The 72,089-nt window shown below is 30.0% G+C and overlaps 1 protein-coding gene and 2 pseudogenes across 1 annotated transcript; 1 reads left to right on the forward strand and 2 right to left on the reverse strand.

Annotated features, from left to right (window-relative positions):
• Nucleotides 1-19,310: 19,310 nt before the first annotated feature.
• On the reverse strand, nt 19,311-34,752 carry LOC132937454 (membralin-like; annotated as a pseudogene).
• Nucleotides 34,753-47,713: 12,961 nt separating this feature from the next.
• LOC132933806 (uncharacterized) lies at nt 47,714-50,030 on the reverse strand (annotated as a pseudogene).
• Nucleotides 50,031-58,624: 8,594 nt separating this feature from the next.
• On the forward strand, nt 58,625-59,137 carry LOC132933815 (KRAB-A domain-containing protein 2-like). Its single transcript, XM_061000095.1, has one exon. The coding sequence runs from the start codon at nt 58,625-58,627 to the stop codon at nt 59,135-59,137; it is 513 nt and encodes a 170-aa protein (XP_060856078.1).
• The last annotated feature ends 12,952 nt before the right edge of the window (nt 59,138-72,089 follow it).

Consider the following 72,089-nt stretch of genomic DNA (forward strand, 5'->3'; position numbering starts at 1 on the left):
GCTTAAACATGGATTTTGAGATTTACGATGGAAACTTATGTATTAATGGTTCCTATAGATTTTAATAATTATTTTTATTATTAAAGCGATAGTCTTATCGGCGCAGTGGCAATTCTATGTATTTAAATATAAAATTACTTAAGTTTTGGTGGACCAATTTTTTGCATTTTTAGATTCTAAACGTAGTTATGAATGTATTGATTTTACAAAGATGTTTTTTTTTTGTGTCTGTCATAACGGTTTGGGGCAATAATACGGCTTCGATTTTCTTCAACAGTATCTTGTTCGATTGGAAAGTGAATTTAGTTGGTGCATTTGGGAGGTCAAATTTTAAAATTCTCAATAGTTTTAAAAAAGCCCGGGAAAAACAACATAAAAATTAAGGAAAACGGGAATTTTTACGCAAAATTAGTTTTTGAACAAATCGATTTTGGTTTTTGGTGTAACTTTAAAGCAAATGAACGTATAATCATGAAACTTTCACTGAACATTTATATTAGCATTTTCTATACACCATAAAATATTCAAAATATTTTGACTTGTTTTGAGCTGTTTACGGACATTGTCAGTCTTTAATTTCTTTAGATTTTATTTTTTTATTGTCAATACAAGAACCTCAATTTTATTAACTACCTAACTATTTATATTAACATATTTTTCTAATCATAAATAATTGGGTACCTACTAATGACAATAATATTATTATTATTGTATTATTGTATTATTTCATACATAATATTATTAGATTCAGAGCAAAGTGATGAAGACAATGATGTTACAATAATGTGAGATGATTTTTTTTGATATGTGTAAAGACACACATGTATGTCTAAATACACGATCAATAATTAAAATTCTGCTTCGATTTTAAATTTCAGTATCTTTTCTAGTGGGAAGAGAGCATTAAAAAAATATGTATCCAGGACAACAAAATCCAAAATACGCCACTGAAAAAACTTTTGAAAGGGTTACCGTCCATTACACGTCTTATACTCTGTCTTAATGAACTTTATGAAAATATATGACAAAAACAATTTTATCTTCCACCGTAATATTAATAAACGTATATGATGAAGAAATTGATTTAGAAGAAATTGTTTACTAATCTCTAGAACCGTTACAGACCGTATACGACCGTTTTTTGAGTTTCGGGTACTGTAGTATTTTGGGTGGTTATTCTTGAATTACGAATTCCAAATTTGTGGTTACGAACATTATTACGAATTGGTTACTAATTTGTGAATCCGTTTTTGTAACAAAAGTTTACTTTGCGGTTCTATAATAATTTGTAAATACAAATTTAGAATTTGTAACTAAAGTATAACAGTTGTCAACAACTGTTACACAACCATGTCCATTTGCAACTGAAATGTGAATTCTACTAACGAAATATTTTAATATAATTACCGTAGTCATAATAAAAGAAATAACATTTTCAATTTATTAATTATTTATAATTCTTTTTAATGAATTTATTTTATTTCATTTCAATAACGTTTAAAATAATTAATAGGTACATTATGCAATATATTAATAAAAAAATTTAAATTTAGTGTAATCAAATAATTGTAAATATAATTAACTCAACAAACTTCACATCGCTTGTTTACACTTTTTATTTACAGCCATTAAATTACTCCCATCTGTCAGTAGACCAATATGTTTATATAGTATAAATACCAGTTGGGTTAATGTTTAACTTGTGGTGCCAGGGTCAGTAGCCTTCATTTGTGTAGATATTTTTGTTGAAAACAATGCAAAACAAAATTGGGGTAAAATACATACAATTGAAAGGTCCAAAAAATCCGCTTCTTCATATCTATCTAAACAGCTAGCATTTTATGAATTGAATTTAAACGAAAAAGAATCATCAATTTCAGTTTATTTTCTGAAAAACGGAAATTTATTTAAAGATCCAAGTATAAAAAAGGTGAGCAAGTGGGTATCACTCTGCTGTACAGTATAACCTAACATATGTATTGTAAGTGGGTTAGGTTACGTTAGGTCACTGTTATGGATGCTGTTAAATTTGATTTCAATGATATAATATCATTGTATAAGAAAAACGATTCTGAGTGAAATGGTCAGTCAGCTTATGATTTACCTTAGTATATTTGATGATATTATTGTGAATAATGTAATTTATATATAACCTATTTACGCGGACCCTTGTTTTAAATTTTCAATCCTTAGCCATAAAAGTTGAACACTTTATAAATTTTTAACTACAAAATAAATATTAAATTTTAAATTTGATACATTTTGTCAAAATTCGAACTTTAAATGCTTATTAAATAAATTGTGTAAATGTATTTTTAACATTTTTAACTGCTATTGTAACAATATATCAGGAGCCTTGCATTAAATTTTCATGGTTTGGTTTTTTACCTAACAAATAACATTTCATTGATATTTATAGAAAAAAACTAAAAAAATTGTATACTGACAATGTCCGTAAACAGCTCAAAAAGAGTCAAAATATTTTCAAAATTGTATGGTGTATAGAAAATGGAATTATAAACATTCAGTAAAATTTTCATTTATCTACTGTTATTTGTTTTTGAATCACTTAAAAATAAGAAAATCGATACATGAAAAATCGATAGTAAGTGAATATCAAATGTTGTAAAAATATGAGTTTCAAACGCTTATAAAAATTTAATTTGACTTTCTAGTAGACATTTTTTTGACTCTAGATTTGAACTCTAAATTCTTATAAATGAAAACTGTGACTAAGGATTTTTAATATTTTTCATCTGCCTTTGAAACAATAACCTAGGAGCCTTCTATTAAACTTTCAAGCTTTTTTAACCAACATATAAAATGTTATTAATATTTATAGAAAAAAAAAACTAAAAAAAATGAAAACTGAAAATGTCCGAAAAAAGCTCAATATAAGTCAAAATATTTGGAAAATGTTAGGGTGTATATAAAATGCTACTATAAACATTCAGTCAAAATTGCATGTACCTACGGTCATTTGTTTTAGAGTTGCACCAAAAACCAAAATCTCGAAAACCGATTTTGTGTAAAAATTCCCATTTTTCCCTAATTTTCTTTTGTTTATCACGTCGCTTTTGAAAATTTCTGGGAAATTTTTACTTTTGACCCCCCAAAGTACCAACTAGATTCACTTTCCTATCAGAAAAGTTGTTGTTGAAGAAAATCCAAGCACTGTCCTAAAAGGTGATGACAGACACAAAAATTTTTTTTAAAAAAACACACATCATTGTAAAATCAATACATTCATCGCTTCACTAGAGTCTAAAATTAAAGAAATGTATGGGTTCAACGATAATTTTATATTGAGTAACACATCATGTGCTATTGATTCGTTGATGGCTGTTTTGGCATGCTTAGCATCCGACAATAAAAAATTCAAAAACATATTATTCAGTTTAGTTAACGAAAATAAATTAATTGAATTTATATTAAATATGTTAAGTTCAACGGTAAAAAAATGTATAAAGAGTTGAATTAATATATGAACATTTTAAAAAACTCGATTTTGGTTGGAGGTATACAACTTATTGATGTCATAGATACAGCAATCAGTTTAACGAATAAACTCAGTGGCGTATTTAGGTGTGGAGGGCATTGGGTGGCAATTGCTCCAGACAGAAATTTTTTTGAGGTAAGCAAATTGCTGTGAGAGCTTTTTTTTGTTTTACACAAATATACATTAGAAATTAAAAAAAGTTATAATTTACAATGTAGTAGAATTAATTTACCCGTTTAAGCAATGCTAAAATTATAAAATATAACTAAAATTTGATGGACCTAAATAATCCAAAAAATGTTTACCAATATTGTTGTTTGTATACTCAACTTGTAGATCATACATCATACATCATTCACGTTTATCGATATTTTTATGACTGATATTTTTAGTAACACTTAATATGGCAAATTGTTTATACAGAAACCTGATCGGAAAAACCTGTAATTCTTTATAGATGGAAACTGAGGAACCTTTTAGATCATACTTAATTGGACAGATTCTTACAGCTTGGTTTTGTCGTGTTACTAATGGTCTGATTGTTTTGTCAGCACAACCTTAACTTTTATAGCTAAGTATTGAAAATTTAAAACAAGGTTCCACGTAAATATGTTATATATATATATATTACTTTATTCACAATTATATCATCAAATATACTTTATAATATCACAGGCTAACCTTCGCTCAGAATCGTTTTTCTTATACTATGATATTATATCGTTGAATTCAAATTTAATAGCATCCATTACAGTCACCCACTTGTAACCTACTGTACAGCAGAGTGACACCCACTTGCCTACCTTTTTTAAAATTTTTTTCCCATCATCGAATATTCCTCACGAATATTATCGTGATATTGTCATCCTTCTTGTGTACAATTTCACTAACGATATATAACGTCGTAAGTAGTACAATTATGCGATTCAATAATTCCTGTTAGTAAAATACTTTATCGTGCAACTCTTAATACGTACGAAAGTTAATCTTGAAATGCATGTTTGTGATACAAATAGTTCCCCCTCTCCCCCTAAATTGGATTTTATACAATTGAGCGTCCTCTAGAGTATGGTGAGGTATAGTATAGTCTAGTGAGGTCCACAAAATAATAATAATAATAATAATAATGATGATAATTGTTGAATGAAGATTATAATATGGATCGACAAAAGTGAATAAACAACACGATTAGTTACAATACCTAATAATAAGTAATATTTCACTATAGCTAAAACACATAATTAAGTATGAAAAGTAAATTGTTTTCTAACAATGTAAGTTCTATGCTTACAATACAAACATGACGTACACATAAGCAATACTATAATGCAGTGTCTTCTAATGCAGAGTGCATATTTTGGTCGTCTTTATATAATATGTGACCTTATGACCCTGGTACAGAAATACGTGGTGATGTGATTTACATTTACAATAACAATATTATGATGCACATTGTACTTTATGTTATATTTTCAACAATAGTCATTTCAAATTGTACTATCGTTAACCGCTCTCGTACGCGGCGGAGGAAAGAGGTGTACAACGGCCATTTTTGTCGACATCCAACGACTTTCTATTATACCGTCGGTAAAACAAAAAAGAAATATAATCTATATACCTAATACTAGCTGACCTTAATCGGGCGTTGCCCGGAAAAAAAATTGTGATTGTTCAGCTCCTTTTGTGTATAACTCGCTGTGGAGTCAATGTCTTTTTAGGTGTAAAAAATATTATATTAGATTCGTTTGTTAATTGTGCAGTATATTATCTATAGAATATAGATATATAGATTATAATATTACCCATATAAATTATAAAACACAAAATATGGTTCTACCTAGCTGCCTTTGTCCTTTATGCTTTCCTATAACGTTCATACAATTGCGATAAAATTGTGTACAGAGATAGATTAGACCTTGGGGAAGAAGAAAAGCTACATTTTGTCGCGAAAAAAGGTAAATAAGACCCGGGTAGGTTCTCAAATAGGGATTTTGACGATAGAAATTTTTGTTTATAAATGGTTGCTATTGGTTTTTACAATAATAATAATTATTATTAACGGGATAATCCTGTGTTTTTTAATACAGAATGTATCGAGTTTGATCCACGGTTTCATTGAACAAATTGCTTGCATTTTTTGATCCTCCAGAGTTAAATTATACACTTAAAAACGCACCACGTTGAGTCCACGATCTACCGCAGGTATAGATTGCCTATATAATAATATACTGCTCACATAATCACAAGCTAATCTCATGGACAACGCCAGTCGGGATGGCTATAAATTAAAATATAAAACCATTTGTACTTAAAAAGACATTGCTTATTTGCTTCCACAGCGTGTTGCAGCCAAAAGGTATTGAACAATCACAAAAACCCAGCAATAGCCGTGTCAGCTAGTTATTATATTAATATTTTCTCAGTGTACCAATCGAGGTAATCGTAGCGACGCACATTTAGAATTAAAGTTGTCTGTTTGAGTGAAAAATAAACATTTTTTTGGTATACCAAAATTGTTTTCTTAAAATATGTGACTGCGAGATCCCTCAGTGCTTTACTACTTTGTAATATTATGTAGTATATAGAATTGTTTTCGTCGACGACAATCATTTACGAAATCGTATACCGTCATCGTCACAGCTACGCCCATATATCATAGTGCGCCGAAAAGTATAAAGCCGCGGTGGTATAAATCCATTCACATACCTAGGTGGCGGTGAGTTTAATTCGCCGATTTTTGAGGGGGTGGGGGCGTAGATCGTTTCCCGAAACGGTTTTTCGCGAACGATCTCTCGCCACCCACACTACGTGGTATTCATGACGCAGCTGGGATTTCGCGGTTTGCGTGAGACACAGCCCCCTACCTCAACCCCAACCCAATCCAACATATTGAAATCCGTGTCGTGTGTACGCAAACATTGCCGAGATGTTTTACAAACATGCCTTATTCGGTGCGTAGTAGATATGTATATATTATATTATACACGTGTACATGCGTGCCGCACGGAAATCCCTCTATATACACACGCACGCCATATAATGTAATAATAATATGACGTTTTTCCAGAGGCCACCTCTAAACATTTTGATATATTGTATATATACACTTTAACAATGTACGACGAGCGCACACTCGCGATGTCGGCAGATTATACGGTACAAAACAATTTCAAGTGCGTAACAATGGGGGTGGGCGTATGCTGGCGGTAGCCCATGCATCGACGATGTACAAAATGTACAATGCCTCAACAATAAAAACCCTTTTTCGGCGGTATACACGTGCATAAAAGACCGATATAATAATATTATGTGTACCCACTACCCATACACCACTGAGGCCCAACCATCTGGCAGCAGCAGCAATAATAACAACAATAATATATTATACCCATGAATAATAATAATAATTTGATGATTTATATGGGGTACGGGGTTCTTTTTGTTATATCAATGCAGGTATTGTATTGTCGACGGTACTTATTGTTCGTTTGACACGATAATGCTACCGTCGCGCGTCGTGCTCTTTATTCCGGCGTTTCTTCCGCAAATCGATTACCATTGTGTCGGGGCCGCGCAAAGCGTTCGGCGGCACTACCCGAATCCGTTATTGTATTGAATTTGGCGAAATAGGCTCATTCTCAGGACGAAGATATCACGAGCGACGTTGGAATGTTGTATATTATAATACTTATACGTTGTTGTGCGTATATTATTAAAGGACGGCGATGAGGCACCGGATTTATAAACGCACCGTTATGGGCGTCATGTCACCGTTATGTCACTGTTATGTCACCGTTATGTCACCGTTATGTCATCGTTATGTCACCGTTATGTCACCGTTATGTCACCGTTATGTCACCGTTATGTCACCGTTATGTCACCGTTATGGGCGACGAAAGACTGCAGCGCCAAGATTAGTAAGGTACTTACTAATTAGAAAAGGTTGAAGTGTTATAATATTATTTGGAATTCAATAAATTTAATATGATATATAAGATATGAATTGTTATATTCATGCCAATATTCTAATAATTAAAAATCTTGCCAATATGTTAATTTTTAGCAATAACAAGTTACGTCCAAATTATAACTGGTAATTGCACCAAATTTTAGAGGAAAGATGGTCGGAATCTGGGTCATCTATTTCACTAAGTGAATAATTACTGGTGACACTTATTATTTTTATACTTTTTCTTACTATATTAATTATCATTTAATAAAGTAAATTACGAGGAAAATTTGTAATCTTATATTATAATAAATAAAATAATATGTTTACATTTTTAACGTTATATTTTCGCTGTAATATTTCATAAGATAACACGAAATCACAATAGTATGAAATTATTAAGAGGATGTCAGCGCACTATTTGTTTTCTCTCTCTGGCCCACGCGTAACATAGACAAAACGCATTTACACGGAACCCGGGAACCGAAAGATGTCGTCCATGTCCAAGAAGAAGAATGATTCGAAAGTCGGTAGCCTGGTTCATGTGTAGATAATTCAGTAGTAAAATTATGATTTGGAGATATATCCCCCCCCAGAACCTTTGTTTAATATCTATTAAATTCTCGTGGTACCTTGGCTATAAAATATTTTAATATTTTAAAGTTAAAATGAATGGACTATGGTTATCGGTTACCACGGTTGACAGATAAAAATGATAAAAACTTACAACTTACGACTTCTGATATTATTTTTAATCACCTAAAACTTATACCTTTTTAGAATAAACACAGAATGAATTAACAATGCTGTTAATATTGTTAATAATTATTATTTTTATAAATTACACAATAACAACGCCTGGGATTTTAATGCTCTAAAAAAAACGCGAAAACTGGTCTAAAAATACCTTATGTACAATACCTACCTAATACTAAAAAAAAATTCACTTAATTATTTTTGTTTTTAATATAAATTTTGTATACCTATCTAAATAATAATATATATTTTGAAGGATACTAAAAAAGTTTTACAAACAGAACTTTCTGTTCGTTTTGGACTTCTTTAATCTAGAAAAACAATTATTGGCCTGTGTAATTTTTTTTATATATAGGTTTACATTATATATTTTATTTACCTGTACATAGTTATAGTTTGTTCAATTTATATAAAAATCATGTAAATGCATGACAAAAATCTAAGAATAAAATTTCATTCAAAATCTTTGAAAATGCCTAAATAATCCAATAATGCTCTTAAAAACAAAAAAAAATACAAACTTTAAAACGTAAAATTGTTATTAATTATGAAGTATTTTTACAATTAGTATATAATAGGAATGCTTTAATAGACTAACAATGTTTTCGGTGCATCAGGATATACTATTGAATCCCGAAGACATGAATAGACATTTTAGCAAAAAAATAAATAAATAAAGTCTTTGTACTATATGAACCATACTGTAGCGGATCTCATCATAGGTGTGACACCGTTACATGATATACTGTAAATTATAAGAATAAATATAAATAATCATAATTATGTTCGTTAGTTCTGGGACCAGTACAGCTACACGCAAGCCAACAAACTCCTGATGACGATACTGTCTTTCGAAATTTTTGTAGTTAATATAAGTATTGCGTATTTAATAAGTATTGTGTAGTAATAAAAAAAAATCAACTAGAACTAAATATTTGATCTATCTTTCCTGAGCTCCTGACTCTCACTGAATTATCTAAATATAACAGGCTCACCAACCCCTTTACAATACATTTAATTTAATTTAATTTTTTACTTTATATTATATAAAGTCTTTGAAAATCTTTGAAACCCATTATTCAACCATTAACTCATTTAATTTATAATAATCAATTATTATATAGGTAATATTATGGTCTATAAAAGTTAACAATCAAGGGGACATATAGGAAGGGAGCTTAGCCTATGATTATTAAATTTATATTCCACCACAGACCTATTCCTAATCAAGTCACTGGTATACATGTTATACGGCGTAGTACGCGCACGTTGCATCCAATCGAATAGTATTTAGTAATATATTATTTGTGTGTTGTGTGTGTGTGTTTCCGTGAACAATGATTTTGTAACAGATATAATTCTTCGTATATATCTATATACAGGGTGATTCTTTCAACGCAAGTAATTTTTCTAAATCTGTTAGTGCTAAGTGGATCGTGGACGCATATTGTGTTGTCTAGACGTTGTTACATGTGGACCGTCAAAACTCCAAAAGATGATGATTTTGAATAAGTTGTAGTCGATTTGAACAGTAAAATGAAATAGTAATTTTATTATAATAATATAAATTGTACTGCAATAGTCGTCTAAGAGTGGCGTGAAGTCGCTCAAATCTTAATGGCTATGGTACATCTGAATATGCTGTGTGCCTGGCCTATCTATATATTATGATGCCGGCTACTTTGATTGAGGTCATTTGGAAAGTTGTTATTGTCGTTGATGCCACCTGCAGGTTCTGCCGCTTCTAATTCTAAATTGATTCTAGTCGCCGAATTTTAGAGGACGACTGGTTTGTGATTGTGCCACGTGTGCCTGGCTGTTATATTGCTTATATACTATGCAAGGTCAATAGATAGTGATGAGTTCGTTGTCTTAATACAATATTATGTGAATATAGTGAATATAATATGACTATAATATAATATACTCCGTAGGACTGTGGCCTGGTGCATATGGTTGAAAGTTAGTCGACGTACGTAGGTACTAGGTTGAATTATATACGAAAAATGCTAAGGGGAATAAATGATCCCAAAATTATTTAAATTTTTATCTACGTAATGTCGTAATAGTACTCGGCTAAAGCAATCTGTCAAGAACTCAAATGGTTTCGAACTTGTAGACGTACCTCGTGGACATTGTTGGTTTCACATGTCAATTTGAAATTGTATACGCCTGACGCGAAAACATATGATGTACAATTCTATATGTATTTATTTTTTAAAATCTTCCTTCTTACTACCTTACTACCTTACTATCTAAACTGCTTTTGAATACGTTTAATAGTTTTATTAACACCTACCTATAGGTGTCCTCCTACTTTAGAATCGTGAAACTGTTTAAATATAATTACTTCTTATTCATTTGTTTACTGAACGCCTTTCACCAGAAAGTAGCGCTATTTATAGCCGTGAGATATTTACGATCTTTGTTAATTTTTTTTTTTAACTATTAAATTTGATTATTTATAGTAGTATGCCATACTGACACAACGTCTCCACTCAGAATCGTTTTTCGTATACAATAATTTATTATTGAATTCAAATATAATAACACATCCATTACAACGACATGCTTGAAAACTATACTTTACAACACAGCAGTAGGTACCCACTTGTATACCTTTTATTATATTGTATTAGGTACCTAAACTATATTTATTGACTTAGTAATTTATCAATGTTATTATACTATGTTTATGTATGTGACGTGTTGTGATATTCATTAATTTAGTAATTCATATTGTTGTAGGTACAAGGTAGAGATGTTCCGGGTACCCGGCAATTACTCGATGGCCGGGTACTCGATATCATATTTAAGACTCGGCTCTTACTCCGCTGCTTACGAATTGCGTCCCGTATAAAAAGGTATAAAAAGGTATAATACTAATTGCGTCCCGGGTTTTTCTTGAGCATGTCTAAATTGCGTCCCCATTATCTGTGATATTTTAAAAGGCGAAATTATTGGTTATTATAGATTATAGATTTAATAAAAACGATTACGTTAGAACTTTGATAAATTTCTAGTGAGTTACGTTCTGTAGACAAACACAATTATTGTCGCAGTGCAGTGAAAACGGTTCACTTATTCACACGTGTTTATTTTTACTAAAAACCAAGTTTTTAACTTTGAATAACTATGGCAAGTGATATTAAAACTACGTACATTTCACCAGCCCCCCCAAACATAATTTTTGACATTTTTTTTTTGCAAAACATTAGTGTGCCATTAGTGTGAATTTGTGTGACTATTTTCAGAATTTGTGCGATACTGGTTTAACCGTAAATTCAAAAATATATATGGGGGGCTGTAGAAATGTTCCCCAGCCCCCCATCATAGAAAAAATTACAATTTTCAAAATTTTCTTTTGCCAAACATTAGTGCGCCATTAGTGTGAATTTGTGCGACAACAACCAGAATTCGTGCGACACCCGTTATACTCGGAAAAATCGTTTTTTCCATTTTGAGCATTTCCCCAGCCCCCCCTCATAGAAAAAATTACAATTTTCAAAATTTTCTTTTGCCAAACATTAGTGCGCCATTAGTGTGAATTTGTGCGACAACAACCAGAATTCGTGCGACACCCGTTATACTCGGAAAAATCGTTTTTCCATTTTGAGCATTTCCCCAGCCCCCCCTCATAGAAAAAATTACAATTTTCAAAATTTTTTTTTGCCAAACATTAGTGCGCCATTAGTGTGAATTTGTGCGACAACAACCAGAATTCGTGCGACACCCGTTATACTCGGAAAAATCGTTTTTCCATTTTGAGCATTTCCCCAGCCCCCCCTCATAGAAAAAATTACAATTTTCAAAATTTTCTTTTGCCAAACATTAGTGCGCCATTAGTGTGAATTTGTGCGACAACAACCAGAATTCGTGCGACACCCGTTATACTCGGAAAAATCGTTTTTCCATTTTGAGCATTTCCCCAGCCCCCCCCTCATAGAAAAAATTACAATTTTCAAAATTTTCTTTTGCCAAACATTAGTGCGCCATTAGTGTGAATTTGTGCGACAACAACCAGAATTCGTGCGACACCCGTTATACTCGGAAAAATCGTTTTTCCATTTTGAGCATTTCCCCAGCCCCCCCTCATAGAAAAAGTGTGAATTTGTGCGACAACAACCAGAATTCGTGCGACACCTGTTGTACTCGGAAAATTTTGAGCATTTCCCCAGCCCCCCCCCCCCCTCTCCACCCATTATGGAAAAAATTACAATTTGCAAATTTTTCTTTTGCCACCATAAATTTTTGCGCTGTCTTCCAGGTAAGTCGAAATATTAAATTTTAACATTGGATCTAAATCAAAAATTTTCATATTCAGTCATCACCAATATTACTTAATGTATTCAGATATAAAATAAGACCTTTTATATATTGCATGCTTGTTTAGAAAATAATATCACATTATTGTACTTTCAGTATGATTTTAAATACGATTTTTTTAAATTTTATTTTTAACAAATCGTTGTGGTAGGTCTTATTAAATTTAAATAATATGTAAATGTACAAACTATAGACAACGTTACACACGTTATTAATAACAAAAACTAACTTGCTAATAAGAAGTACCAATACAAAAATAATATAAAGGAGTGATTTAGTCAGTAAAATATTTGTTCGTTTTAATATTCGTGTTCTAAAGTTGTTTGGTGATTATCTGCGTGCAATAATAATAATATAAATATGTCGACAGATCAGTACCTCAAATGTTCGGCAATCTACACTACCATACACCATCAATACCTACAATTATGTATGTGCGAATGACGTAAAATAATAATAAATTATAGTTAAATTATATAAAATGTAAACTATACCATCCTGGTACCCAGGCTACCGAAATTTCCTGATTTCAGTGACCTCAGAACACAGTGATTCAACCATGTGGAGTAAGCGGGGCGGGTTGAATACGATTGCGCGCGAACCTTATTGGTTTACATTGCGCGTATTAAATACTAAAATACGATGTCACCATTGTATAAAGTTGCCAAATTTAATATAATTTATAAGATAAATGTCATATTTATACTCATCTTTTATTGTAATGTTGGATTTTCTATCTATTCATTATACATACATGCACTGCAATTATTGCACTAACACGTAAGTAGTTAAGTTACCAACTAATTTCACTGTATCAGTAATTATAAATTTACCATTATGGATTCAATAAACATAGTACGGTCTATTTTATAAAAAAAAATCTTATTAGTAATTTTAAATATAGGTAATCAATTAATTAACAAAAGAAAATACAACTAGAAAACAGTGTTCTGCTACTTCACTGACGAAATTATATACATTTTATCAACCAATTAAAACATTTTAACTCTATTTCGAGTAACCTGGCAAGACCACAATAATTTTTACTTTCCATTGTATCTTACGCAAAATGTGTATTCTAAAAATCCCCCGTTACCGAGTGGAGCTAGTGAAACTGGCTTCCCACATGGATCTTATAATTTACAAGCTGACCGATACCGAAAAAAATTTGATATATTGAGTTCTTAATTAATACAATTTAAATTAAAGTTGTGTCAAATATTATCAATAATAAAAATTTGTTATCATATTAAAAGGAAAAATATAGAGAATACAAATATTACGCTAATATTATGTTTAATAAATTCAAATACCTACACAAAACCAATCCTTACAGCTTTAATATAACACTATAATTACCTATGTGTCTTGCGAAAATATTAGACGAATCCAGGTTGAATAAACCTACAAACAAAATAATGCATACCAGGCCAAGCATTGATGTTCTTAGATTTATATCGGAAAGACAATGTTGAGAGCAAGGCGCGCATAGCCGATATAAGAGGTCGCAGTGGATCGGGCACACATTACCTTACTCTGGCACAGGCCATATAATTATTTTTACTAAGTATCAAGAAAGTATTTATGAATTCATTATTTTAATTGTAAATAACAAAATTAATTTAGCTTAAATTAAAAAGATAAATTACATAGGTATATAATTTTAGAAACCTTATTTTGATTCATTGATATAATATTGTGTTGTCTATAGTTTGTACATTTACATATTATTTAAATTTAATAAGACCTACCACAACGATTTGTTAAAAATAAAATTTAAAAAAATCGTATTTAAAATCATACTGAAAGTACAATAATGTGATATAATTTTCTAAACAAGCATGCAATATATAAAAGGTCTTATTTTATATCTGAATACATTAAGTAATATTGGTGATGACTGAATATGAAAATTTTTGATTTAGATCCAATGTTAAAATTTAATATTTCGACTTACCTGGAAGACAGCGCAAAAATTTATGGTGGCAAAAGAAAAATTTGCAAATTGTAATTTTTTCCATAATGGGTGGAGAGGGGGGGGGGGGGCTGGGGAAATGCTCAAAATGGAAAAACGATTTTTCCGAGTATAACGGGTGTCGCACGAATTCTGGTTGTTGTCGCACAAATTCACACTAATGGCGCACTAATGTTTGGCAAAAGAAAATTTTGAAAATTGTAATTTTTTCTATGAGGGGGGGCTGGGGAAATGCTCAAAATGGAAAAACGATTTTTCCGAGTATAACGGGTGTCGCACGAATTCTGGTTGTTGTCGCACAAATTCACACTAATGGCGCACTAATGTTTGGCAAAAGAAAATTTTGAAAATTGTAATTTTTTCTATGAGGGGGGGCTGGGGAAATGCTCAAAATGGAAAAACGATTTTTCCGAGTATAACGGGTGTCGCACGAATTCTGGTTGTTGTCGCACAAATTCACACTAATGGCGCACTAATGTTTGGCAAAAGAAAATTTTGAAAATTGTAATTTTTTCTATGAGGGGGGGCTGGGGAAATGCTCAAAATGGAAAAACGATTTTTCCGAGTATAACGGGTGTCGCACGAATTCTGGTTGTTGTCGCACAAATTCACACTAATGGCGCACTAATGTTTGGCAAAAGAAAATTTTGAAAATTGTAATTTTTTCTATGATGGGGGGCTGGGGAAATGCTCAAAATGGAAAAACGATTTTTCCGAGTATAACGGGTGTCGCACAAATTCTGGTTGTTGTCGCACAAATTCACACTAATGGCGCACTAATGTTTGGCGAAAGAAAATTTTGAAAATTGTAATTTTTTCTATGAGGGGGGGCTGGGGAAATGCTCAAAATGGAAAAACGATTTTTCCGAGTATAACGGGTGTCGCACGAATTCTGGTTGTTGTCGCACAAATTCACACTAATGGCGCACTAATGTTTGGCAAAAGATAATTTTGAAAATTGTAATTTTTTCTATGATGGGGGGCTGGGGAACATTTCTACAGCCCCCCATATATATTTTTGAATTTACGGTTAAACCAGTATCGCACAAATTCTGAAAATAGTCACACAAATTCACACTAATGGCACACTAATGTTTTGCAAAAAAAAAATGTCAAAAATTATATTTGGGGGGGCTGGTGAAATGTACGTATTAAAACTATGTTTAGCGAAAAACAACGAGATTTATTTGTAATTGGTGTGTACAAATTTCGCTTCCACAAGTACTTGAAAAATAATTTAGAACGGTGGTGTTGTTGTAAAAAAACTTGTACAGCTTATATTCATTTGAACTCCGATAATAAAGTAGTCAAAAAAGTTATTGATCATAGTCATGATGAAGAAAACGAAATACTGAACCGTCAAATCGTGAGTAATAAATTAAAACGAAAAGCTATCGTCTATCGACGATGTTTGTGAAAAACCAAGTAAAATTATTAATCGTGAATTACTTACACATGATGTAGATACTTTAACTACATATGATTTGCAATTGATCAGAAAAAATATGAATTATGCACGATCGTCTATTTTGCACAAATTACCAAAAATTTGGAGGAATTGCATACTTCATTAAACAATATGAGTATTTTCTTATTAACCAATCGTAGTGAAAACTTTTTGTTGGTATAAATGATAAGGAATTGAATGTCTTATTATTTTCTTGTAAAAGTAACTTAATATTTTTAAGCAATGTTGATACAATTTTTGTTGACGGAACTTTCAAAACTTGCCCAAGCCTTTTTAATCAAATCTTCACAGTTCATGGCTTGCAAAATGGTAAATATATACCACTATTATATTTTCTACTTCCTGATATGGAATTAAAAACCTACGAAAAGGCATTTTTCCACATTTTGTCTGAATGTAATAAAATCAATATTATATTTTCTCCAAAAAGAGTGTTCGCAGATTTTCAAAAAACAATACATTTGGCTATTTTATCAGTTTGGCCTTCAATAACTCTGAAGGGATGCCGATTTCAAAACAACGTAGCATTCACTTAAACAACGGCACAACCTCGATAATTAATAAAGAACAATTTTTAAAACAAGCAAGGGCAGATTTTCAATCAAAAATAAATTAGTAAATATTAATTCATAAAAAAGTTATCTTTTAAATTTTTACCGGTACTATAAAATTTTTATAAAATTAAAATTACAAAAACAAAAACAATATATTTTTCACCAATAACAATAATATTTTTTATACAATTACAATTTTATGACAAAATACTAAAACAAAAATAATATATTAAGCAAAAACAATATTTTTAACATACCTGTAGTAGTAACTATTACTACAGACAGTTCTAAGTCTGTATAAAAATGGGAAGGGAAATATTGTTTAGTTTTTATAATATACGAGACACAATTGGTACAGATTGGTAATAAGTTAAAAAAAAAATCGGGACGCAATTAGTATATGACCGCCAAAAACCCCGAGACGCAATTCGGAAGGATTTTTTGCCGCGGGACGCAATTCGTATGCAGCCTCTTACAGTCTTACTGGTTATTACTCGTTTGCGCACAGTACACAATTTTTACCTGTAAACTGACAACTCGTATGCGTACATCGAAAAACGTGAAAGCCCGGTTAATACTAATTTTGACCTGAAAAATGACGACTCGTTTGCGTACAGCCATTAAATTAGACATATATAAGTAATTGATTAACTAGAGTGCGGTTCTAAACGATAATGTGATTTTAGATAAATGTGTGCGTTATTGACGACCGCTGGATGTAACTATATACTTATTATTTAGTCGAACGTGTGATGATATCGAGATACGAGTCATTTTATTTCGTGAAGTACCATGGACATTCAAATATCAAATGTTTTTGAAACGCGCAGAGGAAAACGTTGTTTTAATATTGAAAACTTTAAGTATACTGAGTTTTGTGTTTTAAAATCAGGTAATCTGTTGTTTAGATGCACCAATAAAAAATGTACATCAAGAGTTACAGTGAATGAATCAATTACCAAGGTAATTAATACTTCAAACAAACACAAACACGAAACACACACTGACCAGGTAATTTCTAGAGAAATTATAAGAAGTTCTTTAAAACCTAAAGCAAATGATGACTTACATATACATCCAAGTAAATTGATACGTTGTGATTTACAAAATATGGAGGATATTTCGTTAAATTTAACTCATACGGATATGAAGTTGTTTAGTTGTTCTATATATGACGTAAGAAGAAAGCATTTTCTGAATTTAAAGACATCGACCGAAATTGCTATCGAACAGTTAAATGAAATGCAAAATAAAATTCAATACAAGGGTGAACAATTTTGTTTTATGAGTGATGACAAAAATATAATTCTATTTACATGCAAAATTAATTTAGAGGCAATTTCAAAGCCTGTAAAAGTGAGAAGGGAAAATGTCTGAAAACAATCTTAAACATTTTTTAGTAGACTTTTGCTATAGTTTATGTACGCAAACGAGTCCTACTTTTTGGGTCATTTATCACAGTAACGCCCCTCTTACTCGGTACCCGGCGTAATACCTACATTTTTATCCGGCCCTTACTCGGTACCCGGCGGAATACTACACTTTTATTCGACTCATATCCAATGGCAAACGATGATAATCTATTTATAAATATATGCATACCAATTTTATTAATATAACGGGAAAAATCTAAAATTCTAGTGTAATAATTATAACTTATTTTGGTACATATTGGAATAACTGAACCGATTTACAATAGCCAGTTGATTAAAAACAAATCATGTTTTTCTTCTACGAATTAAAAAAATAAATCTCGTGTTTACTGTCTAATGTTTATATAGTTAATACTTGGAACTTTGATAGTAGTATAATAGTATAACACCCATTTTGTATTTATATATCTACTCGGCTTATATTCGATACCCGGTTAGTTTAACAAATTGTACTCGGCCAGTACTCGGTACTTGGTGTATAATACAAGATTTTCTACTCAGAACATCTCTAGTACAAGGAACCTACTATATTTAAGTCTATTTGCGCGTTGCCCCTTTATACTTATTTACACCCATTTATAATAATATAATATGCAACTGACGATAATGACATTTTAAAACCGTCAGGACGGCCCTGAAAATATTTATAGTGTATACATTATACATACGATCGCTATACCGGAGATCTAAACGAAACCCACCCGTTTCAACATGGGCACCGCCACGAAATACAAAATGACTAAATGAGTAATTATTTAAAAAAAAAAAACCAAATCAAAAAATAAATAATATTATCACGACACATTGTACGGGTTTTCAACGAGTTGAAATCATTGTAGTTGACGGGTGTACTGGCGTACAAGTCTACGACACAATTATGTAGAGCCCATATACGCGATATTTAATGTATAGGGCGTATATAAGCGTTTAATTTCTCTCGGCAACCACAGAAATCGCGGTAAGCTACAGAAACCTCAGGTTTCGCAGAGCTGAAACAGATACACGTGACTCTGAAAATCTCTGATGACCGCCAATGAGCGAAAAAAAATATTCAGATATTATATTCTTACGTGGAGTACATATTCAATCTTAGAGGTTTTTTAATATTAATTTATACAATTATCTTACATTCAACACTACTATTGAGATTGAATGGATGACGACGAAATTAAGAAGCGTTTCCTAGTGTGAAGAATGTAGATGGGAAAAAAATCATTTACAACATTATTATAAATAAAAAAAATGGCATATAATAATATTAACATATAAAATAATATATCTATATATTTATTACAAATGCTATGAAACAAAAAAAAAAAATAAACAATCGTAATTTACAAACCAGGTACATCGAAAATTAAAACATAGCAACCCTAATATAAGAAAAAAAACGTTCCCGGGCTTTTCTTTGACACTTATATTTTCCGATGCCACTTTCATTGCTACCACTATGACGAAAGCAGCGGAGGTTACTCAGTCCGTTCATCACGCTGAAATTCTGGACCTGCCTGATACCTCCGTCGGACTTCTGCATTCCGGCCGCTAGGAACCACCGCCGGTCGGTTGGTGATGTTGCCGACGCCGGTGCTGTAGTTGTTGTTGCCGCTGGATGAGCCTCTGAAACCGTTCAGCTCGCTGCAGCACAGTCTGAAGCTCGTAGTGGTGATAAAAGTAAACCATGGAATGCTGTTGCGAAAAAGGGCAAGAGAAAAATGTTTAAACATAGTTAACCTATTTAACACTGTTGAACACTGTTTAAAACTTCAAATTTGTACAAACGCGATGGTCTACGATTATACTGCGTAATGTACTGCGTGTTATATAAATAAATAATTATTAGGTTAAGTGCACCAACGAAAAGAAAAACTGAATAAGACCGTGAAAATGATTTCTAATATTCCGGTTAACTGTCAGTACTTATGTATACGATTGGAAAATAACCACGCGACGTCGACACAGTCATAACAAAATATACATGCACGGTGCACTACCACTTTAGTCTCAGACCATTGGCTTTTACAATTTTTTTAATACATTTTACAAGAAGGAATGAAAGAACGAACGAGATACATAGGTATTATAAGACCATATTCATTTTTATTCAACTAATGTATTAGGAAATCTTAATTTTCGACATAAGCATGAATGCATATTTTATTATCATAATTATTATATATTATTATTATTATTAGTTATTACCAGGGTTGGGATTTTATAGCATTTGCATATTTCTTATAAAATGCTTAAAAATAGCAGAGTAAGCTGAAAATATGTTTCATGATACAGAGAACTCAAATTAAAAATTTTATTTTGCTTTTTTTGGACTTTTTGACACTTTTTTTCCTTTTAACCTCCTTTGGAATCAAAATCGGTCATATTTTATGAAATTATATTTTAGTTAACGTGTTTTTAGATTTTTGTCAATCGAATTATTACGATAACTTCGTAATAGGTATTTGATTCTAATTTTTGTAATGTGCTGATTTTGTTTGGTTTTTTTTTGTCAATTTCTACTGCGATTATTAATCGCCTATTATCAATGAACGGACGTTGAATGCGTTGTAAAGTAAATTCATTTGGATTCTGATCATAGTGACTAAATAATTTAAAATCTTAAGTAACTACCTATAATAATTTGTAAGCTGTTAAAAAAATTTTAATTAATAAATTTCCTTTTTTTTTTGCATATTTTGTTGTTTTTATTGCATATTTTGTGATATTTAAGGTAATATTATAGCGCATATTTATGCAATTTTGAGTGATATAAAATACCAACCCTGGTTATTACATACTCATGAATGCATATTTTATTATCATAATTATTATTATATATGTATTACAATGCTATATTCATTTTTATTCGATTAATGTTATGTGTCATAACAGTTTATTGCCAATTGTTTTATTTTATTAATTTTTTACACAGTTGTAGGTTTATGTTAATAAAATGGTAATGTTAATAAAAAAAAATCACATTTTTGGATACAATCATATTTAATTTATTATAATAATTCTTAAGTTCAGTTATTATAATATTGTAAATTTTAAAGAAAACTGTAGGTACTGGCTGAAAAGGGAAAAGTACATTTTGACTGAAAAGGGGGCCGCCCACCTACCTAAATATAGTTAAATTATTTTTTTGACACGAGAAACGATGAAATATTTCCATTATAATTTCGATAGTTGTAGACATTTATATAAGTGATTTAAAAATATCAAAAAACCTTAATCATTGATTTTGTTCTCATGTAAATAGTACTTATTTAAAGGTTTTCGTAAAATCAAAAATAACGGTGGTATTATTATTATTATTATTATTATTATTTATTTATTTCTCAAGATGAGAATACTGGGCCTCACTGAGTATTCTCGTGTGGAGGCCGAGGAGTTATTATGTGTTCATGAGTATAATTATTACTAGTATATAATTACATGTTGCATCGTGTTTAAAAATTATTAATTATAAAATATTAAGTAAAAATATGTGTCTACTGACTAGTGAACATTAAATTTTAACGTAAAGAAAATAAAAAATCATAATATATAAAATTTAAAAACACTAATAATTAGTGTATAAAAACATTAATAGAAAAATAGGATATGTATAATAATATAAATTCAATAAACAGTTAAAAAAAGGTATTTTAAAATAATAGGTCAGTGTTGAATTCATAAAGAAACCATTTCTTAAAGTTTATCTTAAACCTATGTAGTGGTAATGCATGTAGATATTTTGGTATTAAGTTTAGTATTTTTGTACCGACAAATTTGTATTGTTTTCTTGCGCCCGTTTTATAAGGCCATTGCATTGTGTATAATTATTATTTTTAGCAAACCTTGTATCAATATTATGACTCGGGGTAATGGAACATCATGTATTTTTAAGAGAAGGACTGCTGATTTTAAATATAGGTTTTTGATATTTAGAACATTAAAATCTTCATATAGTTGTTTTGTATGGTATGTTTTGTCTTTACAAGGCGATCTTAATTAATGTGTTTTGACTAGTTTGCAATCTAGAGAGAGGCGAGAGCGTTATCATAGGACCCCCCTAGCCTATTATCCTATATAATATCATGTTACTGGTTCAATCAGTGCCAAGTAAATTACTCTTAAGTCTTTCTTATTTAGGATATCTCGAAATTCCCTCATTATATAAATCATTTTTCTGGTTTTTTTGTGTTAATAAATTTATTTGATCATTCCATAATATTTGAGCACATTTCAATACCCAAATATTTAAAGTTGTTCACGTTTATTTTCTTACATTGGTACATTATATCGTAGGCATAGCATGTATCCTTGTGTGTTATGAAATATTTTTTGTTTGGTATTCTATTTCTATAATACTATACAGTTATACAGATTTAAATATTTCAAACCCACGCCAGAATTCACGAAAATCACAATTATTAAGTATATGATATGCACGCGGGGCCACGGTGAAGGTGTTTGGAGGCGGTGTAGGATAGACAGGCAGACTGTCCGTGATTTTTATTAATTTTATACGGAAATTTCACATTAATCCTTCGGGACGTCGGCGATCAGAATGAATTCTGTTTATGACCCAACATTTATTTATTTAATATATATATAATTTCGCATTTAAATTACAGTAAAAAAAAAATCGAAATCAAACCCGAATATAACGCAACAATAATGATAAAGCAGTACGCATAGAGGGCAACAAAAACATAATTATACTATATGATATTACAAGAAAATTTCCGAGTACAACTTACTAACATACATCCTTTTCTAATAAAATCAAATTAAAAAAAAACTGATCGACTTGCAGTGTAACGAGACATAACGCGTCCCATCGGATTTTAGTCGGAATAACAATTCTAAAGAAGTCACCCTATTATGAGGTTATCACCCATAGGAAAACTAGTGGCAGCGGCCGTTGCTTCCTCTCAATCACGTCGCGTGATTGACTTTAGCGACTGCGCTGTGCCAAGCCCCCAACTCAATATTATTTACTAATCGACGGAGACATTTATCCCGTCCACTGTCGCCACTCCAGCGAGGGACCACCAGTAGCTGTTGCCGACGCGACTAGGTCATATTATAAAATTTGTCCCTAATCGTGCTCAGAGGCCAAATATAAAAATTATATATTTGTATGTTTACGTAATAAGCATCATTAATTATTATTTATACCTCGAATGGTAGGTACTTGAGCGAGTTTTACTCAATACTTCCGGGTTATTATTTATTTTTGTTGGGTGCCCACTTATTAATGTATGTGAAGTTAGTCCCTCAACTTTGTTTGATTTTCTAAGAATGAACTGTAGGTTAAAGTACTCTATTTGTAAGTAAATGTAAGTTGATTTTCAGAATTTGTAAGTTCATCGGGCAGACGTTATGACTGTTTATAACTTGGGGGGCTAACTTCACACTGCCCCCCAACCTTGTTCAATTTTCACCAATTACATTGTAAGTTAAAGTACTCTATTTGTAATTAAATGTTAGTTGGTTTTCAGAATTTATAAGATTTAATATATATATTATGCACTAGGCGCTTCAAATAATTGCACTGTCGTTACGAGTTAACTCATTTAATTATTTACACACTACCGTCCTCACACAAACCTCAAGTCGCAATAATCGTAGAATCAGTAAAGGCGCAAATATAATATATATATATAACCCAATCCATCTTGAATAATAGCAAAAATTACAATAAAAAAAGCCATTACGTATTACCTGAATAAAGAACCATGAACTAATGAGAACCACTCTGCTATATTGACCGTTGAACCGAAAGTGGTAAGCGTAGAACAATAAGTGGTAAAGATAGAAAAACCTGGAACAGAAACATAACCGATTTACAAATAAAAATACAGAAGGAGTAAAACCTCCTTATATAACGGAATCGCCCGGTGCCAACTGATTTTTCCGTTATAAAGAAGTTTCCGTTATAGAGAGACTAAAATATACGGGATACCTATAGGTTAATCGGGACTATTGTTATTTTCTGTTGATTGACTATTGTTATAAAGAGGTTTTACTGTATACAATAATATACTTGGGTAGGTATAAAAAAAATTTCATTATGGTAAATAGTTGGATAATTTTCAGTTGGCGTAATGTTTTATTTAGTTATATCAAACAATGTGTTTAGTTGAGAGTACTAAAATGTATTAGTTAAAAAGTTATAGTTGCACTTGCACCATCTTATTTTATAGTAATTTTAAATATATAAAAAAGTAATGCCAACCGTACAATTTAGTACAATTAGTATAGTACAACCGACTACCCAAAGCCGTATTTTGTGAGGTTAGGGTTGATGACCCCCTCTCAATATTTTGCTCAGATTACGTACATTTAGAAATTCATCATCAGTTTTTTTTTCAAAAAAATATTTTAAATCAGTCCCCGTGGAATATTATGTTTTGAATACGCCGTTATCATTATACCTAAATATTATTCAAATGGATTCACAATAGCTCTTTTTTTCGCAATTATTTTAATATATTGTTAGGTAGATAGATTTTAGGCCTTCTATCGAATAGGGCTTGCTCTCCTGGTATAGATTTTTTAGTATTTTTTTTTTCAGTTTCTTAACCATATAAAATATTAAAAAAAACCTATTCCGGGAGAGCAAGTTCGATAAAAGTCCTACGCCTAAAATCTACCTAACCAACAATATACTGAAATAATTGCGCAAAAGAGAGCTATTTGAACAAATGGTTATTTTAGTAACTACATTTTTAAATTTTATTATAATTATTTGAATTTAGAATTTCTATAGTAATTTGTATTATAATATTTTATATGTAAACAAATAAGGATGTATAATTAGTATAATATAAAATTATAGAAAACCATTAACCCATAGAGTAATATTAATTTCAAATATTCATTATAGTTATTCCAACTAAACGACTTAGTTAAATTTAACTAAACTACAAGATTTAACTAAATTGAAATGGTACTTACAACATATTGAATAGCTTTCGCTATTTTAATGCTAATTTTGAGGCTATGATATAGAGATATTCTGAGTAGAAAATCTGGTATTACACCGGGTACCGAGTACTGGCCAAGTAAAATTTGTTATAGTAACCGGGTATAGAGTATTGGCCGAGTAAAATTCATGGTACTAACTGGATATCAAGTATTGGCCGAGTAAAAATTTTAACACTAATCGGGTATCAAGTATAGGCCAAGTAGAAATGTAAATATAAAATGGGTATTATACTACTATCAAAGTACCAAGTATCAACTATATAAACATTAGACAGTAAATACGAGATTTATTTTTGTAATTCTTAGAAGAAAACATGATTTGTTTATAATCAACTGGCTATTGTAAATCGGTTCAGTTATTCCAATATGTACCAAAATAAATTATAATTTATTACCCTAGAATTTTAGATTTTCCCCGTTATATTAATTGGTATGCATATATTTATAAATAGATTATCAGCGTTTTTCATTGGATATGAGTCGAGTATAAATGTAGTATTATGCTCGGTACCGAGTAGTGGCCGGGTAAAAATGTAGGTATTAGCCGGCCATCGAGTAATTGCCGGGTACCCAGAACATCTCTACTATGATAACAAAATGAATTGGTGTAGTACATTTTTTTTTTCCGTAGGGTTTATCTTATACGACGACAATATAAAAAAAACTTTTATATTATATAATAGGTACTCACTTTAGCCAATGCTTTTTCGTGATCGGACAACGGCTACACATGGTGTCGTATTGATCAGCTAAGCAGACGATCAATATGACGTAAAGTGGTATGGTTCTGTCTTTGAAAATTTCTGACATTAAGACCATTATGCCTGTCAGGAATTTAAATAATAATATTCATAATAATAACAGTAAATAAATAAACTGAACGTATATCATCATCGTAAATCAAAATCCCTTTTATACATGACTTAACGACAACCCACTCGATATCCCATTTATCCACGTTATTAATTATAAGCATTGCCACACACACACTGCAAGACACAGCACAATGTTATCATGTTGACAAAGTCCTTAATCGTTAGTGCACAAAATTATGTTTTTGGGGAACGGACGTCAAGTGAACTCCGATGGCGTGTACGCCGTTTGTCAGGGACGCCTTTTGACAGGGTTTTAAATGTTTTAATACTAATAATAATAATATTTGGGTGCGATGAAAAATCGCAATGATGGATTAAGACTATCATTATTAACGTAATTTATTTTACTCACCGACCAGAGCCAGAAAAACGATCAAAAGTGGCAACAACGGGAAAGAGGCCGAGCGGCGAAAATGTAATGGATGCAGCAAATCCACTGAACAAAATAAGCAGCGATACATAAACAAAATGTAAATAATTTTTTAAATAATGATTATTATTTATACATTTGATTAACACCATATTCATAATATAGATTACCTAAGTGATGGAAAGCAAACATCTGTTGTTGTAAATACCTCATAACCGTTAAAATCATAATAGTCTGTGAAACAAAAAAAAACAAAACGTTTAATTTCAATACAATATAATATATTTAAATAATTTAAGAATATATATATATATATATAATATATGTATAATATATATATAATATATATATATTATATATATAATATACAATACTATATACCTATAGTATATACATTGGTACCAAGTCATGTATAGTCATCAAACATTTGATGTGGCTAGAAAAACAATTTAAGATTGTAAAACATGATATTACGTACTATTTTTAACTCTAAAGTTATGTATTTTTTTTATAAAGTGAACGATGATAGAAAAAAATATTGAATAAACCTTTGACGTTATTTTTATTCATAATAAATGTATTATTTAACATGTTATGATCTGTTTTAAAGGTAATTTTATCAATACTAGCAGGCAGTATCATGCCTAATATTTTGTAATTTATCGGTAAACGCCGGGGTAAACGCTAATACGCTATTGAAGAGAACAACAGTCAACAAATATAATCACACAATATAATATATTATGTATACTTATATAGATATATATCAATTTAAACACCCAACTCAAAAATAAAATCGTTGTTTTCTTTTGCGATCACCGATTTGAGAAATGTATATACAGTTAAAGAAAACTATATTAATGCATTGAAGTATTTGACAAATAAATCACTAACCAGCAATTAAAGTAATAAGTAGAGCAAAATCTCTTTTCAAAAAAAAATTCAATATCTTGAGTCCAGTATCCACCAAGCCAGTGTGTTTTGGCAAAGCGGTATTAACATGAAACATGATTTTAAAGAAAAGGTAGAATTAGCAAAAAAAAAAATATGTCTAAAATGGAGAATACATCCTCAGAAATAAAATAAACGAAAAATGTTTGGTGAATTATTTTTACAGAAGAAAAATATTATAGTAGTTTTACCACTATAGTTGATACAGCTTTATTTTAACTCAAAGTTCGTTTTAAAGGACTTAAAATAGTATGTATCAAATACTTTTAATTTTTTATTACCATCAAATATAATTAAATTAAATGAAGCAGACATATCAAAATGTAACACTACAGTGTGAAATCAAGTTACTTAACAATTTGCACATATAGGAACCAATTACCATTAATTTTATAGTATATTATGAAATCAATGCAATTACCAATTAACACAGACAAGTTAACGGGATAAGTAAACGAAAACCGCAATCAAATATTTCTATTTGCTGTTGTGCTACAGTAGTCAATGCAGTTATATAGTTTAAAAATATAAAAATATAATATTTTGTATTTACCTCCTTAACATGTACTATGACATCATAATGTCATCAATAAATATTATTTTCTATGAAGGTTATAATAGATATTAACATAGAGTATCAATTTCAACTTTTATTAAACGTGTATTCTAAAATTATAAGATAACTAAAAAACATGGTGTTGTCCGAATTCACCCCAAAAGTCCGAAGTCACCCCTTTTTACGGTAGTCATTAGTACAAGAATATTTGGTTGAGACATTTTTAAGTCTGCGCACGCCTATGGAAATATTAAAATCACGCTACGATTTAAGTAAACAAGTTCTATCTTTAAAAAAATGTATAGAAACACTAAGATGAAAACCATTAAAGAATTATATTTATATTTAATAGAAAACTATTTTTGTTTAGTGAAGTTGCTATATTTTGTATGATATTTATAAGTTTATAAGTTACTGTTGCATCGGCCGAACGATCATTCCATAAACTTAAACTGACTAAAAACTATTTAAGAATCTCAATAGGTATCTGAAGACCGATTAACAAAAATAAGTACCTATCTTACATAGAAAGAGCTCGCACTGGAGATCTGGAAATAGGACAATTAATTTTAGACTTTGCTACTACAAAAAGCAAAAAAAATATTTTTTTAAATATTTTTAAAAACATAAATATGTAATTATTTTTATAATTTTAAACGTATCAACGATTTTTTATCTAGTGTAAATGTGTATTTTTATAGTTAAAAGAAGAATTATATAGTGGTAGGCACTTCACATCTACACACATAAAGGCATTTTTCATATGAAAATATTTTGTGAAATCTGGAAAGTAGGGCTCTATTATTTTGTTTTGAACCCTGGACCTAAAAACCTTAGTTGCTGCACTGGTACGCACAGCAGAAAACAGTTGAATTTTGACGAATATTTTAATTTTTTAAAGTTCTGAGTATTTTAAAATGTACAAACAGTTTACAATTTTAAAATACTTATAACTTACTTTAAAATTAAAATATAACAAAAATCCCACGAGTATGCAATTGGGTATAAAAGAAATTTGGAGCGGAGACGTTGTGTCAGCTTAGCATACTTGTAAAAATAATCAAATTTAATAGTGGAAAAAATCAACAACAATTTAAAATACATTATGGCTATACATAGCAGCGTGACATTCCGGTAAACTTTTTTTTTATTGATAGAGGTACAAAAAATTGATGGGAACCTTTTATTCATAGCTGACTTAAAACATTTTGTATTAAGTCAGCTTTGAATAGAAAAACTTAAATAAATTAATTCTAACTAAAAATAATTCAGTTATTTCGAAAAATTATCATGACTATAGTAGTAGCTCAAACAAGGTCAAAATATTTTGAAAACATTACAATATAATATGGAAAATGATGATTTTAACATAATTTGGTGGGAATTTTAAGTGTTTACGGTTATAAGTTTTTAAATTTTAACAAAATATCAAAAATCGAATTATGAAAATTTGTTAAAACCAATGAAAATTCAATATCGTAAACATTTTAAATTCAAATGCTCATTAAAAATTAATATTACTTTCCGGTAATTTTTTTTTTACCTAAGGAAGTAAAATGTTTAGGGAATCTTATATCAATATTTCTAAAGTGAGTTATGAAACGAAAATCATTTATGAATAAAATTTCAAACTGACAATTAGTTTGAACATTTTCGAAAAGTTGAAGAAATTTATCAAAATTTAAATAGATATAAATAATAATTACATAATAATATGTATTTTTAATATTTTTTAAATTCTATTAATGAAAATAAAAATGGAACCCAACATTAAATTTTCAAGCTTTTTTACCAAGTAAAAAGGTTATGATCGAGAATAATAAATTTTAAGAATGTTTACAAAATTTGAAAAATTTATAACTAACTCTAATTGAGTCAAAATATTTCGAAAACGGTACCATGTATGGAAAATGGTATTATAAATATTTGGTGAAAATTTCAAGTTAATACGGGTATTAATTTTTGAGTTAAATCAAAAAGATAAAATCGAATATTTTTATAATTGATTTTGCATAAAAATTACCACTTTTTTTATACTACTTGACGTTTTCTAAAAATGTTTGTAACAACTAGATTCACTTTAATTATCAGAAAATATATGATGCATATACGCGATTGAACGATTAGTTATATTTGTGAACCGTTCATGTGTGTGTGTATTTGTATTAAATTGGTGATTTATATAAACACATTATTTATACTGATGAATAATAATAATAATAATAATAATAATCATGTGAGAATTTTTAAACCAAAAAGGTGTAGAATTTCCAGACAATATGAAAAATACTTTTCAACTTAAATTGACAACATTTAATCATTTATAAAGGAGTTTGGATTAAAATAAAAGTAGGTACGACCAACAAATCAAGAGTACACACCATTTTACGCGTAGATAGATTCTCGACATCATGTATTAAAATTTGTCGATAGTATTTATTCTGTAGATATAAACCACACTGCTACTTTAATTTCAGTAACAGAATCATCAGAAATTTGTATTAATATATAATTTGTGGCGTTATTGGCCAAGATTATTGAGAGTTAACTCAAACCAAAAACCAAAAATGAACTTGAACCCGAAGGTTGAAATAAATGTTACATAATTAAAAATATTTTTATTGGTTTAAACTAATAGAATAATTTATTATAATAATAGTAAAAATATTACCCCGTTATTTCCCCGTTTATTTAAAAAAGTATATATTGCAAGAGAATTTTATACTTATGAGTTACAACTAGATTAACTTTACACCACAACCCCCTTTCTTTTTGCTATACTCCTCATTGTATAACAATGTGTTGCTAACAACTGTTTACTTTCGTGTAAGGCACTGTTTAAAATAAGAGTTCTATTTTTATAATAATAATAATAAACAATAATTTTACACTCACGAATAACACCATAATGAAGAATGATGTAATATACGACGTTCTAGACTTTGGCATTCTATTAAATCTTTTATATTCCCCAGAAATTACATTTCTGAAATTTTAAACAATAATTATTATCTTCATGATATACTCCATGCCACGAGAGAACAGAGAAGTAACCCGCTACACGCATGCAGACTGACGGCAGAGACTGTTCCAGGGCCCCGTTTCCCCCACTTTACAATATTTTACATACAAATAGTATTACTATATAACGTGGCCGACCGTTGACGGTCGTGATCGTGCAAAGCAAAGTCAACATGCCAAATAGGTAGGGGATGCGCGATTCGACCGTGATTGGGTCGGGAAACCGGTTACTTCTCTCGTGGCACGGAGTATAGTTATAAATTAGAACTATTTACAACAAATCTCTTTGAGTGTAAGTCTTAACCTCAAAAATCCTTTGTTTTGTTCATTTTCAGCCAGTGATTTAACAGAGGACAACAGTAGGTCATCGTAGCCAAGGAAATACTCTAAGAAAAACTGACTCACTGAATCGGCATAACACAGAGTAGGGTCTAGGGCTACTAGCATTACAGGAATGCTTGACCGATTTCTGGCACTGGGCGACAAATGCAAGAACCCGTACTCCAATGAATATTCAACAATGTAATCTGAGTAAAATATTACTAAACAATAAAGAGTAAAAATAATTTATGTGTTTTCATTGACAAATCCCCATATCACAACTCATATAATATAAATACTTTCATGGTCGTAACTTTAAGTATTAATTTATTTATCTATACTCAAAACAAATATGAATTTAAAAACAATTTTATCACAAAGATAAATCAACTTCATTGTTCAGTCCGTAATACAAATCGTTCATCTAATTTATATAATTTAATCAAAAAAATAATAGGAAATGTTCTATACTTATACCCAATAACACAACATTTTGTACACAAATTAATTTAATATGTTCATACATATCACGAAAAAATATACATAATATTATATGGTATTTATAATAATAATTATTATTATTATCATTAAATTATTATATAATATATATACATGAATAATGAATATGTATGGAAGCACCTACAAAACGTATTAACGTTTTGAAACGTAAATTGGAGTTGCTAGTTCAGATAACAAACGTATTACGAAGGTATGGAAAATTGAGTTCTACTATATATAATTTATAGTATGTAATATTTTAATACATTATATATAAGTATAAATATATGATAGTATATTGGTAATTTATTGTCAAGCAAATTGTGATCAAATAATGTTTCACAATTTTTGGCAAAGTAAATTTGAATTTACCAACAAATCAAATGTAATAATACTATTTTAATGATAATATAAAGTATAAATAAATCAGAAGTAAATTGTGTTAATTTAGAGTCCATGGCACCGACAAAAATATGTACTACCTATGTAATAAAAAATCTTATTTTATGTTTACATAAAGTACGTTTACTTAGAATAAAATTTACCTTCAAAGTTTATATAATTTTTAAATAATAAGTAGTTGAACAAGTTAGAGTTAGTCTCTCCAGATTTATTTTCAACTAACTTGTCTGTTGATTGTTCAATATCAACCTCTCCTTTTTTCCTAAAAAAATATTTTGTTATGTGATAATTTAAAACACGCTTTATAGTATACTTAATATTAATATCAATCAATAAATGTTCCAATATACATATATAATCTAATGATCACTTATAATATTATCCAATTTTTAAAATATTATTTTAAGTCCAACCTACATCATTTCTTTTTGTGCTTAAAACTTAAATCTAATAATTTATAATATTGAACTAAGATAAAACCAAAACTAATAATTATTTATTTATTGTAGTCTTTATATTATGTGTTTCCATTATGTTGAAAGACACATTTAACAAGAAACAGATAATTCAAATGAATACATAAAATATAATGTCGTTCATGAGATAAATAAGTTTATAACTGAAATATAATTTCACAAAAATAACAAAAGTCTTAAAAATCTTTGATTTAAAAATAAAAATTTTTATGAATTCTCAACTCATAATAATTAGCTAATTTTCGTGATTTTTCCGTATTTTGTCAAGATTTGAACTTTAAATGCTTATAAAAAAAAACTGTAACTGAGGATTTTTAAGATTTTCCATATATCAATGTAACAATATAGTAGGAGCCTTGTATTAACTTTTCAAGCATTTTTACTCAACAAATAAAGTTTTATTGACATTCATAGAAAAAAAAACTAATAAAATTGGAAACTGAAAATGTCCCTTAACAGTTCAAAATAAATCCAAATTTTTTGAAAACTTTATATTGTATAGAAAATGCAAATATAAACAACCAGTGATAATTTCATGTATCTATACGTTAATTTTTTTTAGAGTTATACCAAAAACCAAAGTCGACTTTGTGAAAAATCGATTTTGCGAAAAAATTCCCGTTTTTCCTTAATTTGAATTTTGTTTTTCTTGGCGCTTTTGAAGATTACTGGGAGTTTTAAAATTTGACCCACCTTAATATTCACTTTCCAATCGAAGAAGATTGAAGGTGAAAATTGAAGCATTATTTCGATTATTTATCTTGTACACAGACACAAAACAAATAATAATAATAAAAAAAAACACACAACATTGTAAAATCAATACATTCATCGTTCCACTCAAAATCTAAAAAGAAATGTTTTTATTGCATGAGGCATACTAAGAAAAAGTATTTACAAGATTTATTAAAACAAATAAAATGCTTGATTTTCCACCTTTGTATTTATATCATATTCAATAAATATAATATAACATTTTAAATTAAACTATACTAGGTACCCGTAAAAAAAATACAATTGATTCAGAGATTCAATTTAAAGATATATTTAAAATTATTATGATAACATAAAAAAATGTATTGATAGTGAAAAGTTGGTTGATTTATTCAACATCTTACTATAGTGCATGATATTATGATATTTAAAAATTATCAAGAATAATAAATTTCAAAAGTTTAAGAAAACCCTTGTGGTGGGTTGCACAAACGTATTGTAGTGACTCACTGAACCGTTATCTCAACTGTAAACAGTTCTGTAAAAAACTGAATAATGTTTAACGCCCGATAGTGTTAAAGGTTCTGTAAACTATCGATTACCAGACCTATAAACTACAGATAGGATTTTGGTTCGGTAACTTACAGATTGATGAAATATCATTGATGTTATCATAGTTATTAGCTGTTTTATTTATTAGATAACCACGGTTATCAATAATTTAATATTTATTTATACAACACTACCATAGTTTAACACAATGCCATTAACTATATATAATGAATAAATTACAGGGCCGTTAACAAATTTACAGAATAGCTGTTAATTATACATCCCGCCCTTACAAACATAATATGCTCAACAGAGTTTGATGAACTATGAATTTTGAAAACAAATATTCAGTTCATAAATATTTAATACTCAGGGACCTATTCTAAAATCTTGAATAACCCATCAATAAAATATTTTTTTTTTCAATTAGTAGGTTCATTGTTTGAAGATTAACAGAATAAGTAGGTATTAAATAAATGAATTACATTTTAAGAGCAATAAAACAAATTAATTTTATAGTTAATTATTATTGTGTACTTACTCGGGACTATACGTTTTAGTGAAGTGGTAAAACAATGTTGTATATTTTTCACTCAAATCCTTACGTTTTATTTTGTATTCATGTTCATAAGATTTTTCTAACAATTCGTTTATCGTGCCTGTTTGTTTTGCATGGCTGTGTTGAAAATTCCGAATAATCTCAACTCGGAGTATACCGTCTCTAGGCCATACGTCTTCAACATGGTGTAAACAGTTTGCTGGCATTCGTGAAAAATTCACGTATACATACACGAGTACATAAAATGATAAAACAGCCTAAAATCAAAAAACACAAATTGTAAACCTCAACATTTAGTATAAAGCAAAAGTTTACCTTTAATAAAAGTATAAATTCTATAACCCTTCTCAGAGATTTTGGGAATATTCTTGCATACCCCCAGGTGGCGTTGAAGAATATATCGCAGAACAGGCTTTCCAATAAACCGAGCTCCTGGTTGTTGTTATTACCACCTGCAATCATTTCCAAGACGTTTGGTGGCAAAACCGCCACTTCTTCACGATCGTGAATGTTGGTGGGCATGGTTAAGTCGTCCCTTTAACTCAGCAATGGGCTAAACGTCGGCAGGAAATTTCAACGAATGCTACACTGCATCGTCACATGATATGTAGAGTAAAAACCAATAAATTCTATGCAGAGATAATTTAAGATCGGCCTACGTTCCGATTGTAGCCAACCGAAGCGACGAAACAAAATTTTAACATAAGAGGAACACCGGGGAAAATGTAAAACATCGCCACGGACAAGCAAATTTTGTCTAAAGACCTTAACACGCAAATCGGTACTACCGGGTAACCTGACAAGTGAAGTGGTTACGTACTCACTTTGATCGCGGTAAGTGGTTAAAAACGTTCGTACTCACCATATATCGACAAACACAACGGCTATCGGCGATGTTATTATGATACAGTGTTCGGAAAGAACGTCGTTCACGCGTTCTCGTTCATATTTAGTGAACGATACGTGGACGTCACTCGTTTTTTTCAAATAGAACGTGAACGTGAACGACGTTTATATATTTAAAGAATCTGACCGATTTTTAAGAAGTTCAAATTTATTTATTATTTAATAAATATAGATTGATAATAGGTAGGTACCTACTATTATGATATATTATATAATACGAATTATAAAAATAAAATACATGAAATTCCAGTGGGCACCCTTGGACATAAAACTTTATGATTTCCACGATTTTGTATTCGTATTTAAACGATACATAAAAATAAAAATAAAATTAATTTAAACAACGACGAAATTAACGCATTCATATTTTCAAAGAACGTGAAAGTGAACGAGTTCCTTTTTTAAACACTGAAAGTGAACGTGATTGAATTCGTTTTCTTAGTGAACGTTCCGAACACTGTTGTGGTAAGTATACTTATGGATGTGCTCGAGACGAGGATTGCTGCGAACGAGTGAACCAACTGGGTGGCGGAGCGTAAAACTCGGGATGACTTTACTACGGTCTGCGGTCAAGGTTAGACAGGCGATAAAAGGAAATAACGACGACGATCGAAAGACGAACAGGTTCAACTTGAAAATGCATAGTCGTACTGGTTGTCGCCAGGTGCGGCTGCGCGCGAACTCTCATACATAATACATGTATTGTTCTTATTATTTATCCTTGACTCTTGTAACAATAATAATATTATAATGTGGTGCGGTACGCTATACTCGAAAGTTGCGGGAAGAAAGAGCTGTGGCCAGGAATGTCGGGTCATCGACACGTCGCCTTGGACGCAGCACTAAACCAGGCGGTGCAGCCAGCCGCGGCAGAGCCAACGACTAGACGTGATATAAGATAATATACCGAATAAAAGTGATTGAGAACTGTATTATTTGTTATACTATTACCGCGTAAGAGTGAATACTACGATTTCGTGAATGCATTTAGTCTGATACCCCGTAGTCGACACTCGACAAGATTATTCCAACGTTGCCTAACATGAACCGTCTGCGTTCTCTTGCACAGACTTCTAGGCACTGAACTAAATACATGGAATGCGTACTATGCATAAACATATAAACTAATGGACAGCGCATACCACTCCGCTCTGCAATCAATGCCAGGTGATAATATAACCATATAACTGAGAGAGAAAAAACACAAAGTAATGAAGGAGTCCACATAAATCCCACATAAGGAACTGTATAAATTTTACTACTTTTTTTCTGTTCTCTCTCATTCTATATCGTACCGCTGACTTCTCTTTCTAAGCACTGTCCATTAGCTTAAAGGTCTATGGTATATGTATAATTATCATATAATATGTAAAATGAGCCCATACGGGAGCCGCCATATGCATTCCGATGTGATTTTTAACATTAATATTATGATGATGATAACAATTTGCATAGATAACATAACATTTCACCATGTTTTCCCTTGATTCGGAATGCATATGGCGACTTCCTATGACCATATTTTGAATAATATTCGTGTTTCATGTATATTTAGTTCAATGCTTTTAGGCATGAAGATTAGAGATAAGGAGGCTAAACACTTCCATGAAAAACGTCCCGTGATACATCGTGCACTAATATTTCTGTACCACTCTACGTGTTGGTCAAATCCGAGGCTGGCTCGGACTATAATTAACTCGTATTAGATAAGGACATAATCGACTTTATTACCTTTAAAAAACTAAAAAAATTACACTATCGAATTCAGCGCAAATTTATACCTAAGAATAAATTACAAAAATAATATTAATGTTCTAAATACACGTAATAAATGTACATATTAATAGTAAAAATAGGTAAACTGTTCGAGCAGTTTGACTCACCTCCAATTATATTATTACATAACTATAATAGCGTTAGTCATCAAAATATAGGTATACTAAATAATATGTCTATATACTGGTATGACTAATTAATATAGTCATTTGCATGATTAGTTAATTAAAAACCTATAAAAGAAAATTCATTCAGATCTCAAACAATCAATTTAAAAGATTTTTACCTACGTCACCATTCACCAACAATGCCCACCCCAAAAAAAGTTCCTGGACTTTTTGCCACCTATAGTCACTACGTCCCTCTCGCAACAGACGATGATCGACCTGTTACCATAAGTCAGGAGCCCTCTGATACCACTACATACACACCGATGGAAGTGCCATTGCCAGTTGCCATCACCTATTTTCATAAAAAACGAACTAAATTTGTCAAGCCTACTCTCTGAATTTACGAAACAAATCGGTCAAAATAGCTTAGTATGTAAATCGAAGTCTACCCATTTAAAGGTACAAGCTGAAAAAACCCGAAGACTATAGAACCATAATCCATTTCTTAAAAGACATCAACGCATCATTCCATACCTACCAACTACAATCAAACAAATATTACAGTGGTCATTAGGAATCTTCATCTAAATACTGCAGTTACAGATATCTTCTCTGTATTCGAAAAAATTGTGTGCTCGGTTAGACAAGTCATAAATATCAAACACCATCAATCAAAAAAATATGCTTTTTCTATGTTCTTCGTTGATCTCGAGCCTGAAATTTTTCGAGTTTCTCAATAGTTATTTAATGCCACGGGAAAAACAACAGACAATATGCTGACAATTTTTGAAAACCTTTTCTAATATCACCATTTATATTACGCGAATATTATCATAATTATTATAAAAATAGATCATCGTTAAATATTTATAAATTTAAAAAAATTATAATTTTGATAATTTACTATTTAAAAAAAAAAAACTATATCATAATATTTTATTTCTAAACCGTAATCATAAATGTCAACTCTATCTAGCTAGGAAAATGATCAGCAGTGAGAGCCAGTTATTCACCCGCGCATTTAAGTTAAAAATTATTTGGCGGCAGCAGATGGCGTTGCCATTATCGAATTACTTTAAATCTAAATATTAATAATTTAAACCATAAAACCTTCATGGTTAACGTGTCAAAGACTCAAATTACTTTGTTAGGTCAAAGAAAATTGTTAAGGTTTGTTTTTCCCAACAAACAAAAGTTCATTATCTTCAAAATTATTTAATATTGATATAATATAAATAATAAAAATTATTTAATGTTGATTATAGTCATTAACGTATTTATGATCCTCACTTTTTTTATAGAGAAATTACTTGAATCTATCAGGAAAAGTACATAAAATGAGTTTGATTAAAATTGACGTAAATTCATAGATTACTGTCCGCTTCTGTGCCCATGTATTATTTACATTTATTCAATTATATATTTATATCTTAGCATCATATGATTAATAATATATAATTATATATTATATTACTTAAAATTACGCAAAATTAAATTCTTGTGCAACCCTAAGATTTGAATTTTATGGTACCAAGCTTGGCCCAAATGGAAGCGGCATCCCCATATTTGTGCTGTTGGAAATATAATATTTATTGCTTAGTGCATTGATATCTTAAAGTCTTCAACAAATTTATTTGGGCTTATTCCAACTACATTCGTTTTTTTTAATAATTCAATATATGTTTTTAATATGGTGGTGGTAAGTTCCCACTTACTTATGAAAATACATCATTTAAAATTTAAGTTCAGTCCGCCACTGCTTTGGGTTATATTGTTGATAGTTAAGTATTGTTTAATAATATATCCACCATGAACTGCTAAGTTGGTTTTATTGACCTATGATATTTGTAACGAAATTAGAGCTATAATTAAATTGGCCAATAAAATTAACTTGTGCATAGCAGTGGTGGACAAATTGAATAATATTATAAAACAAATACAAAATATAAAACAATATTACAACGAGTACCTGGTTTGTTCTTTATTACCTATTAGATTAACATTAGTTATTAAAGTGTGAAAATACAATTTTACAATATCATGCTGTATTTATTAAAATACCTATGCATATTCATTGCTTCAATTCATTCAAAATACAACCGATTTAAAAACGGTTTTTTTATCCAAATTATTAAATCTACAAAATGGCTATTTAAATTTTTTTTTTTTGAAGTTTTTGCTTAAAAACGGAGACAACATTTTAGACTTTGGTAAAAGGTATAAGCTTTTTTATTTAAAAAACTGATTTAGAATATCTACATTATATTTTAAATTAGAGTTTCTGACTTTCCAATTAGTTAACATACTGATACACGTCTTGACACAATAATTTAGATTTCAAAAATTGTGCGGAAAATATAGTACATTAAAAACAGTCGCGTTCACAACTCTGATCAGAATCCAATGAATTGACTTTACGTTTTTATATAACATCATGTACCAAAATGTATATTCAAAATAATTTTTTATTTTAAATTTCGTGAGTTCAAATCAAAACGTATTATTGCTGGCAATAGCATGTTTTGTACTGAACGTTAATGGTTCTGGAGAAAACGCAATATTGCCCGCATTTAATTCAAAATGTGGTATTGCCGGCAAAAGCACGTTTTGTACTGAACGTTAGTGATAGTGGGCAAAATGCAATATTGCCGGTGTTTAATTCAAAATGTGGTATTGCCGGCAATACCATATTTTGGCCTGTCAACACTTTTTCAAAGTATTAAAACTAAGTATTAAACTCAAAATAGATTTATTTTGACACCGCCAATCGTTTTTTTTTCATTTTTTACATTTGTAGTGATCGCCGTAAAGGACACGTTGAACACTAATACAATAATTATTTAAACGACGTAGCACGTTCGTTGTCGTCTTGAGTCGTGGTTGAGAAAGATAGGTAAATAATTAATAACACTTGTTGGACTTTTTAAATATGACAATTACATAACACTTAATTATTACAAGTTTGAATTACAAAATAACTATAAGCACTGTCGTAAGCTTGATAGACCTACGACGAGGGCTGACTATCTTCTAAGTAATAGTAGGGGCTCTACCCGTATTTATGCGGGTTCTAACAATGACGTATTGGTGGCGTGATATCTATATTCTAATATTACTTCCCTAGTAATGTCAAATTGCATTATGATGGGACTAGGTAAAACAACTTGTTGTTTTCACCTCTGATCCACGCCTCCTGTTATTTAGGCCTATTTTACATTGCATATCACTACCTACATTACCCATTATAAATTATACTAAATGTATAATTTATTCTACGTGATATTGTTGAATATCGTATTATAGCTGTGGGTATTAATACATCCCTAATATTGTTGAATTGCACTATTTTGTGACTCGGTAAAACAACTTGTTGTTTTCACCTTTGCTCTATGTTTCCTGTTATTTAGGATTATATTAATACCTACGTTTCTACTCATAAATTATACTATGTATAATTTATTATTTTACTTATTTTATTTAAAATAATATAATGGCTTTTTGGTTTACTACATCCCTCCCCTCTAAGATGAAAGTCTCTGACTTTCCAAAAAAAAATAAATAAAATACAATATATTATAGAAATTCCCCCCCCCCCCCCCCCATTAATTCATGTTGAATTTTAATTTGGGATAGATTAGGTTGGACACTACGCTCACTTCCTCTGGAACAACTTCTACTGTTTCTGGTGTTGTGCTGGTGACCTCTGCTGTTGATTCTGGTGTTGGAGTTTGTGCCCATTTATTTTCCATCATGATAGGACACTCCCATGGTCTGGGTGGTGGTGTTTTTGTTGTTTCCTGTCTGACGAACCAGACGATTATAATGTTTATTGTTATAATAATCATTATAGAATATAGAAGCTCCCCCAATGACGACATATATATATTTTTGTTTTGATTTGATCGTACCGGTCTTCATGTTGTCGTTGGTTCGTGATTTGTTCTTTAGTATAAGTTATTGCGTTCCTGTCGTCTTTCACAATTGTCTGGTACCTCTCGCGGCTCCTGCATTAGGAGTATTCCACACACTGGTCTCATACTCCTAGAATGTAAAGGGTGCGTTTCGGGACATACCAAAAATTCGTGGACAGGTTTACAAATGTGGGGTTAAAATTGTCATAAGTCGAGTAGAGCTCCTTTGATTTTGTCACAGCTAAAAAAATAGTGCTTAGGTTTAATATACATACATTTCTTTTTGTTATCTGTAATACACACTGGAAGTGGTATTAAATTATATAAACTTAAAACATGTTGATACATTAGTGGAATCCTTAAAATAAAAACAATGTTATTATTATTAGAATATACCGTCAAATCTGCAAGCTTTACTAAATCGTAAACATTGCTATATTGCACCTCGAGTGGCATATTGGTCCCACTAGGTAGAATAAGTTTAATGTTTTTAAACTGTTCTAGTAAATCTTTCGCACTTATTAAACTCGGATGTATTTGTCCTGACCTAGCACTTTGTAATATCTCGACGAATGTATTTACCCGCATGTTTATACATGTCCGTACCGTGTCCGTTCCGTGTCCGCACCATCCGTTTCCGTATTTTAAAATTTGTCGAAGACAATGTTTTTGGGGATTTCACTGATACGGATATGGAAAATACGGAACAATGTAAACAGCCATCCGATTTGTTTTTGCGACAGTCTGCACTTGGCAAGCTTCAACTGCACATACCCAGTGACTTGCAAGTGACTTATTTAAATTTAAATTTTAAATTTTATCTAAATTTGACAAATTTGTTTTAAATTGCTTACCTATTGTATTATATTATTATAGTTAATTAATTATTATTATATTATATTATAATAATTAATATTATTTAAAAATAATGAATATTGATGAAAAACTCATTGAGATGGTTCGGTCTCACGTGGAGTTATACGATTTATCACATGCCAAGTATATGGACAGTGGATACAAAGATGGTATTTGGCGTAGTATTGGAGATGAAATAAACTTAGCAGGTAACTAAAATTATGATACCAAGGATTGAAAATTAAAAACAAGGTTTTTCATAAGTAGTTAATATTATAACCAAAAAATTTAAAAATGTATTCTTATAAGCTTTTTTTATGGTAGTAACTAAAAATGAAATCACAACTTTTTTTTATAATTGTTGTAAAGGTTAAAGTTTAAATTGTGTCAAAATTCATTAAAATCACGAAAAGCTGTAAACTATTTAAATAGTTAAAAATGTATAAAACATTCAATTTAAATATTTGAGAATCAAAATCGAATACAAAAATAACGAAATTCCTTAATAATTGATAAGTATACATAAAAAAATGGTTTTCGCGCCTTACCAACAAAATATATTTGAAGTTCAAATTCGTTCTCATGGCAATATAATATATTGAAAAATTTCAATTTATAAATTAATTATAGAATCCGCTCAGAATCATTTTAAATATTGTATTTTTTCATCGATGGTTTTTTTTACCCTTAAGATTTTAATGGAATCAATGTTAGATACTATTTCGAATACCTAATTTCAAAGGTAACATTTTTTTTATACAATGATACAATTTTGTTCAAATTATTGGTTATAGAAAATAAATAATAGCCCTATGTGGCATGAATGCAGACTTGGGTATAGTATTCCGAATACTTTTTAAATAGTTTTTTTTTAAAGTATTCGATACGGTATTTTGAATACTTTTTACTAGTATTCTGAGTACAGTATTCGGAATACTTTTTTTCTTATATAGGTATACTTGTATATATTACTAATTATTACTTATTAATTATATTAATTTGAATATAGCTAATAGTTAGCCAGATGGGCGTGTATTATCAAGATTTAAATAATGCTCATTTTTAAACACAGAATTGAAAAAAATAATATTTTTGTTATTGAAATCTAAATCTACTAAAAAAAAGTATTCGAAAAATATTCGGAATACTTTTTGTGAAGTATTTCGAATACTTAGGAATATTATTATCATAAAGTATTCTACCCAAGTCTGCATGAATGTTTTATTATTCCATGCACGGAATGTATTTTATAACGTAAATATAGGTAATTATAATAATAATATGTATTACATTCAAAATTCAATAAATCAAGTTTAATGCCATGTGTATTTTTTTCCAAAACAAATCATATCAATTCAAATATAAATACAATTGAATTAATAATATATTATGTATATTATTTTAAATAATATTATTAGTTAAATAATTATTGTACACTTAAATTAGTTTACTATATAGTTAATAATATCAAAGTATATAAATGTATGTAAATCAAACAAAATACACTTAATTAAATTTTTTCATTTTGCCACGGCACTGAACCAGCTGAGGAATTAAAAAAATGTTTGTATAGTTCTCGTGTTGTAAATACTGCTCGCCCAGCACCACCTCCTTGCGGTGTTCGGACAAAATCCCGCAACCAAAATCCCGCCTGACGAAATGCCGCCACCAAAATCGCGTCTGGACAAAATCCCGCCCGAATGAAATCCCGCCGGGTAAAACCCCGCAAAAAAACGTATTGTACGTAAATTCATTACAACGTAATTCTGTTTCAAAAGTTGTCTACTGCTGATCTGTATTGGTAATGCGTTATCGCTTATCGCTTGAACGATAATTAGGAAATCCATATACGGTATAGCCATATAGATATATATATATATAATATATATACGCAATTAACTGACGCGCGTGTACGATCTATTGTACTTTATCTCCGAATTTACGATATTAGTATACTTATGACATTCGTAACATCAAGTTAATAAATCAGTCTACAGTACAAACACACACACATTTCATGTCGCACGTGTCTCTCGTCATAAGTTTAAAGTTTTAATATGGAATTTGTAAAAAGTGCTAAAGGTAATAATTTATTAGTGTATTGAGGTTTCCTCAATTATCTATTACTCAGTTTACTCTAGAGAGAAACCACCAAAAAATGATAAAACAATATGGAAATGCGTGGAAAGCAAAAATGTTATGTGTCGCGCGAGAGTCCACACTAATGGTGAAGAAATTACGAAAGTTATGAATGTGCATTCCCACCCACTTGATCCAGCCAAAATAAGTGGTAAGCGAATTTTTTCTAAATTGAAACAGTTATCTATGGATGTAGGATTATCAACTCATACTGTAGTCGCAAATGTTTGCCAAGACATTACACCAGGAGTTTCTAGTGTATTACCCAGTATCAGTTCTTTAAAACGCAATGTACGGCGATATAGGGTATGCTTAGAAACTTCCCCCTCTAATCCGTCTTCCCTAGAAGACTTAATAATACCGGAAAAATACTTACTGACAACGGGGGAAAACCCGTTTATGTTGTATGATAGTGGAAAGGAAGATCCTCAACGATAACTGATTTTTTCTACCAAAGAAAATTTAGAACTCCTCACAACTTGTGTTCATTGGTATGCTGACGGAACATTCTCCTCTTCCCCGCCACTATTCTCACAAATTTATACTATTCATGGAGCTAAATTTTCCACCTGCTTACCCCTTGTCTATGCACTGCTGCCTGATAAGACCCAAGCTACTTACACAAAATTTCTGACAGCATTGAAAGTATTAAACTCATCATTAAAACCTAGTACTTTGATGATAGACTTCGAGAAAGCAGTTCAAAAATCGGTCAATGAAGTTTTTCCTGAATGTCTGGTGAGAGGCTGTTACTTTCATTTTTCCCAGTCAATATGGCGTCATATTCAGTCTTCATCTTTACAACAGCGATATATGAACGATGCAGAATTTGCTCTAGAAATTCGTCAAATAGCGGCTCTTGCGTTTATTCCAGAGGAGGCTGTAAAGAATGCGTTCAAAACATTGATTGAGAGTGAATTTTACGAAAATAATGAGCCAGAACTTGCTCCTCTCCTCAATTACTTTGAAGACACTTGGCTGGGGCGACTAGATAGACGTGGAAGGCGGCGCAGTCCTATTTTTCCTCTTTCTATGTGGAATTGTTTCACTAATGTATCTGCAGATCTCCCTCGAACCAATAATGGAGTTGAAGGATGGCACAATACTTTATACTCACTCCTACATGCTGCACATCCTTCTATTTGGAAAGTAATTAATGCATTCAAACAAGACGAAAATCTGACAAAGGTGAAGATAGAAGGTTTTATTCAGGGGAAGGAAAATACGTCTCAGAAGAAACGTTATCAACTCTTAAATGCAAGAATAGAGTCTATTTGTTCTAAATTTGAAGAGACGCCAACTCTTGACTACCTACGTGGTATTGCACATAATTTGCAATTTAATGTTTAAAATAGTAAATAGATAGTAAATAGTATTAGAAATTAGTAAAATTAGTAAATTTTCCAAATGACAAGGACCATATTATATGGAACTACGATAATAAATAAATAATAAATCTTAAACAACTTTTTAAACACGCCCATTTAATGAATTTTATGTATCTTTAAAATTCGCTATTGGCCAGTCCTAAGCCTGGTAAAGTGTGAAGGAAAAGTTGATAACAAAACAATTTATGAACTTTTTGCGGTATTTCGTCCTAGCGGGATGCCGTCTGACGGGATTTTGTCCAAACGCGATTTAGGCGGCGGGATTTCGTCCGGCGGAATATTGCTGGCGGGATTTTGTCCTAGAATCCCTCCTTGCATAGGTATATCATTCAAAGTTATGTTTGAAGTTAGATCATTCATATTTTGAAAATTTTCAGTGACACTATTATTATATTTTTTATGAAATTATGAAGAACACATGTTGATAAAATAATATAATCCACATTTTCTGGCTTCGATTGTATCCTCCTGTTATAAACACGAAACTTTTGTGCTAAAATCCCAAAGCAATTTTCCACTACTCTACGAGTTCTACAAAGACGATAATTGTAGATTCGTTTTAACGAATCATCTAGTTCAGCGGTTCTTAACCTGTGGTCCGCGGCCCCCTAGGGGTCCGCAACACTCATGTCAGGGGTCCGTGGAAACTTTACCACCTAACATAAGTCAATTTGTGACATGAGTGTATTTTCGATTATTATTTTTGTTTCATATAAAATTATAAAATATATCTTATATTGTAAGAGATAGGTAAACCTATCTTATCTTTATTACACCGATTACAATGTGGAATTCGATACAATTAAGTATCTAAACATTCTAAACCTAATAATTGTATTATTAATATTTATTTATCAGTTTCTTGTTCATACGAATTTTATAGGCATACAGCATTGAAGTCGGCACTCGACAGTCGTATATTTACTACCAATAAGTGCAGTTGATCAGTTTTATACCTACATAATTTCAATTAATACGTGATTTTTTTTCAAATCATCTTAAAGACATTAGCCTTTTTAGTTTAAATGGAACGTTGGTTAAATTTAAAAAGGAAGAATTCTGACGTTGATGATGAAAAAACTCCGTGTACGAGTAAAGAAAAGTCAACAAAACTTCGTAAGTATGATAGTAATTATTTATCAATGGGTTTCACGTCCAACGGATCTGAAGAAGAACCAAAACCTCAATGTGTGGTATGTTTTGAGGTATTATCAAACGAGGCTTTAAACTCGTGAACGCGTGAATGATTATTCTTGGTTGGCTACTTTAGCATATCTATCAGATATATTTACTCATTTAAACGCACTTAATTTAAGTCTTCAAGGAACACATATTACAATTTTCAAAGTTGAAGATAAGATTGAAGCGATGATTAAAAAGTTGGAACTGTGGAGTCTTCGGCTGTCAAAGAAGAATTACGATCCATTTCCAAATCTCAAAAATTTTATTGAATCAACTGAAGAAGAATTGTCAGATAAAGATTCTAAATATTTCATACAACACATGGGTGATATGCAACGTAGCTTCTGTGATTACTTTCCTGTTCCAGATATAAGTAGAAATTGGATTCGACAACCTTTTGAAATTGATATTCATCAAATAAATGGACTGACATCATTGGAAGAAGATAGCCTTGTAGAAATGTCTACAGATACTAGTTTAAAAATGCAGTTCAATCAAAAGTCATTAGAACATTTTTGGTTGCATGTTCGAAAGGATTATCCACAATTATCGAGTAAAGCTCTGAAAGTTTTGATTCCATTTCCCACAACTTATTTATGTGAAAAAGCATTCTCCGCCCTCGTTTATATTAAGAATAAGTTTCGAAACCGATTAGAAAACGTAGAATCTGAACTACGATTAAAGCTTTCGAGTATTGAGCCCGATGTTCAAAAACTAGTAACTGAAATGCAACATCAACCATCGCATTAAAACTTATTAATTAAGTAAATAAAAATTAAGTTTTAAGAATATTAAGAATAAGATAATAATAATAATAATTAATAATAAAATAATTTATATTACAATTTTTTTTTTTTAAATTTAAGTGTTTAATGATGTTCAAGTGTAATAATTATAAGTTTAATATAAATAATAAATAAAGTTTAATTATATGTTTTGTAAAAAAAAAAAGTATTTGAAAAAAAATTGGTAGGGGGTCCGCGATCTCTAAAAATCTTTCATCGGGGTCCGTGTTCTACAAAAGGTTAAGAACCGCTGATCTAGTTGCTTCCCTGGATATGGTCGCATCAAGTACGTTTTCAGAGGAAACGCTTCGTCTCCTAATATAACGTAAGGAGCAGAAATGGTGGTTCCAGGTAAAAATTCATCTTTTGGAATATTTCACGAACCATTTTCTAACGATTTTCCCAAGTTAGAGTGTGCTAATATTCCGCCATCACTGTTTTTTTCCATAAGCACCCACGTCTACGGCTATAAAATTGTACTGTGCATCAACTAATGCAAGTAACACGACAGAAAATGTTTTTTTATAGTTAAAAAAAATTGAACCAGTATTTGGTGGTGCTTGAATAGTGACGTGTTTTCCGTCCAACGCACCTATACAATTCGGAAAATTCCAATTGGTCCAAAAATCATTTGCAATTTGTTTCCATCTTTCTTCTGTGGGTTGTGGCATTACTTCTGACATTAAATTTGTTACTATACTTTTACAAGTTTCAATTACAATTCTATAAACAGTTGTATGACCTAGACGATAACTAAATGAAATTGTCTTGAAGGAATCTCCTGTAGCCAAAAATCTGAAACATCAAATATACCTATAATTTTTTAATTACATAACAATTATAAGAAAATAGTAAAATGACAATTTAATAGTTCGTTTTAGTTTATAAATATTATAATTTAAATTTAAGTGTAAATATATGAATAAATACGTAATAAAAATATTTTCTTTATGATATTATTGATGTGTAAAATATAAAATAACGTATTAAGTAAGGCCCGGAATTATGTGTTGGTACTAAAACAGTAAAACATACGAAATATGTATGGATTTATACATTGGTTATCATTCAAATATGCAAAAAATATACAAAATAAAACTATGTATTCCGGATCTATTGACTATAATTCAAAATTGTAACTTATGCATATAAATCCGGGCCCTAGTAATAAGCATGTAAATATTATCTATTTTGAACTTAATATTATTATAATGAAATACACTAGTTGTTTTATTATTATAGTATCAACATGTAATTATAGGAAAAATTTGCAAAACTCGTTGGAACAATATCCAAGATAACTATCGAAAATCCATAAAAAAAACAACAAGTGGGCAAGCCGCTAAAAAAGTGAAAAAATATAAATTTGATGACCAGCTACAATTCTTAAAACCACATCTACAAGAAAGGGACACTTTGGGAAACATAGAAGATGTAGTTGGCAATGAAGACAACGTAGACTTTTTCAATGACAACGTGGACGAAAATGAAAATGAAAACGCTGCAGTTCAAATTGATGAGAACATGAACGATATAGATGGTGAGCAATCGCAAAATGTTGAACAAACCCGGTCGTCTAAGCCAGTTCAACAATTGGTCCAAAAACGTTCAATAATTAAAACACCAGATTCGGCTTCAACCACGTTGATGAAATATATTATGCAAAAAAAGGAAAATAATATGTCCAATGTCACTCAAAATAATCCAGTTGATGCTTTTTTGGCAGGCCTCTCACCAACACTTAAGACATTTACACCGTATTATTTAAACTTAGTGAAATCCAAAATATTTTCAATAGTCCAAGAGTATGAAATGAAAATGATCTTAGACGAAGAACAGAAAAAAAAATCACATACAGTGCCATATTTTACTGTACCATCGCCAACATATCAGCAATTTAATCAAAATATTATTCCAAATGCAGCTCAAAACAACCAATACGTACAAGAACCAAGATACATGACATCTACATTACACTACCTGTCCTCACCGCCATCTCCACAATTAACTCAAAAAAATGCTCAAAACCATCCCTACGTTCAAGTGCCAACAAATACATTGTATTGTTCATATGCGTCACCATCCCCTGCACATTCAAGTCAAGATATGTCTTTAAACGCTTCTCAGAACTTTGCCTATAACATCCAAGAACCTACAGACGTAGAAGTATACACAGATATTTACAAATAATTTAATATTATAATGTTAATTTTTATATATTAGTTGTATACCAATTACATTTTTTTTAAATTTATTATGAAACTATTCAACATTTGTTAATACTATACAAGACAACATTTATTTTAAAAGTAATTCATATTATTTTATTAATTTTACAAGAAAAAATTTATTTTAAAAGAATTTAAAATGTGTTAAGCATAATTAAATCTACAAAAATAAATTACCATGACATAGTAAAATTGTACACGTACCTTAAACAAACTGCCAGTCTTTCTCTTGGTGTTATGGCTTCTCTCCAAAAAGTGTCTTGTTTTTTAATATCATTTTTGATTTTATGCAACAATACGTTGAAACTGTATTGTGGCATTCGAAAATATTCAAAAAATTTCGTTTCATGATCTACTAATTCTTTATATAAAGTGGCAAATTCTCCTTCTGTTTTTCTTTTTTTCCATACGTCGTGAACCCAAAGTCATTTTGTTTTGTATAATTATTTATTTTTTCTTCTTCATCTAGTAACAATGCTAGGACGGCTAGATCTTCTATATCATCTAAGTTCTCAGCCATATTTCCGCTGAAATAATTGATTATAACAGTTAGTAAAAATAGGTATGAAAATTAATTAGATTTATAAATTGTAAGTTAATATTAACTATTACAACACAAAATGAAAAGTAATATAGGTACAAACGTGTACTTCGTACAGACGTATAGTACTATAATGAAGTAAGTTAGTTGGTATGAAAAAGCTTAATAATTTTCACTGATGTCTGATACTGAACGGACATCACGGATACAAATCGTTTACACGTATTTGTATTGTCTACGTGTATTTTATGTTTATAAACATGTCTATCTATATACCTATATATACCTATCTCTATAATATAACAAAAAAAATTACTAATAATTCCTGTCTAACATTTCTTTATTAAATGTACGTATCGATAACGTCGTATTATGAAATCAAAAATGCACTTCGTATATTTCACGTCCGTACATAGGTCGTGCGCGTGTGTGACCTTATGTTTTTTTTTACAGATTAAATTATGTGTTTCGACCAGGTTCAGTAACCTTCCTTTTTTTTTCGTAATATCCTACTTCGATTTCGCAAATGAGTTGTCGCGTACGTAAGTTTTATAATTGTATATAGAAATGTTGTGTATGTGTGGTATCATAACATAAAATATTTAATATATTATACTGGACAATCACCAACTTATATAGTACGTCCTTATCACTTGACCCACTAAATAGCACTATTACACATTGTTGATTATTTTTTTTTAGATAATTATTAATGAACGTTCAATGTTTCTAGCTTGGTTTTTAAACTTAGCTTGAATTGCTCTAAACACGCCTCTCGTAACTCGGGTTTCTTTGCAAATACCCGGTGTATTTCTTTAATAGCTTGACGCATTTCTCGGTCGTTCATGGGTCTGACCTCTTTGTCCCTTTGTGGTAGGTATAAAGGTCTGCCTTCTAATTTCGTAATTTTGAAACGGTCCAGACTATTAGATATCGCCCCGGAGATCAGTACTTTGCTGTATCTGTCTATGGGCGAAAACTCGAAATCCATAACGACGAATTTATGCGTTTCGTTTCTGCAGATAAAATCACGTAATTTTTTTTTTTTAAAAATATTAAGAAAAAACAAAATAAAAATAAAAACATATGTGTTGTTTAGTTATCCATAGTCGGTCTTATATTTGAATAACTATCCATATACTAATAGGATACAATAAAATAATAAAAAAAAATTAAAAATTAATTCGTTCTGATCCTGGCATTATGCCTGCGTCTAGCCATTCCCCTTAGTTTTAACATGCACCTCATCCCGTAGTACTGCCATGCTTGTGTGTCTATTTCGGGATTGTTTTCGTAAAATTCGGTTGTAACTCGCCACGCTAGGGTGCGACCCGCTCTTAACTCTTCTTCGCTATCATATCCCTTAATCACCGGTGGTTCTACCTCTCGGTAAATAATGGTAGCTTGTCCCACTGGGGTTCTGTTGATGCAAAGCAAAATAATCATAAAGAAGTTTCTTATCATACTAAAAAAAAAACCCCACTATTATTCCTACTAATATGTATATATCTATTACTACTTTATGCAAAAAATAATTGAATAACTTTCCTCATAGTTCGGTTTCATAAAACAATTTAACATTGTTTATATGTATACGGTAACCCTTACGACCTTTGTCAATAGTAATATTTTCGTTATCGTGTACCGCGAGTACTTCGTATGGGCCCGTCCAATTTCTACTCAACGTGTTACGTTTGTTACGCTCTTTTACTAGGACTTTGTCCCCTACTTGTATATTAATCGCGTGTGAATTTTTATCGTAGTAATGCTTATTATTTTCTTTCTTTTTAACTAAATTTTCGCGTGCCAGTTTATGCGCTTCCTGCATAATTCGTTTTAAATTAGTACCACAGTCGGTGAGTATCGAAGTCGGAATTCCGAAAATGCACACAAAATGTTCTACGAATGCTTGCGCTACCGTAGATGCATCAGTGGTGACTAACGCCATTGCTAGCGAGTACCGTGATAATTCATCTTGTAGTGTTAAGATGTACGTGTTTCCCCCTGTCGTGGGTGGTAATGGACCCACTATGTCTACACATATACGTTCGAACGGGTTTGTTACCGTCGAGGTGATAATCATAGGTTGTTTCGTTCTGATATGCGACTTATTCTTCTGACATATGTCACAATTCCTAATATATTTTTTAACGTCTTTTTTTAACTTTTTCCAATTGTAGTTTATCTGTAACCGTTTCACAGTCCGTGATACACCAGAGTGCCCCCCAATCGGAGTGCTATGATATTCATATACGATACGCTCCCGCTCTTCTGCGGTCCAGCTTTGCTCGGTATAGATTTTTATACATACCTCGGTTCTCTTGAACACGTACCTGAACATGGTTCTAATACGCTCAAAGTTGGTAAGTGTCGTTAACCCCTCAAAACGAATAATGGAAAATGGATTTATTCCATTTGTTTCGCTAAATGTTTTTAGTTCGTCTATAGCCAGAAAAAACTGTTCCCCGTTAATTCGGTTAAATGTGTTTCTTTTAATTTATACAATACGGTTATTCGATTATCTTTATTAACTACAATAAATTTGTTTTCGTTCGTGAATTTCATTTGGGTCGTAATCTCATGTTTCGTTAACCGTGGTGTATTAATTTTATGGGTTACAACGTCCGTTGCAGTCAATAGGTCCCCCTCTAGTTGGAAAATATCAGAATACTCATTACAAATGCTTATAATGTTTTGTTTTTCTTCCTTATTCAAATGATCAGTTTTAATTGAATCGTTTAATAATGTTATTCGACCCGGATGACTCCTATCTACCGGCACGTGATCCTCATCAATAAAAAAATCTTATCCGTATATTGCTCCCATTTCAAATTACTCGTGGTTAATTCGTCAATAATAAAAGATTGTTCGGATATGTTAATTATATTACTTATTATGGTGTTGTCGCGCACCGGGCTTAAACTATTTGCTATTATAACATCGTCGTTTATAGCATATTTTTTAATCGCTACTAAATTAGACCGTATTATCTCATCGGCTTTGACCTGTAACACGCAATTACTGCGCGCAGGTATTATAACAGATTCGACTTTGTTCTCTATGGGTTCGGGTATAATTAGTACTCCTTTATCCCAATCAGTTATAGCTTTATTATTTTTTAGAAATGCTGCTAAGATGCCTGCTTCAGGTATAGGAAAATCGTCATGGACAATATCGAATTTTACGTTAAACTTTTTGTCTTTAATAAAAACGTCGACCACTACTGTTCCTATAGTTAATATTGTAGTCATCGCGCTTATTCCTTTTATGTGTCGTTTTTCATTGATTACGCCAATTACAAATGTTCATGTCATAGGACGTGATATAGTTTTTCTTAATTTGTGAACATTTTAATTTTGGCGATACCACGTTTTGGATTTTCGCCCTTACTATCTTTACGTAACTGTATAATATTTTATTATTTTCTATTTATAATACTAAATATTTTTATTTTTAATCTCAATATCTATTTTGACTCTTTTTGAGTTGTTTACGGACATTGTCAGTTTTCAATTTTTTTAGTTTTATTTTCTATAAATATCAATAACATTTTATTTGTTGGGTAAAAAAGCGTGAAAATTTAATAGAAGGCTCCTAGGTTATTGTTTCAAAGGCAGATGAAAAAAATTGAAAATCCTTAGCCACTGTTTTTATTTATAAGCATTTCAAGTTCAAATGTTGATAAAATACTGAAAAATCATGAAAATTAGCAAATTATTTTGAGCTGAGAATTCATAAAAATTTTTCTTTTTAAATCTAAGATTTGAAAATGTAATATAAGATTACTCATAAGTTTGTCTATCTTTATCAAAAAAAAAATATCTACAAGAAACTTAAATACAATTTTTATGAGCGTCTGAAATTTATATTTTTACAACATTTGATATTCACTCGATTTCTTATAAAAACGAATGACTGTAGATACTTGAAAATTTCACTGAATGTTTATATTAGCATTTTCTATACACCATAACATTTTGAAAATATTTTGACTCTTTTTGAGCTGTTTACGGACATTGTCAGTTTTCAATTTTTTTAGTTTTATTTTCTATACATATCAATAACATTTTATTTGTTGGGTAAAAAAGCGTGAAAATGTAATATAAGGCTCCTGATAATATTGTTCTAATCAAAGGTTGAAAAATATTAATAATACATAGGCACAATTTTTTTTTATAAGCATTTAAATTTCAAATTTTGACAACATTTATCAAATTTATAATTTATTAATTATTTTGTAGTTAAAAATGTATAAAATGTTTAACTTTTATGGCTAAGGATTTAAAATTTTAAAATTTAAAACAAGGCTCCACGTAAATAGGTTATATATAAATTACTTTATTCACAATAATATCATCAAATATACTCGGTAATATCATAGGCTGACAGACCGTTTTCGCTCAAAATCGTTTTTTTTTATACAATGATATTATATCATTGAATTCAAATTTAACACCATCCATTACAGTGACCCACTTGTAATCTACTGTACAGCAGAGCGACATCCACTTATCCACCTTTTTTTATTAGTAAATTTACTACGAACTCAATAACATTTTTATGACTAATCCAACCATTATATTAAGTAATTTGGGCATATTTTATACTTGATAATATATCAGATGGTGTCGGATTCAATATCTATTGACGTGTTTTCATTTTTATTCAGATGAATATCTCTAATAAATTTGATTTTTTTAGCGAGTAGGTATCTAATATTAATTTACGAAACGCGTCAACTGTTCTAGAAATCGAAAAAACGTCATTGTATAATTATTGTATGTATAAATTAATATAGTTTTATAGAAGCTTTAAAAGTTTCAAGTACCAACAATTAATATTTTTAAATTACAACAAAACTTAAAATCATTATACTTTGTTTAATTTTTTTTTTTTTAATCTAGTTCTCTTACAATTGTGATGGATGGTGTTAAATTTGAATTCAATGATATAATATCATTGATAAGAAAAACGATTCTGAGTGAAAACGGCTATAAAAGTTGAACATTTTATAGATTTTTAACTACAAAAAATTATTAAACTTTAAATTTGATACATTTTGTCAACATTTGAACTTCAAATGCTTATAAAAAAAAAATTGTGCCTATGTATTTTTAATATTTTTCAACTGCTATTAGAACAATATATCAGGAGCCTTGCATTAAATTTTCACGCTTTTTTACCCAACAAATAAAATTTAATTGATATTTATAGAAAAAAAAAACTAGTAAATATATTTCATGTTTTTTTTTTTTATGAACTGTTTACCTTGATAGTATCAATGTGATTTGGAGGTAGGTAATATCGACTAATGTATTTTTTTCATTTGAAATAGCTAAATATAATATTTTGCAATAATGTTCTCAATTTATCAGCAAAAAAAAAAGGTTAGGAATAAGCAAAAAATGGTCAGAAACATAAAAAACGTCTCGATCACCAAAAAACGGCTAGATGGCCAGAAAAATATATTTATTAAAATACATTTAAATAACAAGTATTATAAATATTGGTAATCCTCTAAAAAAAATATAATTTACATACATTTATTCTACATCGTCGGACATTCCGTCGGAAATAAAAAACGATGGAGGTCGACGGCGATCGCGCGTTTATGATAAATACAGAGGGGTGAGAGCTGACGACAGCTGGTGCGCTGATACCGCGGTTACTGTGATAATATTTACACGGTCCTGTGGGTCGACCACAGATATCTATATACTAACTAGATAAGGTACTCATATATAATTTACATTGTTTTCAAGTGAAGCTCAGCTGTCAACGGCCGCCATTTTCTCGGGGGGCAAAACATTTCATTCATTATACAAAATGTATTAGGAACAACATCGTTTTTAATGGTAAAATAAAATAGTAAATAAAAAATGACTTACATAAAATATTTTTTTTGTTTTTAAAACTACAGGTTTAGAAATAATAAAATACCATACAAAATAAATCGTAATTAATCTTATTTGTCATATGAAATACAATGCAATTGCCCCCCGACCTTGGTGCTTCAATTCACAGTGGAAGTTCGCTATATAGTACTATATAGATGTCTGTGGGGTCAACACACTATAAATGATATAACGAGACAGTCAATGATAATGTGACAAAAACTAATAACGCAAATAAGATAATTTTCGATTTATAAAAAAAAAAATTACACATCTTGAATGATTAACGGTTCGGTTATATCTGACTAAATGTTTTAAATGAATTATTGAATAAATGAATTAAAAAATATAGTCAGAGTCCCCATATACATATTACTCTCTTCTTACATCGAATTTTTATCTTTTTTTAAATAACTGTGTAACAATTACACCATACACTACATAATTCATTACCATCAAACAATCAGAATACAACATTGTAAGAAACAAAAGTATTCAGAGGGACATAGAACCAAACTTAAGCTATCTGGACTACAGAACAACCCTGTGAATACGGCCATGGTTAGGGGAGGTCACGACGAAGATAACGAGACCCTCCCCATGGCCGTAACTCACAAATTCAGCAAGTAACAACCAAATGCGTCCGGACAGTAAACACGGGTGAAACAGCGAAACGTCCGGGGTTTACTAGTTGGTACTGGTGGACGGGAATATTATAATATATATCGGTTTATAGTATTTATAAAATAGCTCCGTTTCGCCAGCACTGCCACTTTCGAATTTTAATACCAAAAGTTGACAGTAGTATGTACTTTTTTATGTACAATTTTGTACAAGCAAAATACAATTTTATACACCGCCCCAAACACGAGAAAGACCGTTATTGCTATGCGCGTGCTGGAGAAACGTTAGATAGGCTAATTTAAAAAGGATTAATCTAAATCTAAGGTGCTTTGGAGAAAGTCATCCTGTTTATAACAAAAAAATAATTTAATCAGAGCATTCTACGAAGAAAGCGAGTTTTTCCTGTAAAACATGTGTTAGACAAAGACAGAAAATCACCACTTTCAATCGCCTTAAAATGATGAGTTATGGCAATAACACAGTACACACATCATTGTAAAACCAATACTTCGCTATGTTTCTGCACTATACACCATTATAATTTATAATATTTCACCACATTGTACCTTTTATACTTATCAACTGTTGATTTTGTCTAACTACTGTTATCACACGTTTATACATAACATTATTTCTCTATTCTTATAAATCATTAATCGATCAATTTGTAAATACTAAACTTAATCATTGGGCCCAGGGCCGGGCCGATCAATAGCTCTTGGCAAAATAAAAAATAGCGCCTTCCTCCCTAAAAAAATTTAATGTTAACTTATTTACCTATAAGTAGGGTCGTAGGTATAGATTATTATTGGTGAGGGGGGGGGGGGGGGTATCGACTTAAACTACATTTTTATTTGAAACAGTAAACGTATAAAATACGTGTGTTGCAATTAAACTAAAAAATACGTAGAAGTGACGGCCGTATTAATGTAACATAAACGCGATGTACCATTATAATCTACAGGTAATAAGGAATAATTTTATATCAATATTATAGGAACACAAAAAAACTAAAATACAATAAATACGTAAACATGGATAGATCAAACAATCAGTGGCATACGCAGGGTTAGGGTTCTAGAGTTCTGACCACCCTGAAATTTCTTTTTTCTATAAAAAAATCTTATTTAACACCATTTTGATACACACATAGATCAATTGTTGGTCATTTTTAATAGACATAAAATAAATTGTTGAATATGACAAAGACGTCGATAATCATAGTTTCTGTTTTTTTTGCTGTTTTAGAACATTACTAATAAACGTCTGCCATAATCGATGGTGTATCATCGTCAATCAATTATTACAATCAAAAATTATCATATTTTTTATTAATCCAGCTGATGAAAAATATAATGAATTGATATAGATTATTTCAGAACTTAAAGCTGGACGTACGAAAAAAGAGCCTAAAAACTTCGGTTTAATCAAAAGGTAAGAAATTCATATTAGAAAAAATACTTAAATTTACACGTTCAAATGGAATTCATTTTTTTTTTCGTTTTTCGTTTACTGATTTTGTTTATTATTTTTTTTTTCGTTAAGTATTTAAAACTTATATTTCCTATAAAAGACGACAATGTTCTGCTGTACTATGTGCCAACTAGTGAGCTATTTGATATATTGCGAGCCACACATATATCAATAGGACATGGTGGGCGTGATCGAATGATCAAAGAACTTGGTAATAAATATAAAAATATAACACGGAATGATATGGAGACATTTTTGCATTTTTGTGAACCATGTAAACAAAAACAAAAAGGCTCGGAAAAAGGAGTGGTAGTTAAACCAATAATATCTTCAGACTTTAATTCCCGATGCCAAGTTGATTTAATAGACTTTCAGTATCATCCTGATAGAAAATTTAAATTTATTATGGTGTACCAGGATCACCTCACTAAATTTGTTGTTCTCAAGCCCCTCGAATTTAAAAGGGCTGAAGAGGTAGCCTATAATAGTATAGATATTTTTACGTTGCTGGGAGCTCCTACTATTTTGCAGTCTGATAATGGACGAGAATTTTCAAACCAAATAGTGTCTAATTTAAGAAACATGTGGCCCGAATTAAAAATAGTGCATGGCAAACCGAGGCACAGTCAATCTCAAGGTAGTGTAGAACGTGCAAATCAGGATATTGAAAATATGTTGACAACATGGATGCAAGATGAAAAAAACCGACACTGGAGCAAAGGACTTCGAATCATCCAGCTTATGAAAAACCGAGCTTATCATTCTGGTATTAAAATGTCTCCATGTGAAGCTATATTTGGCTGCAAAATTAAAATTGGTCTAAACACTTCAAATTTACCACACGATGTAATAAGTATGATAGAAAATAAAGAACAGTTAGCTGAATTAATTACAGAACAATCACAAAATATCGAAAATGAAGTATCAGCTGACACAGAACATATCACAGAACAACCACAAAATATTGAAAATGAAGTATCAGAAACAGAAAAAATTACAGAACAACCGCAAAACATCGAAAATGAAACATCAGACACAGAACAACAATTAGCTACAACTATCGAATTAAATAATGAAAACGCCAATGTCATGTGAACTAGAGCTAAAGAAAATCTGGAAAATCAAGCAAAAAAAATGATGGCGTGGTCGGATAAGAAGCTATTGCCGGTGGCAATTCATTCAACTGTACGTGTTCCAGTTCCTGAGGTAGATAAAGGACGTTTAGATACACGAAGTATACTGGCAATTGTTTTAGAGGTAATAAATAGTTTTAATAATTATGCGTTTAATATTAATAACTATAAGATAATTTATTTTTTTTAGGTGACAAGTGATGGTTTTTATCAATTAGGAACTCGGGATGGAGTTCTGAAGCAGTTATATGCCAGAAGTCAGTTTACAGTATGTCAGAAAAAGCTACTACAAATTGAAGAGATTCCAATAGACACAGACAAAGGACGAACAGTAGCAAAGGAACAGTCCACAGGAACTGGCCAAGGACTTTCAAAATGTGTTTGTAAGACCAAGTGACAAAATAAAAAGTGCATTTGCCTTAAAAATAATGTTTTGTGCACTTCAAAATGTAATTTTTCTACAACATGTTGTAATAAGTAGCTATTAGTTTAAGTAAAATGTATAAATAATATTACTATTATAATGTATAAAAATATAAATTAAAATTAAAAATATTTATAATAAATAATATATAATTAATAATAAATATAATTAAATAGATAAAAATTAATATAAGAAAAAGAAATTGGTATTTTACATATAACCTAGGTATTTTATAAAATACCTAGGTTATATGTAAAATAATATTAAAAATTATATGTTTTATTTATATTGCCTAAAATGGGTCGGCAATATGCATAATGCCTAAGCAGTTTGCAAAATACCGGAATTGTCTATAGGTACTGCTGGTGACATATACATTGTTATAAATAAAATATATTCCTTAACGATATCAGTTATATTGTCTATCGCCGTGAATGAAAATTAATTTCAATATCAAATAGTAAATTTCGGCCTAGATTTTCAAATTTAATTATATCAAATTTTGCGCTCCCATTCCTATTTCATATTTTGCACCCCTGGCAGGCGCCCACCTTGCCAGGCCCTCGGCCCGGCCCTGATTGGGCCACTTCCGTTTAAAATTAAAAAGATGGACACGTCTAAAGTATATTAGAGACGACTCGGCGGCAGCAAGCTCATAATATTTTTATCAAACTGAACAATAATCAGTCTTGTAAAGTATTCGAATAAAAGTATTTGAATACTTTTTTTGTATTCGAATACTATTCTAAATACTTTTAGTCTTATTTTTTATTCATTAAAAAAATACATTTTCCGATCCAAAAAAATAGTTTTAAATTTGTGACAAGACATATTATAAATCATGAATATTAATTTTTTTCTTTGAACGAAGTATAATATTGGTCCATGATATGATTATTTTTATAAACACCAATGTGTTGTATCCTATATGGTCCGTATCATATCAAAATGTATACATAACTTATGATTACAATGTATTTGTAGTTATTAATTAATAAATGTTAATTACCAAAAACTGACAAAAACTAGTTGTGCAAAAAGTATTCTAATAGTATTCGAATATGTATTCTGAATATATTTTATAATAACTATTCGAATACGTATTCTGAATACCATATTTCTCATTTATTCAAATATGTATTACGAATACAAAATAAAAGTAATCTTTACAAGACTGTAAATAATAATAATAATAATAATATTGTTGGTCTGTGATGCGGATCATCGGGTTGATCGGGATGAATATTTACGTTCTGTACATGAATCTAGCACTCAGTGTCAAATCAACGTACCTATAGTCCGGAGTTGTAATTTCTGTTCCATTTTATACACGAGTTTGGCACTTCAGCGTTAGTCGTCATATAAATATTATAAAATATGTACTTGTAAATAAAATTAGTGTATGACGGCGTACATTATAAATTAATATGTACACATTTTATAAATTAGCTTCAATATAATAATAAAATAATGTAAGTGTTTGTAATTAAATATTATTTATATGTTATATATTTTTATAGCTAAAGAATATTATACTCATATACATTTCTTACGTCATTCAATATTTATTAAGACTTGTAACAATTTTTTTACACACTTGTTACACGTTTTTATAGATATAATAATAAAATAGTATAAGTCCTAGTAATTAAGTTTTAAATATTCATAAAATTTTTTTATTACAATTATTAAATTAGTACTGAGTACCTATGTCAATGTGATTTTAAATTTACCATATTCTTTTTTATATTTTAAAATTTATTTTTGCAAATAAAGTCGAAATAACTAACCTAACCACACGTAAAACGACATAAATGTACTGTTGAATCTTATAATATAGCACCTAAGTAGTAATGTACCTACGCACAAATTAGTATAGGAGGAACTTATTCGAGATAAGTACGAACTCAGTGTATAAAATATATAAATGTATAAAAATTCCCACTTCTTCAATTTTTGCTATCGCACTATCAAACGTAATCATTATTATATTACCTACATTAGAGTGGTCCTTATTTATAGAAGTAAGAAAAAAATATTTATATTTTTAATGTAAGACCCCCTCATTTTTTTCATTGTTATAAGAAAATCATTTTGGTTAATTTTGGTCGTGACTACTCACTCCCTTCCCGTGCCCCTGGGGGGTTGAAAAATAGCTAACAAGGGTAGTTTTATCATTTTGTCGACCTAACTAAATAAATATGATACCTAGCGAAAAAATGTATAGAACTTAAATTGTAGAACGTAAAGTTTTCAATAAAAAGTAATAGTACATTATTTATTGTAAGTCTATTACTTTCGAAGAAAATTAATAAAGTACAAAATTTTAATTTTTTTTTACTAAATTGATTATTTTTAGTTATTTAAATATATTTGTTGAACGGATGAAATTATAAAAAAAAATGTTTCTATAAAAATTATGTGAAGTTAAATTTCTTATTTAAAAGGTTATATGTAAAAAGTTCATATAGTTGTCCATTTTATTGTTATACCGGACTATTGTATCATATTTCAATATTATTGAAGAAAATTATAATTTTGTTATATTAATTTCAGTTAAGTAATGTATTATAAATACCTTTCAATAGGTACGAGATATGATTAGATACAAATTATGAGTGTATAATAGTTTTATCTTATCTTATCATGTCCATTATTTAATGGGTATGATAAAATAAGTTGATTTTATACGTATTTCTCAGTTACTGTGGAGCGTATGTTAGTACAGTACGAGTGTCCCAACGTCGTCACGTTGTTTAATATTTGAACAGCTCTAATTTTATTCTATATGTTTAATAGTTTATACCTATTTCTATTTATTGTTTTTTTTAAGATTAATAATGGCTGCTAGAATATTACGTGATAAAATATATTTAGTTGATCATTATACTAATGCAATAACTGGAAGCAAATTACCGTCTAATGTTCAAGTATTAAGAACTTTGTAAAACTTAATGTACGAGATAGTGCAAAGCTTGTAATAAAAGAAGTGTTGATATTTTGGGAGAAAGCACGAGTACCCACTAAAACGGATAAAATTTGTATTAATAAAGTAGAAATATTATAAAATGAATGGAGAGAATTACAAAAACATGCAGGAAGAACAACGGCGAGCCACAAAATAAAAGAACAAAAATATATTTCTAATCTACATAATATCTTCGATATACCACACATAGATGCACTAAATATTTTAAAAATAGAAGAAGATAAACAGTTCCTAATAGATCAGCGAAAAGTGGGACGGCCGGGTTTTATGTTATGGAGTGATTATGAAATGCAGCGGAAAGAAGCTCGAATTAAAAAATGGAGAGAGGCAGAACATATAAGACAACACAACAATGTGAATTTAATAAAAAATGTGGAGGTATTAGAATTATCTTCTAGTAGTGCCGAAGATGAAAATATGGATGTGGATATTGTCAATGCAAATACAGACATCAGTGTGAAGCCTATATCACCAACAAAAAGAGGGAAAACTAATATTACCACTCCAAAAGTTGTTGGGGCTTTAGATAAATGCAAATTAAGTGATAGAGACGCTGTTCATATTTTGATAGCACTTTCTGAAGCATTAGGACATGACATAAATGATCTAATTATTAACAGATCGTCTATTTGTCGTTGTTGAATGAATTTGCGTCAAGAAAGAGCAGATATTATTAAAAACAAATTTAAAGAAATAAATTTAAATGCTGCTGTTTTACATTTGGATGGTAAACTACTTCCAGCCCTAACAGGTAAGAATATTATTGACAGACTTTCTGTGATTATTACGAATGGTGATGTAGAGGAAATCATTGCAATACCAGAGTTAGAATGTGGTACAGGAAAAGAGCAGGCGTCTGCAATTTATGATACATTATTAAATTGGAATATTCAAAAATCGATAAAAGCATTAAGTTTTGATACAACTGCGGTAAACACTGGTCGACTAAATGGTACATGCATAATATTGGAACAACTTTTGGAAAAAAATTTACTATATTTGCCATGCCATCACCACATTTTTGAAATCGTTCTTCGTAGTGTTTTTGACGAAAAAATGAGTAAGTCAGTAGGTTGCGATGTACCCATTTTTAAAAGATTTCAAAAAGAGTGGAAAAATATAGACAAAACGAAATTTAAATCAGGTATTGAAAATAAAAAAGTAAATGAAATCCTCAAACCTTATATTAACCATATTGTTTTTTATGCCAAATCAAAACTGTCTGAAAATCAACCACGTGATGACTATAGAGAGTTATTAGAACTAACATTGTTTTTCCTTGGTCACGGTGCTAACCAGACATTCCGTTTACCAGGAGCTTTTCACCACGCAAGGTGGATGGCTAAGGCAATATATTGTCTAAAAATATATTTATTTCGCTATGAATTTAAATTAACAAAATTAGAAAGAAAAGGTTATGTGACATTTCAATATTTTTGGTATTTGTATACATTGAAGCTTGGTTTGATGCACATTAGCTTCGACCGCACCTTATAATGATCTTAATTTTATTAAAAAACTTTATAACTATAAAACAATTGATGATAGTATATCAAGAGTTTAATTTAATAAATTTAAAAATCATTTATTATATTTAAGTCCTGAATCAGTTGATTTAGCTTTTTTGATATCAATATATCATTTGAAACAAAAAAAAATGGTTAAAAATCTTAAACTTGAGAAAGAATCACCTGGAATGCGTAAACGAGTTCAAGTAAATGACCAATTTATTGCGTATTTTATGAAATATGAAATTAAACATTTTATATCAAGTGAAACTAATGCATTTTTTAATAGATTCAATTTTGATATTAGTTTCCTTCAAAAAGATCCTTCTACTTGGGCTGTTGACGAATCTTATCAAAATGCTTTTGATATTGTAAAGAAACTAAATATTGTAAATGATGCGGCGGAAAAGAGGTATAAAACTCATTGAAGACTACAACAATTTGTTAACAAAAAACGAAGAACAAAAACAATTAGTACTGCAAGTAGTCAGTGACTATCGTAGCCATTATCCAGACTGCAAAAAAAATAATTTGAAAAACCCATTATAATTGTATAAATAAGATTGTTCAAATGAATATAAATAGTTAATAATAATTGGTTTGATATATTTTTAAGAATTAAGTGTATAAATTGTATTAAAATACGTTTAATTTAGTATTAATTAGCATAGAACCATATTTGTATGTATTTATTAGAAAATTACTGTTTTTTTTTATCTTAGTATTTATAATATTTAATAAATCTGACTCAAACAGTGCAATGAAGGATCCAATAAATATTTTACATATAACCTTTTTAATCAGAAATTTAATTATACATAACTTTTATAGAAAATGTTTTTTATAATTTCATCCGTTCAACAAATATATTCAAATAACTAAAAATTATCAATTTGGTAAAAAAAAATTTAAATGTTGTACTTTGTTATTTTTCTTCGAAATTAATAGACTTACAATAAATAATATACTTTTACTTTTTATTGAAAACTTTACGTTCTAAAATTTAAGTTCTATACATTTTTTTGCTGAGTATCATATTTATTTAGTTAGATCGACAAAATGATAAAACTACCCTTGTTGGCTATTTTTCAACCCCCCAGGGGCACGGGAAGGGAGTGAGTAGTCACGACCAAAATTAACCAAAATGATTTTCTCATAACAATGAAAAAAGTGAGGGGGTCCTACATCAACAATTTCAAAGTTCAAAAATAAGGACCGCCCTAACCTACATTCTACAACATAATATTATGTACCCACTGGTCACAAGTTATAAAATGTGTAACAAAAATGTGACAACATATAACATGTAATGGTAAAATATCAAACATAAATTGAACTATTAAATATTAAATGTAATATAATATAATATAAAATAAAATAATATATAATATTAACAAAAAATTTGTTTGTTTTAATTAAATGTGTATTAATTAATTATAAACACTAATATTATTTTATTATTATTTTGATGTAGGTACACCGTTATACACTAATTTTATTATATTTACAAGTTCATACTTTATAATATTTATATGCGACGAATGACGCTGAAAAACAATTCTTCTTTAGCTATAATAATATATAAAATCAAAAAGAATAAATATATTAATAATATTTAATTACACTAACATTACTTTATTATTATATAGAACACCACGATCATAGCATAGTACGTTCCTTTTACATTCAACGTTTCTGCAATGATACAACGTAACTATGAGCCAACTGAGAGACAGACAAACCGTCACGTGTCATTTTTAGCAACTTTTATCATCCAAATAACGCTTATTACGATTACCATAGGTGCAATAAAAAATAAATAATTTATTATGTATACCAATATAAAAAATGTTTACGATTAGGCATAAGCCCATTCAAATAATTTTCAAGCTTCCTTAAAAAATGTCCACGTTTGATTGGTGTTATTAATTATTATGATTTATATTGTATTGTACGAGTACATATTATTATAAACATTATTATCAGTATTAACAGTATTTTCCTATTGGAACAATTTAGTATATTGTACCTGTATTATTAATATTATTAGATGTGTAACTATCTTAACATTCGATTCTTTTTTGGTAATTTTTAACATTTTTGGCCCGATCCACCGCATTGCGCTAACCAACAAATGGAAATATTGTATTAAAGGTATTTCATAAAAATTAAATGCAGGTGTGTGCGTGATAATTCTAAAACACGTAAATCACGATTAAAATTTGAAAAAGCAGATAAGTGTGTGTCACTCCACTGTACAGTAGGTTTCAAATGGATGACTGTTGTATTGGCTGGTGTTAAATTTGAATTCAATGATAGAATATCATTGTATAGGAAAAACGATTCTGACCGGAGACTGTTTATCAGCCTAAGATATTATATATTATATTTATAATGTTATTATTAATACGGTGACCGGTTGAATTATTATTATTTGTTTGTAGACTTTAATAATATACTTTAGAAGTTTCAAGAACCCATGAATAATATTTTTTAAATTTAACTCAAAACTAAAATCGTTCTTCTTCGTTTAAATATCTAATTTCGTCCAAATTCCAATATAAAATAACTATAAAAAAAAACTTTATATTTATATTTTGTAGATTTTTTTGGTTACAGAATTAAATTCTTATTTGAAACCTTATTTTAAATTTTCAATCCTTAGCTCCTAAATTTTAACATTTTAAAAATGTTTAAATACTAAATAATTTATACAAAAATATTATAATACAATACTAATTACTATTAGTATCGATACAAACTTCTGTTTTTCAAATGAGAACGTTTTTTTTATTGTTGAAGGGGACGTTACACCGACATTTGTTGTCACTATCTTACAAGTGCGTAATATAGCAAATTTTGAGCTCAGCAAATCACGTTTAGCTCCGCTAGCCTAAAAATTAGACTCTTATAAAATTTAAAGGTATGATTATTATCTAGGGCATCAAATACCTAGGCTATTTATTATATCTTAATTTTAAAGCGAGTTATGATGAGTATTTTAAAATTGTAAATTGTTTGTACATCTTAACATACTCATAAGTTAGTTAATAATAAGTTATTATTAATATCAGAAACATTTTTTTATATATTGTTTATAATATCTTCAGATAATGCTTCTACAATTTTTTTGTAAAGATGAATAAATTAAAGGAAACTTTAAATTATTTCTTACCCATTTTCATAAGTGACTACATAACGAACCATTTTTGACATGATATGAGGAATGCCATGATATCCCCTGCTAATAGTTATCATAACTATATAGTTTTTAGTTGTAAATGTTTTGATTATAAATTAGAATCATGAAATTTAAATATTTTGATTATTTTTTTTATATTATTTTCTTAAACTAAAATATTGGGAGTTGGGACGAAGTAAAATATTAATTAGATTTCATTATTATATTTTCATAATAACCACCAGTGTTCGGAACGTTCACTAAAAAAATGAACCCGTTCACGTTCAGTCTTTAAAAAAGGAACTCGTTCACGTTCACGTTCGTGTTTTTTTGAAACGAACATGTTCACGTTCACGTTCTTTTAAAAAACAAACGTGTTCATTGGGTCTTTCATTTAATTTTTTTTTTATGAATCGTTAGCTTGCAGTCAATATAAAAATTAAAAACCCATAAACATTTAGGACTCAACCAAAAAATAAAAATACAATTTAGACTTAAGAGCATATACAATTTATAAAGTATCTGAATTAATTTTTAATATCTGACACGTTATTTAAGTTACATTTTGATAACGATTTCCTAGTGATAAAATTAAGCGAATACTAGGGTACTTATTATGATAAACCGATTAGGTTTATTACAAATTCGTGGAAATCATAATATTATTGTATGTCTAGCCGGGGACACTGGAATTTCACGTATTTAATTTACATATTTTGCAATCAAACAAATATTATAGGAATTATAATGGGAAAAATGATGTATTAATTATAATATTATTTATTTATTTATTTTATACATATAATATTTATTAAATGGTAAATAAATTGAACGTCTTAAAAATCGATCAAATTCAATAAAAATATAAACGTCGTTCACGTTCTCGTTCTATTTGCAAAAAACGAGTGACGTTCACGTATCGTGACACTATATATGAACGTGAATGCGTGAACGTGTGTTCATGAACGACGTTCTTTTCAAACACTGATCACCACAGCTGGTACTTATCAATAATAAAATAGATTGCTAACTCATGATACTATAGTTGAAATCCAACTCCACCATTTTTGTGAGAATTGCGGGTTTTGTCACCAGAACATTCATGCCCCTGCGGTATTGCTTATTTTTATACCACCTACAACTATCATTAATAAAAGAATTCCGATTAATTATATTATCATTTTTGTCATTATAATATTATTATAATACAATTTAATCTGTGGGTTTTTATACTGTTATTTTATTGGAGAAACAGAATCACAGTACAAACTTTTTAAATTAAAATATTTAAACCAATAAATTAGCTAAATAAAATGCACGATAATTTTTTTTCTCATTATATGGCGAGTTATTTGTACTTATTAAGAGTTTTTTTTTGGATTGAGCTAGGTATGTTTAAAAATACAGGCATGCCCTGCGAAAAATATCTACGGAAGCCTATGCGTAAAACTAATATGACAACTGATATAAGTAATAGAGTAATCCTATACATTTGTTATGAGTCTGTCTATATTTTTTTCTTTCAAATTGTTATTTTTTTTTAAGAATCTTTAAAGAGCTGCTGTGTTTTATTTCAATAGCAGCATATTGTAAATTGTAGGACCAATATATATGTATGTGGATTGTGTTAATTTTTTGTGCATAGTTCGTACTTTGATATTAAATATTTGTCTAGTATTATGTCCGTGTTCAGCTTTAGAAGGAAGATTATTTTCAATTTTGTAAAGTAGGTACCGACATTTATAAAATAATTATTTTATTGAAAGTATATTCATGTCATTGTATAAATATTTGGTGAGGTATCTGGAGTCTTTTTTTAGGATGATTTTCAGTATTTTATTTTGTATTTTTTGTTAATGGGTGTACGTACCTCCCCATATAGAAATACCGTAATTAATTATGGATTCTATTATACACTGTTCTAATTGTCTTAACGGTATCACCGCACTATTTTTTGTCTCTCTTTACCACGCGCCACATAGACAAAACACAATAACGCAGAATCATTTTTCTTTGTTTTTAAGTAATCTTAGAGGAAAATCCCCCATATTTAGACAAATTGATATGTCATTCCCTCAAAAATATTATTTCCCATCTTTTTTTTATGGGTGATTTTATTCTAAGATTACTTAAAAACATAGAAACCTGATTCTGCGTAAATTAGTTTTGTCTATGTTGCGTGTAGGCCAGAAAGAGAAAACAAATGGTACGCTACCATCCTCTTAAGTTCTAAGATATCTGTATAATATGTAAAATTTAAATTAATTTTGCACCCACTGAGCTGATTTTCTTCGGGTGCCCCTGAAACCACGTTTATCTACTCCGTGATTAACCGTAGATAACCGTGATAAAGTACACAGTTTCACAGACAAGTGTACGAAACGCGCACGTTTTTTGTACACGCGTACGGCATGATCTGCGTGGATCTTGCGGTACGTGTGCTCAGTGCTGACCAAACATGACATGTTATGGAATGGTTCAGAGAGCTGCGTATCAAACGCGTGTTACGTGCGTTTTTCATTTCGTCATCGTTGTTCGTTGTGAACTTTTAAATACTTAAAACTCAATTTTCAAAATTCTTTTTTTGCTATAACTATACATATGTCATAAAGGTTTTAGAAAAAAAAAATAAAAAAAATATGGCACTCCTGATTATTGATACACAACTTCTAATTAGTGAAGTAGAGGCCAGACAAAATCACTGGCATGTTGGAGATGAATTATATAAATATCGTGAGATCAGAATCCGTAGTTGGAAAGAAGACAGAAGTTATATAATTAAAAATTATAACTAAATGTCCGATTTCTACCAGAAAAAAGCGGTACAGGTTTACCCTACATAATAAATGTACATAAAACCCCGCCATATTAACTATTAAGCACGAATAAGGTCGGTTACAGGCAGACCGCCAGACAGAATCGTTGATGCTTTCGTGATACCTGGACACAGAATAAAAAGGAACGTAGCTACCAAGATGTGAGTACACGACGACGAACACATATAATTTATAAACGTTTAATGGTGACATTTTATTGAGTACTTACGGAGAGATAGAAAGATGGCTATGACCGTCACTGCAGGGGGCGGCAGCCTGCAGTAGTAGCTGTACAGCCCCAGACAACAATAACACAATTAGCGCATTAGGCTACCGTTTATCCTAAACGGATTCCGTTTTACAAAAGAGGTCGATTCCCGCGACCCACCAACAATGAATATCGTAAATTTAAGCGCTACAGACTACCAGGGTCTCATGAAGACATTACGATGTATCCATACGTAGCCTGGCAAGATAATATCTTATATTATATTATATCTATTATATTATAATGTAAATATTATAGGTACTGTATGGGATCGTAATTCGTAAAAATACGTAATATCAAAATATATTTTATAATTAGGATTTCTTGAGTTTGCATGTTTTTTTGTAACGGTCGTAAATACTTCTAGGTAGGTTATAAATGTCTTTTATGAAATGTTGACAATAAATAAAAATAGTTTGAGTTTTGTATTTTTGCACGTTTTGTCATATTTTAGAATAAATGGATTTTTGGGCAATTTTTGGCAGATTTGTTCATATAAACATTTATTTTTATTTTTGTGTACCTACGTAAAATGGTTGGAAAATAAATTATTTTTGGGTAAGTAGCATAGTCGCAAATAGTGTTTGAGATTTAGGGAGGCTAATAACTGAGGGATTATCCCTGAAGCCCTATTATAATAATATTGATAGTAGTTTTTTAAATTTTTTTAGTGTAGAAAAGGGAAATCTCGTATGAACATTTAAATTCTCAGATACACAGAACAATTTGTATGAATTTTTAACTCGAAATTATTTGCCAATTTTCGTGATTGATGAATTTTGTCAACAATTATATTCAAACGCTCATAAAATATTATTATTGATTTACGCTAAACACTTTTTTTAATTTTCAATAACAAAAACCTCTGAGAACCGTCATATAACATCTTCAAGTTCTTTGACCTACGCCTAGTGAATATTTTTTTATCGACAATAAATAAATTTATAAATTTAACAGTAAATTCGAATTTTTTTTATTTTGTTTAAGGTAAGAAAGCTTAGGAATCTTGTATTTAATTGTCAAATGTTTTAAAAATGACTACCTACAAAGTAATTTGCAAATTTTCACGATTTTGACAAAATAATCAAAAATCTAACTTTAAACACTTACAAGAGATTTACACTCACAATTTTTTTAATTTACACCAAAAAAACCCTATGAGGATAACATTGCATTACATATTCAGGTTTTATGATAGAAGAAAATCGTTTTTCAAAAATTTCATATACATTTTATCTTACATGGAAAAATTTGTTGGTCTTTTAAAAACAATTTGAGCCAAGGTTTCCAACACTTGTACGGTTACCAGCAAATGAGAATATTATATAATACAGAGACGTAATAGTACATCTGGAGCAGTGGTAGATAAGTGACACTTTCAACATGGTAGACATGATTATTTCTTCAATGATATATTCCCCCTTAGTTTGTAACAGCATTTTAGCCAATAATTTCAAGATTAATAATTTATTATAAGAAGAAAAAAATAGTTCACATCGTTCTACCAACTGAAGTTTAAAATTTTAATTACAAAAAACATAACACTACATAGCATTGATGCTACATGTATAGCAATATATATTATAAATATTATTATTTTTCAATTATAATAAATAATAAATCAATTGAATTGATACACTAAAAAATAAATGTTATGTTGTTATTCATAATAAGAATAACACGTGTTTAGTCATATAAATATTATCGTTATAATGAATATTGACCAAA

The sequence above is a fragment of the Metopolophium dirhodum genome, chromosome 1, assembly GCF_019925205.1.
Source record: "Metopolophium dirhodum isolate CAU chromosome 1, ASM1992520v1, whole genome shotgun sequence".
NCBI lineage: Eukaryota > Metazoa > Arthropoda > Insecta > Hemiptera > Aphididae > Metopolophium > Metopolophium dirhodum.

Coding starts and splice junctions, on each gene's coding strand:
- LOC132933815 (XM_061000095.1), top strand. CDS start 58,625: ATGTGGCCCGAATTAAAAATAGTGCATGGCAAACCGAGGCACAGTCAA.